This window comes from Pelodiscus sinensis, chromosome 31 (genome assembly GCF_052426305.1).
Source record: "Pelodiscus sinensis isolate ZL-2025 chromosome 31, ASM5242630v1, whole genome shotgun sequence".
NCBI classification, from domain to species: Eukaryota; Metazoa; Chordata; order Testudines; family Trionychidae; genus Pelodiscus; species Pelodiscus sinensis.
This window is the reverse complement of record NC_143082.1, coordinates 7,020,601-7,077,633: the sequence shown is the minus strand read 5'-3', so window position 1 is coordinate 7,077,633 and position 57,033 is coordinate 7,020,601. Positions and strand designations below refer to the sequence as shown.

The 57,033-nt window shown below is 61.7% G+C and overlaps 1 protein-coding gene across 1 annotated transcript; it reads right to left on the bottom strand.

Annotated features, from left to right (window-relative positions):
- Positions 1 to 18,265: 18,265 nt before the first annotated feature.
- Positions 18,266 to 49,119, bottom strand: STXBP2 (syntaxin binding protein 2). The gene is made up of 19 exons (XM_075902177.2): positions 48,966 to 49,119; positions 35,134 to 35,183; positions 34,278 to 34,359; positions 33,190 to 33,266; positions 32,318 to 32,396; positions 31,632 to 31,735; positions 31,073 to 31,221; positions 30,387 to 30,471; positions 28,377 to 28,507; positions 28,134 to 28,241; positions 27,260 to 27,317; positions 26,764 to 26,829; positions 26,003 to 26,083; positions 25,513 to 25,651; positions 23,452 to 23,558; positions 22,922 to 23,011; positions 20,664 to 20,749; positions 19,652 to 19,809; positions 18,266 to 19,237 (listed from the first exon to the last, which is right to left on the bottom strand). Exons 1-19 carry the CDS (start codon positions 49,000 to 49,002, stop codon positions 19,158 to 19,160), a joined length of 1,767 nt encoding a protein of 588 aa, XP_075758292.2. The 5' UTR covers positions 49,003 to 49,119; the 3' UTR covers positions 18,266 to 19,157.
- Positions 49,120 to 57,033: the final 7,914 nt, after the last annotated feature.

The window sequence follows — 57,033 nt, the reverse complement described above, 5'->3', positions numbered from 1 at the left end:
GCCTCTGGTGCCGGCTCCGAGTGAGAGACCACGGTGGGCCCAGGCCTGCCCTGCTCGGAGCCTGCTGCTCTCAGCCCCTGGCCTGGCTCCAGAGGAGCAGGGAGGACTCCCTCCTGCCAGGGCATGCAGGGCACCCACCCCGGCCCCGCGGCTGGGCACAACTGGTCGTGGGGGGCAGCAGCCCTGAGGCAGAGGTGAAAGGAAGCGGGTGATGAGGGGAGCAGAGGATTGGCCCGCAACAGAGCAGGGCAGCAGCGCCGGGGGTAGCCGGGGCAGGAGGGGGTGGTTGAGGGTACAAACAGCTGCACTGAGAAGACCCCCCACGCACCCCATGGCTCAGTGGCAGAGACCTACCCCCCCCTACCCCCCTCCGCCCCCATGGCTCAGTGGCAGAGACCTGTGAAAGGGGAGGGGGGTATAGTGGGAGGTGGGGTGGGAAGCCAGGACTCTGGCTGTTGACGGGGTGGGGTGAGGGGATCACAGGGGCAGCTTTCCCTGCTGTTGAGGGTTGTGGGGGTAGAAATGTGAGAGTATCGTCGCCTTCTTCCCCCTCGAAGGCTTAAGGGAGGGAGCCGGCGGGGGGCGTGGTCGCCTTGGCAGAGAGACGCCCACCCGCTGGGGGGGTCACACACCTGGAGGGGTGCCCGGATGGGGCTGGCTTTGGCGTACCGGGCGCTGGCATCCTGGTCGTCCAGGAAGGCGGTGGGCAGGCTCTGGTACCGCTGGCCTGTCAAGGTGAGGGCGCGGAGCGAGCACAGGAGCTGCCCACGTGGGCGCCGCGGCCCCCCTGGCCGGCTCCTCTTTAGCACCTGAGGAGGGAAACAGAAGAGGGAGGTCGGGGGACCAAGACTGAGAGAGGGTCACCTGGGCACAGGGTTGAGAAGAACAGTCCATTCCCCACTCCCAGCTCCCACCTGGCACCCCACTGCCCCCCCACAATGTCACCCTGCCCCCAGCTCCCACCTAGCACCCCACTGCCCCCCCACAATGTCACCCTGCCCCCAGCTCCCACCTGGCACCCCACTGCCCCCCCCCACAATGTCACCCTGCCCCCAGCTCCCACCTGGCACCCCACTGCCCCCCCACAATGTCACCCTGCCCCCAGCTCCCACCTGGCACCCCACTGCCCCCCCACAATGTCACCCTGCCCCCAGCTCCCACCTGGCACCCCACTGCCCCCCCCCACAATGTCACCCTGCCCCCAGCTCCCACCTGGCACCCCACTGCCCCCCCCCACAATGTCACCCTGCCCCCAGCTCCCACCTGGCACCCCACTGCCCCCCCACAATGTCACCCTGCCCCCAGCTCCCACCTGGCACCCCACTGCCCCCCCACAATGTCACCCTGCCCCCAGCTCCCACCTGGCACCCCCCCCCCCCCACAATGTCACCCTGCCCCCAGCTCCCACCTGGCACCCCACTGCCCCCCCCCACAATGTCACCCTGCCCCCAGCTCCCACCTGGCACCCCACTGCCCCCCCCCACAATGTCACCCTGCCCCCAGCTCCCACCTGGCACCCCACTGCCCCCCCCCACAATGTCACCCTGCCCCCAGCTCCCACCTGGCACCCCACTGCCCCCCCACAATGTCACCCTGCCCCCAGCTCCCACCTGGCACCCCACTGCCCCCCCACAATGTCACCCTGCCCCCAGCTCCCACCTGGCACCCCACTGCCCCCCCCACAATGTCACCCTGCCCCCAGCTCCCACCTGGCACCCCACTGCCCCCCCCCACAATGTCACCCTGCCCCCAGCTCCCACCTGGCACCCCACTGCCCCCCCCACAATGTCACCCTGCCCCCAGCTCCCACCTGGCACCCCACTGCCCCCCCCCACAATGTCACCCTGCCCCCAGCTCCCACCTGGCACCCCACTGCCCCCCCACAATGTCACCCTGCCCCCAGCTCCCACCTGGCACCCCACTGCCCCCCCCCACAATGTCACCCTGCCCCCAGCTCCCACCTGGCACCCCACTGCCCCCCCCCACAATGTCACCCTGCCCCCAGCTCCCACCTGGCACCCCACTGCCCCCCCCCCACAATGTCACCCTGCCCCCAGCTCCCACCTGGCACCCCACTGCCCCCCCCCACAGTGTCACCCTGCCCCCAGCTCCCACCTGGCACCCCACTGCCCCCCCCCACAATGTCACCCTGCCCCCAGCTCCCACCTGGCACCCCACTGCCCCCCCCCCCACAATGTCACCCTGCCCCCAGCTCCCACCTGGTACCCCACTGCCCCCCCCCCCACAATGTCACCCTGCCCCCAGCTCCCACCTGGTACCCCACTGCCCCCCCACAATGTCACCCTGCCCCCAGCTCCCACCTAGCACCCCACTGCCCCCCCCCACTGCCCCCCCACAATGTCACCCTGCCCCCAGCTCCCACCTGGCACCCCACTGCCCCCCCCCACAATGTCACCCTGCCCCCAGCTCCCACCTGGCACCCCACTGCCCCCCCCCACAATGTCACCCTGCCCCCAGCTCCCACCTGGCACCCCACTGCCCCCCCCACAATGTCACCCTGCCCCCAGCTCCCACCTGGCACCCCACTGCCCCCCCACAATGTCACCCTGCCCCCAGCTCCCACCTGGCACCCCACTGCCCCCCCACAATGTCACCCTGCCCCCAGCTCCCACCTGGCAGCGCACTAACCTCCACCCTGTGACCGTGCCCCAACCTGCACCCCCGCTCTGCCCCCTCAGCCCATGACCCTGGCTCCAGCCCACTCTGACACTGCACCTAGTCCCTTCTCTCATGACTCTGCCCCTTGCTGCCTCCACTTACCCCAGTACCCCGTGTCCCATTGCCCCAGCTTCCTCCCCATCTGTGCCCTCTCAGCTCATTGCCTTACCCGGCATTTCTGCCCACCTCAGTTTCCCCCAGCGGCTCAGCCCCACACTGCTCCTACCTGGGCAGACATAGTCTTGCGGTGTCACGAGGGGGATGGTGCCACAAACCTGGAGTGAGAGGAACACAGCTAGGAACTGCCTGGCCCTGCTGACAGACGCCCTCTTCCCATCCCTCCCATCGTCCCTCTGGCTATTTGGGACCAGAGGCTGTCACTCACTGGGGGAGCTGTGCAAGGCCTGGCACAACAGGGCCCTGAATGAGCAGCTGGGGCAGAGAGGAATCTAGAACCCAGTTCTCTGGCACTGGGGTGCTCCCTTGGTAATGCCCCCAGGGGAGGTGCCAAACCTGGAAACCCCCCACATCCCATCATCTCAGGCATGGGCACATGTACAGCAGGATTATCCAGTTATGTGGACTCTCTCCTCAGACCCTAGGCCACCAGCCCTCCTAGCTACTGTCGAGACACACCGACTTCCTAGGACACGACAGAACGTCAGTGATCCTCCTGAAAACACCGTGCTGGCCACCACAGACATAGATGCTCTTTACCCAATATTCCACACGAGGACGGGTTACTGCTATCCACACCTGGTGGCTGAGCTCTGAGACTTTGTCCTCACCCACAACTATTTCCAATTTGAGGACAATTTGTATCTTTAAGTCAGCGGCACAGCCATGGGCACCCGCATGGCCCCACAATACGCCAACAGCTTTCTGGCTGACCTCGAACAGCTCTCAGCTCTCACCTCCTATCCTCCTCACTCTACTTGCGCTACACTGGTGACACCTTCATCATTTGGACCCATGGGAAGGAGACCCTTGAAGAATTCCACAGGGATTTCACCAACCTCCACCCCACCATCAACCTCAGCCTGGACCAGTCCGCATGAGAGATCCACTTCCTTGACCCTACAGTACAATTAAATGATGGCCACATTGCTATCGCCTTATACCAGAAACCCACTGACGGGTATTTTTACCTGCATACCTCAAGTTTCCATCCACATTACACGATCAGTTGTTTACAGCCAGGCCCTAAGAGACAACTGGATTTGCTCTAATCCCACGGACAGAGACAAACACCTACAGGATTTCTATCAGTCATTCTTAAAACTTAAATACCCACCTGGGGAAGTGAAAAAACAGACTGACAGAGCCAGACGAGCACCCAGACATCAGCTTCTTTAAGACAGGCCCACAAAGGAAAATAACAGAACATCAGCTACAGCCCCCAACTTACACCTCTCCAGCCCACCATTAACAATCTACAACCTACCCTGGAAAACGATTGCTCATCTCACAGGCCTTGGGGGACAGGCCAGTCCTCACTTACAGACAGACCTCTAACCTGAAACAAATTCTTTCCAGCAGCCACACAGCACACCTCAAACATACTCACCCAGGAACCCGCCCCTGCAATAAACTCTCTTGCCAACTCTGTCCACACATCTACACAAGCGACACCATCACAAGACCTAACCACATAAGCAACCACATCAGAGGCTCGTCCACCTGCACATCCTCTAATGTGATCTATGCTGTCAAGTGCCAGCAATGCCCCTCTGCCATGTACTTTGGCCAAACCGGACAGTCTCTGCGACAAAGGATAAATGGACACAAGTCAACATCAGAAGCGGCAACACACAGAAAGCTGTGGGGGCACATTTTAACCTGCCTGGGCACTCGTTCATGGGTCTAAAAGTTGCCATTCTTCGACAAAGGAATTCCAAAAACCAACTACAGAGAGAAACTGCGGAACTGGCCTTCAGATACAAATTTGACACTCTCTCTCATGGCCTGAACAGAGACATGAACTGGATGGGCCGTTATATCAACACCCAAATGGCATCAAAAGCTAAGTGTGGGACACTTCCAGCCCACTCAAGTAGCCTCATTAGCACCGGCATGACAATTGACAGGTGTTTTCCCCCTCTCCCTTCTTTTTCAGTTATGTTTGGGAGGTTCCCCCTTTTTTCTCCACTCCTATCAGAGGAAGGGCTTTTTAAGTTTCAGCGGGTATGTCTACACTACCACCCTAGTTCGAACTAGTGTGGTAATGTAGGCAACCGGAGTTGCAAATGAAGCCCAGGATTTGAATTTCCCGGGCTTCATTTGCATGTTGCCGGGCGCCGCCATTTTTAAATGTCCGCTAGTTCGGACTCCGTGCCCGCGGCTGCACGCAGCACGAACTAGGTAGAACGTGGAACGAGGTGTACAGGTAGTTCGGAATAGGAAGCCTAATCCGAACTACCTAGTCTGTGCCACGTGCAGCCGCAGGCACGGAGTCCGAACTAGCGGACATTTAAAAATGGCGGCGCCCGACAACATGTAAATGAAGCCTGGGAAATTCAAATCCCAGGCTTCATTTGCAACTCCGGGTGCCTACATTACCACTCTAGTTCGAACTAGGGTGGTAGTGTAGACATACCCAGCTTGACAAAGCCCTGGCTGGGTTGATTGAGCTGGGGTTGGTCCTGCCTTGGGCAGGGAGCTGGACTTGATGACCTCCTGAGGTTTCTTCCAGCTCTGTGATTCTAGGATTCTAAGTGGGGCATGCCCATGAGAACACATGAGACTATATTTTTTGTTAGTCTCTAAAGTGCTACAGGACCACTTGTTTTTTTAAAGTTACAGACTAACACGGCTACGCCGCTGAGGCCTTTGAGACACGAGGGACCATCCTGCTCATGAACTCTGACCTGCAAGCCACAGTCGTCGTTCTCCCCGTAGCAGGCACAGATCCCCTGGCTGAGGCCCTGAGGCCCTCATGTATGGATTTAAAGTTACAGAGAACCCGTTGACACGAATTGAAAGCTGCCAGCGGAAGGTAACCCACCCCCCCAGGGTCTCTGCCAGTCGGACCTGGGGGAAATTCCTGCCCAGCCCCAAATCCGTGATCAGTGAGACTGTGAGCACGTGGGCACAGCCCAGCAGCCAGGCACCTGGGAAATAATCCTCCGCAGCAACCCAGAGCCCTCCCCATCTAGCGTCCTGTCACCGGCCACTGGGGCATTTGCTGCCAGCAGTCGCAGGTCGGCTCCGTGCATCGTGGGCCACCCCCCACCCCAAAACCTGCCCAGCTCTGACTTGCAGCCAGTTGGGTTTTTGCCCCCATGGCTCCTTGAGAGGCGGCTCCAGAACTTCACCCTCTGATGATTCCAAACCTTTGTCTCCTTTCAAGCCACAAGGTGCTGAGGGGCAGTTCATGGCCATTTGTTCTTGTGCCAGCATTGGCCCTTCATGTACATAGCCCCTCCCCTCCCCCGCTGTTAGCCCTCGGATGCAATCGTCTCCCCCCTCCGCCTTCGCGTGGTTGGGCTGAACCGGCCGAGCTCTTTGGGCTCCTCTCACAAGGTAGGTTTCCATTCCCCGGATCCTCCTCCTCTGCACCTTTCTTACCCCTGGGAGGCCAGACTCACTCGCACAATTCCAGAGGGGCTCTCCCCAATGCCTGGTACAATGGCAGCGACACGTCCCTCTCTGTCTTTGCTGAAAACACCTCGCCGGATGCATCCTAGGACTGAATTTGCCTTTTCCACAGTCACAGCACATTGGCAGTTACTGGTCCTGCTGCGATCAGTCAATATGCCTGGGTCTTTCTCCTCTGTCGCTTCCACCTCATATATCATCAGCTTATTGCAAAAGTTCTTGTCATTAGTCATTAAGGCCTGGTCTATGCTAGAGTGGAAGGTTGAATTAAGATATGCAACTCCAGCTATGTTAATTATGTAGCTGGAGTCAACATATATTAAATTGCATTTTTACAGCGTCCACACAGCAGGAGATTGACTGGAGCAAATGCTCCCTCAGCTTCTTTTACTCCACATGAGGAGCAGGAGTACTGGCACTGACAGGGGCAGCCTCTGACTTTGATTTAGCGGGTCTTTACTAGACCCGCTAAATCAAACCTCGAAAGATCGACTTTCCACATAGTGAAGAGGTGGCCTAAGTGACCTTGCATTTCACACTGTTCAATTTCATTTCACTTCTTTTACTCCAGTTTTTAAGTTCATCCAGATCTTCTTTTATGATAGTCTGGTCCTAAGTTCTCCCTAAGCTGCGCAGCCATGCCATGAGGCCTCTTCCCCAGCATGGACCTGCCACAGTCAGGGGAGAGGAGGTTTTCGAACAAATTGATAAACTAACCAGTAACAAGTCACCAGGACCAGATGGCATTCACCCAAGAGTTCTGAAAGAACTCAGATGAGAACTTGCAGAAATACTAATTATGGTTTGTAGCCTATCCTTTAAATCATTTTCTGTACCAAATGACAGGAGGATAGCTAATGTGATGCAGTTTTTAAAAAGGCCTTTAGAGGAGATCCTGGCAATTACTAACTGATAAATCTAACTTCTATACTGGGCAAATTGGTTGAAACTATAGCAAAAAACAGAATTGTCAGACACATTGATGTACATAATTTGTTGGGGAAAAGTCAACATGGATTCTGTAAAGGGAAATCACGGCTAACTAATTTACTAGAGTTCTTTGAGGGGGTCAACAAGCATGCGGACAAAGAGGATTCATAGGATATATTGTACTTAGATTTCCAGAAAGCATTTGACAAGGTCCCTCACCAAAGGTTCTTTAGCAAAGTAAGCAGTCATGGGTAAGAAGGAAGGTCCTATCATGGACTGATAACTGGTTAAAAGATCGAAAACAAAGGGTATGAATAAATGGTCAGTTTATGGTGTCCTGCAGGGGTCCGTACTGGGGTAAACAGTGAGGTGGCAAAATGTGCAGATGATACAAAACCAAAGCAGACTGTGAAGAGCTTCAAAAGGATCTCCCAAAACTAGGTGACTGGGCAACAAAATGGCAGATGAAATTTACTGCTGATATATGCAAAGTAATGCATATCAGAAAAAATAATCCCACCTATATGTATAGAATGATGGGGACTAAATTAGCTATTATCACTCAAGAGAGAGATCTTGGAGTCATTGTGGATAGTTCTCTGAAAACATCCACTCAGTGTGAAGCAGCAGTCAAAAAAGCAAACAATGTTAAGAACCGTTAAAAAAAAGGATAGAGAATATGACAATATCTTAATGCCTCTGTATAAAAGCACGGTATGCCCACATCTTGAATACTGCATGCAGATGGGGACACCTCATCTCATAAAAGATATATCGGCATTAGAAACAGTTCAGGAAAGGGCAACAAAAATTATTAGGGGTATAGAAGGGCTGCCATATGAGAAGAAATTAATAAGACTGGGACTTTTCAGCTTGGAAATGAGAAGACTAAGGGGGGATATGACAGAGGTCTATAAAATCATGACTGGCATGGAGAAAGTGAATAAGGAAAAGTTATTTACTTGCTCCCAAAGCATAAGAACTAGTGGTCACCAAATGAAATGACTAGGTAGCAGGTTTAAAGCAAAACTATTTTTTCACAGAATGCAAAGTCAATCTGTGGAACTCATTTCCAGAGGATGTTGTGAAGGCCAGGAATTTAATGGATAAAAAAAATCCTAGATAAACTCATGGAGGATAGATCCATCAATGGCTATTAGCTAGGATGGGCAGGAATGGTTTTTCTAGCCTCTGATGGTCAGAATCTGGGAATGGGTGACACAGTGGATCACTTGATGATTCCCTCTGGGGCACCTAGAATTGGCCACTGTTGGAAGTCAGGATACTTGGCTACACAGACCTTTGGTCTGAATCAGTATGGCCATTCTTGAGTTCTTTTAAAACAACAAATAGCCTTGCGGTACCTTAGAGACTAACAAAACATGTTGGTATCACGTGGGAATAATGCTGCCAGCTTGTGAGTCAGCATCATTTATGGTCAGAACTACAATGGTATCTGATCGTCTTCAAACCTCCAACTTTCATTCTTGATTAATGAAAACATTCTTGGTAAATGCTTTCTCTTTGGTCTATCTTGTGCTGGTCCAAGGATTTCAACTCTAGAAGCACAATACGAATGCCCCCGGCCATCCCTCTTAATCATGGCCCGAGTTCTGAAAACTAACACAATAGAACTAGAGTCCTATTCCATTATTCCTAACTGAAGTGATGAGCCTGCTTTGAAAAACTAATTTTTTCAAAGTAAACAGTGCCAACTCGTGATCCGGTGGCGTTATTCCCATATGATCCCATGTATCTGTTTTGTTAGTCTCTAAGGTGCTACTAGACTATTCGTTGTTTTTTAAGTTTTCCCAGTTACAGATTAACTCGGCTCTCCCTCTGAAGCTTAAGTTCTTATGTTATCCCCTACCCAACCCTATAGCCTGTACCCCAGAGTCCTAACACTCCATACCCTCTGTCCCAGCCCTGAGCCCCCTCCTACTCTCCAAACCCCTCAGCCTGCTTCTGCCACACACTGTCCATGTGCACACTGTATTTATTATGTGCACCATTATGGAGATGAGTCACATGTCACCTCCATATCGGTGCACAAAAAATTGTTGCACATATGGACATACATGTGGAATATTGGTATAGAAGGGTACAGCTTAGTCAGGAAGGACAGGCAGGGGAAAAGGAGAGGAAATGTTGTCTTAGATATTAGAACCATAGAACCATAGAGCTGGAAGAGACCTCAGAAGGTCATCAAGTCCAGCCCCCTGCTCTAGGCAGGACCAATCCCAACTAAATCAACCCGGCCAGGGCTTTGTCAAGCCAAGACTTAAACACCTCTAAGGATGGAGACTCCACTACTTCCCTAGGTAACCCATTCCAGTGCTTCACCACCCTCCTAGTGAAATAGTTTTTCCAAATATCCAACCTAGACCTCCCTCACTGCAACTTCAGCCCATTGCTCCTCGTTCTGCCATCTGTCACTACTGTGAACAGCCTCTCTCCATCCTCTCTGGAACCTCCCTTCAGGAAGTTGAAGGCTGCTATCAAATCCCCCCTCGCTCTTCGCTTCTGCAGACTAAACAGACCCAACTCCCTCAGCCTCTCCTCATAAGTTATATGCTCCAGCCCCCTAATCATTTTGGTTGCCCTCCTCTGGACCCTCTCCAATGCGTCCACATCCTTTTTGTAGTGGGGGGGGGGGGGGGAAGGCCAGCACTGGACACAATACTCCAGATGTGGCCTCACCAAAGCCGAATAAAGGGGAATAATGACATCTCAGGATCTGCTGCCAATGCTCCTCTTAATGCAACCTAATATGCCATTCGCCTTCTTGGCTACAAGGGCACACTGTTGACTCATATCCAGCTTCTCATCCACTGTAACCCCCAGGTCCATTTCTGCAGAACTACTACTAGACTGGTTGGTCCCCAGCCTGTAACAATGCTTGGGATTCTTCCGTCCCAAGTGCAGGACTCTGCACTCGTCCTTGTTGAACCTCATCAGATTTCTTGTGGCCCAATCCTCCAATTTGTCTAAGTCATTCTGGACCCTATCTCTGCCCTTAATTATATCTACCTCTGATGGTCAGAATCTGGGAATGGGTGACACAGTGGATCACTTGATGAGTTCCTCTGGGGCACCTAGAATTGGCCACTGTGCTAGTCCGTGCCGTGTGTAGCCGCGCGGCACGGGGTCCGACCTAGCCGGCATTTAAAAATGGCGCCGGCCGGCTTTATGCAAATGAAGCCCGGGAAATTCAAATCCCGGGCTTCATTTGCAACTCCGTATGACTACATTACCCCCCCCCAGTTCAAACTAGGGGGTAGTGTAGACATACCCTTACAGAGTCATCGGAAATCCTTGCTATTGGGCATGCAATTCAGTGTGCCAGTCCCTTTATTCTGCAGGGATAGAACGTACCTGGGCCCTGCCGGGTCATTGGCAGGGGCATATTCAGAGACACTGCAGCTCCATAGGCTGTGGCGGGGGCTCAGTAGGGGGCGCTGTCCCCTGCAGGTGCTGCCCCAGCATACTGGTCAAATTGTGCTAGTTCCAAGGTTTGAAATCTGACCTGCTGAGTGCTTGTCACTAAGGCGCCCCCGTGCCATGCCGCCCTGGTGCCTGGCCCAGCCCCCGTTCCACTCTGTGCAAGGTGGGGCAACTAGATGTGGGGTTCAGCACTTGTGCCATGTAGTGGCTGAAGAGCTGCTGCGCCCCACTCCAGAGGTGGCTGCATCTCAATACTGGGCAAAAGATCACCGTATAAACAGCCCCCACATAGCACCCCAGAGGTGGCTGCATGTCAGCCCTGGGGATGCTCTCAGTGACTCTAGTCCTGGGAGTGACCAGGGCTGCTGGGTCCCCTGGTGGGTCCTCACCAAAGACTGGGGCCTTGGGGTGGTGCTAAGCTGAGGAGGAGGTTCCTCTGGCTGTGGGAGCCCCTTGACTCAGCCAGTGCCCCCCAGCCAGCCCTCCCCATACCCCAAGCCCCTTGTGCCAGCTGGTTCCAGCCTTCTCGCTCTGTCGCACTACGTGCTGCTCAATAGGTCACCTACATTCACGGTTTCTTTTCTGTGCCTTGACGAGGCAGCCAGTAACGAGCTGTGCTGGGGGGGGGGGGGGGGGCCTGGAGGTCCTGTCTCTGCCACTAAGATCCTCACACCCAGCAGTCCTGGCAGGGAGGAGATTGCCCCCCGTGCTGGTGCCCAGCAGGCCTGTGTGTGCCATCAGTTTGGGGGGCTCAGCCCAGTTTGAGGATTGGGTCCATGCTGTGCTGGGCATTAGCTGGCAGCCCAGGACTGGCAAAGAGCCCCCCCTTCTGGTGGGGTGCAGTGGGATCTGCTGTGGGGCCCAGGCCCGCCATGTCTGGGGCTGGCAGCATTCAGCGCCAGTGGGCGAAGGGCTCACATCCAGGCCATGCTGGGTCAGAACCGTCTGTGGGGAAAAGGGACCTGAATGCAGATCCCTCCCCTGGGGTCCCAGCACCCCCCTCCCCAGGCCTGGCCTCGCGATCCTCCAAAGCCTGCAGCACAGGGACCCTCAGCAAGTAATCCCCAAGGGCCTGGCAGTGGGAAACCCACTCCCTGTGCTGCCCCCTTACCTGGCTGCTGCCTCCCACAGCCGTGACGCTGGCCCCAGTTCAGTCCAGCTCCCCCAGTCCGCCGAGCACTGGAGAAGCCGCCGCTACCAGCCTTGCCGCTGGCACTCTGTGGCCGCTGCTGCCAGGCGCTGGGGCCGTGAGGGGCAGGGCTGCCCTCCCAGGGGGCTCGTTAGCCAGGGCCATGCGGGAGCCTGGGGCCCCGCTACCAACTGTGGCTCCCCAGCTGGCAGCAGGTTTCCTTGGCACCTGCCTACCCTGGGAGTTAGAGCTAAGAGCTGGAGGAAGAGCTGCAGAAAGAGGAGAGCTGTGTCCAGCGCCATGGAGCGGGGGAAGGGTGGAGAACCCTCAGGACCCTGGGCTGCCTGTGCCCCTGGCACCAGGGGAGTGGTTTGCCCTGCCTGGAGTATGCCAGGGCCTGGCTGCACCTTAGCGGGAAAGAGGCCATGGAGCCCCACGAGCCTGGGCTCCACAGGGCCAGGATCCAGACCCAGGGTGCTGTGTGCCCTGTGGAGGGGAGTCCAGCACTGTGTGCCAGCCCCACAGCCAGCAAGAGACGTGGGTCCTGTCTCAACAGGAACTGGACTGAGCCCCTCTCCACAGCCAGCCCCCACGGTCAGATGCTGTTCCCCAGGGCCAGATTTGAACTCCGCCCTCCCGTCCCTTGGCCAGGCCAGAATTCCTCTTCCATGGCACGGCCCAGCCCAACACTCCACAATTAGTGCCACTGTACACATGGGGAAACTGAGGCACGGGGTGGGGAAGGGACTTGCCCCAGGCCACCCAAAGCCAGAAACAGCCCCCAGTCTTGTGCACTAGATGCTAGTCCACACTGTTTCCATTCTGGTGTGGTTGGGCCCTGACCCCCATGCTGAGACTGGGCATGTTACTGCCCTGATGCCAAGGCATCCACCCTCCACAGCTGGGCTCTTCATGGTGAGCATTGGCACTGCTGGCCGCTAAAGGACGTGGGCTGACCCTGGCACTAGCAAGGTGGCAGGAGCCTCGCAATTGAGCCGCCTGGGAAATTTGGTGGAAAAACAAACAACCCCGTATGCTTTTACCCCTGGCATGTTTTTTTAAAGCCAAACATGTGGTGGTGGTGGTAGAGGGGGTTCCCATCCACTTTCCAGTGGCAGATTAGAAAAGGGCAAAGAGAAGTGAAAGGGAGGAGGGAAGGTAACTTTCAGGAGGGTTTTTTTAATTTCTCATCGAAAGTCTGAAATGTTTAGAAAGAAGCAAAATGTTTTCTACAAGAGAGGTGCAGAATAGGACAAGCGGGGGAAGAGCTGCTATTTGCCTCCCTTCACTTGCCTAGAGTTGCAAGATCAATGGGAGGCTCCGTGCAAGCAAAAGGCAAGGGAAGTTACAGTTAGCCTGGGGAACTCACTGCTACTGGATGCCCTTGATGTTGAGAGAATTCAGACAAAGATGGGGGGCCAGGGTGTCAGGACAGAATTTAGAAAAAGGGCACAAGGGCCCTGCTGGCAGGGCGAGGGGGAAATGCCGACCCCCACTGGTTACATCAGGGAGAGGGTGGGGTGTTGGGTTAGCTGGGCTCTGTGACACGGCAGACTGACAAGTGCAGAGCTGGCCCCAGCCTGGCTCCTCCGTCAGCCCTGCTCCAACAGCTGATGAGAAACACGTGCTGAGTTTCAACCTGTGGAACTGCTTGCAGGGTGATCTGTGCTGGAAAGGAGAGCGACTGTTTGCTTTGTAAACTGCTGTCACCCGGGCCTGCTCTATGCTGCCGATTTTGCAAGGCAGCTTATGCCATCCACGGTGGCGAATGCCTACGCTACACTTCGGCCCCTGCTGCCGTAACTCGCCTGCTCGCCGACTACCCATCCTACCTGCCTAGCGGCGCAGCAGCACGGGCGACGTGGCTAGGTTGGCACAGCGTCAGCACAGGCCCTGCATGGCGTTCATCGGCCGACGTTGTCCTGTAATGCCCCACGCTGACAGTACGTTCCATCCCGCGCACCACCGGCACCAGCAGCTAGGTGTGCACACGCACAGGCAGAGCAACTCCTTGTTACAGGCGGCTGGATGGAGGGCGATTCCTCTTGAGGTGTGGCCCTGGCCTGTGTAACTCCCCAAGCAGGCAAGAGGTGCGGATTAGTGCAGAGCGCTGGGCCCGTCACGGAAACCAAGCGAGCTGAGTGACAGCCGGGCGCTCCCCTGACTGCTCCTGCCCTCACTTCGGGGAGCCGGGCAATGCTGGCTCCATGTTTGAGCTCTGGGGGAAGGCAAGGAATCTGCCTGGCCAGAAGGCCCTGGCGCACTGAGGGGCTCGGCCCTCACAGAGAGCGAGATTTCTAAGCACAAGGGACCCCCAAGCAGCTCCGCTCGGGTTGGTCCTCAGGCTGGCCCCACGCCAGGAGGGGAGGGGAGGGGAGGGGACGCTAGGCTGGATGGGCCCTTGCATGGCTCAGGAGCCAGGTGGGTGCAGCGTGGTGCGGGGCCTTGGGCCCTGACAGGGATTTCAGGCTCTCTAACGGATGCTGATGGCCCTGGGCTGGCCCTTCCCAGAGCCCCGCCCCGCGCAGCCGCTGGAGCCCATCCAGTAATTAGGAAATGAGGTTTAATTGCGGGCAAAGAAATGCCACTAAAGTCGCGGGTGAGCCGGCTTTGGGCTGCGCCCTAAGATGATAAGCAGCGTCACATGGGCTGGTTGCATAATTGTGAGCTTGGCTCAGGCCGGTTGCCTTCCCGACCCCCTGCCAGGCCTGGAGGGAAGGGGGCGACTCTGGGGAGGAGAGGCCGGGTCCCTGCCTGGGTGTGCACTAGGCATCATTCTGGGGTAGCTCAGCCCCCAGCGTGGCCAGGCCTAGGGCAGGGGCCCTGGGTTGCAGTCCATGCCCATGTGGGATGGGCAGGCTGGAGGCGGGGGGTTGGTTTAGCCTGGGCTTGGTTAACTCCGATCTTTAGACAATATTTGCTTTAGGGCCTGTTGGAAGCAGCACCCCCACCCCCACCGCACCTTCCCCAGGCGTGATCACCCCCGAAAGACTCCATACTCCGTATTGTACCCCCTTGGCTACCCCCCTGCCTCCCCCAGAGCTGCTGTAACTCCCCCCAAATCATGCCGCTCTGCCCCAAACACTCCCCTCCAGTGGGCTTGCTTCCCCCTGCAAAGCAGATCTGCAGCCTCTTCTGGACTGTTGCACCCATGGCTGGCCTGAGCTCAGGCTCTGCCCCAGGGCTGGGACCCAGCACCTGGATCCACTCTCCCAGGCAACCCTCTCCTGCCACCTGCACCAGGGCCTGGGGCAGAGTGCGGCGGCGCCAGGGCAACATCCTGACTGTGCCCAAGGAAGGACTGGAGACTGGGCCCATTGGCTGGACACACCTGGCTGTCTCAGGCCTGCACCCCCCTCATGCTGGCTGGGGGCAGGGCTGGGCATACAGGATGTGGGGCTGGGGGCAGGGCTGTGGGGGTACAGGGCATGGGGCTGGGTCCCCCTTGCTCACGGTGCAGCCCAGCTGCAGGGGCAGCTGTGGGGGAAGCTGGCAAGCCCACAGCCGGGCAGGCGTGTCTGCAGCAGCGTTTTAATTCTGCGCCCCCAATCCGCCGCCCACGGCCTGGCAGCCAGGCCGCAATTATCCAAATGGCTGTTAATTGCGGATGCTAATTCCCGGGATCAGGGACAGAAAGCCCCACAGCCGAGCAGATTGGGGCAGGTCCCTCAGCCCGGCCACAGCCTCTGGCAGCCCTTGTCTGTCCAGCAGGGCGATGAGCTGGCCAAGGGCGGGGAAACGAGGCCTGCTGGGCTCTGAGGCCCCGAGCAAACCAGCCCGCCGGGCTCTGGGGCGCTGACCTGCCCCAGGGCCCATTCCCCAGCTGGAAGCAAGTGCGAGTCCTAGCAGGGGAGATGGGCAGACGCAGCAGAGGGGAGGCAAACGGCACTGGGCTCCCTGCTGAGCTCTGGGAGGAAGGAGGGTCTAGGGCAGTGGGCACCAACCAGTCCATCTTGGAGCCTCTGACGGGGTCCTGGCTGGGAAACTATCAAATGCTGGCACTTCACTTGCCCCTCCCCCTCCTGCTGCGCATCTCCTGCCCTTTGCCTTGGAGCTGCCCCTTGGGAGCCGCCTGCTCGCCATGAGAAGGGGGGCACTGATGTCAGGGTGTCCCTGATCCCCCCGCTCCTGTCCAGAGGGAAGGGGGTGGGGGGAGCTTGGCAATGCACGTCTCTGACACCCCCCCCCATCTCCTGACCCAACACGTGCCGGGGCAGGGTGGGGGGAGTTGTCACAACTTTCACTGCTCGCAAAGTGGGTTATTGGGGGTTTGGCTGCTCGGTGCCTTTCAGAACTTTCCTTTCTCTCTCAGGCCCACGTGGAATTCTTTGAGCAGCCAGCTCGAACCTGCTGAAACGGCCATGGCTGGACTGACTGGCCCTGTGGACTGGTACTTGTGCTCTTGGATGTGCTGGCATGTCCCTGCAGCCCCTGAGAGAGTCGGAGCAGGGGTCTCCACATGCCGTCCTGGCCTGCGGACACCACCCCTGCAGCTCCCATGATGAAGAATGGAGAACTGGCTGGTGGAGGCTGTGGGGTGGAGCCTGTAGATGAGGGGCAGCCCTATCCCCATGGGCACGCCAGAACCCACCCCAGCCCACCCCGGCATTTCCCTGTGGAGCAAAGTGTGGGGGGTTGGAGTCCTGCCCTCCACCTCCCTATCGTCAGCAGGTTCCCTCAGCCTGCTTTCCCTAACGCAGGAGCCAGCTCCGTCCCTGGGGCAGCCGGTTGGCAGTCCTGCCGCTCCCAGGATGGGCGGAGGAGGAAGGAATCGAGCCCCCAGCCCTGTGCTTCCCAGGCAAATGCCCTATGCCCTGCCTAGGCCCCTCCAGAACCCACCTCCCTTCCTTTACTGTCCCCTCGGCCCAAGAGCAGAGCCTGCACCCCAACCCCTACCCCAGCCTGGGGAAAGTGAATGCGATTCGGGGAGGGAGGGGGATGGAGTGAGCAGGGCGAGGCCTCGGGGAAGGGGTGGAGCAGGGGCGGGGCCCCAGAGAAGGGGGAAGGAAGCCGGGCCAGGGGGGATCTTACCCTGCACTTGCATTGAAAAAGTGATCGTGTGGTTAAAAAGGTTGGAGACCCCCGGCTTAGGGTTAGTTCGGGGCTGGGAGGCAGGACTCCATGCCAGTCAGCCCGGCGCTGGGTGCCCCTCTGAGGGCTCATGTGTCACAGGCGCTGCTGGGCATTTTCCAGCCCCTTCTCCCCCCCCCCCCCCCCCAGTCTTTTGCCCATCCTGGGGAGGCCCCGGGGCCAGGAAGGTGTAATGCAGAGTCTGGGCCACAGGGGGCGCCTGAGCTAAGAGTGACTGACCCAGCTCCCCCCCAGTGCGGCTGCTGGGAACTGCAGCGCCTCCTTGTGGCCATTTCACACCCAGGGCAGCCATCAGCTGGGCAGGGACACAGCTGCCCTCCTCCCCTGGGCATGGGCCAGGCCCTGCTGGGCACACAAGCAGGGTGGGGTCAGTCAAGCTGTCCCTGCATCGAACCTGGCTCAGCCCAGGCCCACCCACCGCATGGCCAAGGCAACGCCCCCTGCAGGAGCAGCCCTGCCCTCCCCCACACACTGGCCAGGCTGGGACACTGGCAACTGGGAGACAGGCCTACCCAGTGCCTCTGAGCATCACCAAGAGCTCCAGGGACCTGGGTTTGGCCCTTGGCACAGCCCTGGAGCCTCCCTCCCACCCTGCAGGGCCTGTGGCCAAGCGTGGCTGCCTAGGCATCACCGGTGCCTAGAGATGGGAGAAGGTGTGAACCAGGCAGCTGCAGCGTGAGCACCCAACCCTGCCCCAGTGCTGGATCTGAGCCCCGCCACAGGCAGGCCCGGGCTGGCCCTGAGAGCCAGCACTCCTCCTGGTCCTGGCTGCTGCAGTGTGTCTCTAGCACCAGCTGGCAGCAGAAAGGGCTGCTACTGGCGCTGCCCACTGGCTGCCCAGGCACAGCAAGGCTCCGAGCTGCACCGGGGGAGCAGGAAGGGCTGGAGATCCACACTGGCCCTCCCTTGCTACTGCTCCGCTTACAATCCCCCACTGCTGCCAGAGGGTGTGCAAGGGAGACCTGGCCCAGCTGGCCAGCCAACAGGCTGAGCCTACAGCAGCTGCTTGTACAATACAGGGGGCAGTGGAGGAGCAGGACCCTGCAACCCAGCTGCAGTCAGGGGCCAAGATCCAGGGGCAGCTGCAGGCACAGGAGGCAGGGGCCAGGTGATCTGTTCCAGATCTGAGAGGGGAGGGGGGCTGATGGTTAGAGCAGATGCTAGGAGTGGGGTAGGTTCTGGGGCACAGCTGGGGAGCCTGTACTGCACATCTGGACCCACAGGGCTGGAGCATCCAGCGCCCACCTGCCTCCCACAGAAGCCCTGGCTGGGTCACTCAGCCCCAGGACCTGGGGTGGGGCCTCAGTGGAGAGGCCACGCCCTGGCCCCTCAGCCGGACGCCCTGCTTCCCTGTTTCCCCCTACCCGTCCCCGCGAAAGCAGCGGAGCCCAGGGCCAGTCTTTGGCATCAAACTTTATTGGCCCGGTCATTGGGGCAGGGCTGGTACCGACAGTGACCCGGGGGAGGGAAAACACAAACAGGCCTCGTGCCATTCGGCACCCTGCCCCCAGTCCTGGGGCCGCTCCTGCCAGCGCTGGCTCCCTGCTGGTGGCCAGGAGGGGCCCTCTGGGGCCTGAAAGGTGCAGGCGGGATGGGGAGGGAGGCTGATCAAGCCCGGAGCATGGGGCAGCCCTGCTACCCAGGGAAAGGCACAGAGGTGGAGGCCACCCCAGGGCAGAGGCATTTGGTCCAGGCCCATTGTGGCAGGGAGCCCAGGCTGCAGCCTACGGGCCTCTAGGCGCAGCCTGGCTCCGATGTGACACTGACCAGTGCCCGAGACCACCTCCTGCGCAGCCCTGGCCCCACATCCCCCTACCAGCCCAGAGGGGCCCATGGGTGCCCCTGCCCAGGTGGCAGGCCCAGCAGGCAGCAGCTCCCACCGTGGCCCCCCGTTCTGGAACCCAGGTCCCCACTGTGGGGGTGGGAGACGTGTGGGCCCCAGGCTGTCATGCGGGGCTCTGTTTGCAGACTGGACAAATATGCTCTGAGGGCCGCGGCTGGATCACCCCCCCCCCAGGTGGCAGCTTCCACACCTGCCTTAACCGGGCTAGAAGGGCGGCAGGCGGGGGCCTGTGTGTGGCTGTAGGGGGGGGTAGGAATGGCAAAGGCTGGCAGATGATGCCTCTCGGTGGCCAGGAGCAGCAGGCCTAGGACGCCGGGCCCCACAGCCAGGCAGCGGGGGGCTCTGCGCCCCTCAGAACCGACCCTGTTGCCAGGCGACGGGGAAAGGTGCTTTGGTGAGAAGAGCAGGCGGAGCCGGGGGACAGTCTCTGGGGCGGTGGCTGCTTCAGGCCTCCGCAGGGGCCGCCTTGTCCAGGGCTTGGATGTCGTCCAGGAAGCGCGTGGGGGTCAGGATGTGAGTGGACCCTGGGGAGAGAGGGGGGTCAGGGTGGGCACAATGGGGCAGGTGTCACCATCCCCCATCTTTGCAGGAAGACAGGGGCTGACTCCTGCCCCCTTGTTCCCCAGGGCCCGGCCCAGCACCCCTCAGGCTGCTGTACCCTCCACACCCAGGCGGGAATCCCCCCACCCCACCTGCTCAGCAGCCCTTGACCAGACGGTCTTCCTGGCCCCCAGGTCTCTGGGCTGCGGTGCCATGGCCAGGCCATGAGGGGCTGCGACAGGTGGAGGAAGCTCAGCTGGTGTTCCCAGGGGGGCAGTGAGGACAGAGGGTGGCATGGCTGCCCCGGAGGGGAGGGGGCGCTAGATGGGCAGTTCCAGAGCCTCCCCGTCCCTGGGGAGCCCCTGCTGTCCCCCTCCCCCCAGGCTCCCCCCACTCACCGATCAGCACCTCCCACTTGCCCTCGGTGGCCCGGCTCACTTCGTAGGCGCAGCGCATCTCGGACATGGACACCCCGCCCAGCACGTAGATGATGAGGCGCGGGCCTGTCCGGTACTCGGCCGCCGGCTTGTTCTTGTGCCAATGCCCAAAGCGGGCGCTGGGGGGAGAGAGGGGCCGGTGTGGCCAGAGGCTTATGGGGGGATGGACACTGCCCGAAGCGGGCACTGGGGGAGGGGGGCTGCGTGGCCAGAAGCTCGTGGGGGGAGTGCCGGGTGGGGGTGGACACTGCCCGGAGCGGGCGTGGGGGGGGGGGGGGGCCCCTGTGTGGCCAGAGGCTCGTGGGGGGAGTGCCGGGTGGGGGTGGACACTGCCCGGAGCGGGCGCGGGGGGGGGGGGGGCCCTGTGTGGCCAGAGGCTCGTGGGGGGAGTGCCGGGTGGGGGTGGACACTGCCCGGAGTGGGCGCGGGGGGGGGGGCCCTGTGTGGCCAGAGGCTCGTGGGGGGAGTGCCGGGTGGGGGTGGACACTGCCCGGAGCGGGCGCGGGGGGCCCCTGTGTGGCCAGAGGCTCGTGGGGGGAGTGCCGGGTGGGGGTGGACACTGCCCGGAGCGGGCGCGGATGGGGGGAGCTATGTGGATACAAGGGGCTTGCTGGGGAAATGCCAGACTGCTGGTCTGGGGGTACGAGCAGGGCCTAGCAGAGGTTGAGGGGCAGGCCCTGCCCCAGCGGGTGGGACAGAGCCCCAAAGCACACGAGGGTCCCTGCCTTGGGCTGCGGGGTGGCACCTGGAGGCCAGCCCATCCCCTTCCTCCATCCCGAGCCCTGGCGTGTCGAGGGGCTGCAGAACAACCCTGCTCCTCGAGGCTCCTGGCCGTGCACTCCAAGACCCCTGTGTCCGGGGGGGGGGGGGGGGGGGGGGGGGGGGGGGGGGGGGGGGGGGGAAGGAGAGGGAGGGGTGTGTGTGTCTGTGTGCGCGCGCAGGCGCCGTTCCCCCACCCCCTGCTCGGCCTTACCTGACAGCAGCCTGGGAGCTGGTCATGGGGACCGGGTCCAACATGAAGGGCCACAGCTTCTTGTCCAGTTTGTCCTCAATGGCATCCTGGGGGGAGGTCAGCAGGGGCTGAGGGGCAGGCTGGGCCCCACAGGGGCGGGGGCCACACAATGGTTGACAGCCCTGGGGTCCCCTTTCCAGGGTGGGGCACAAAGGGGCGCAGACTCACTTCGCCCATCGCCAGGGCCACATTCCCCTCAGCTGTTCAGTGCCCGCTGTGACCCCCCACTCTTATCCGGCAGCCAAGTCCAGGGCCCCTCCTGGGGGTGGGGGGAATGCTGCCCTCCAGTGCCCCTCCCAGCCCTGTCTCCTGCCCCATGGGGTGTCCCAGCCCCGCAGGGGGCCTGGGCTATGATACAGTCTAATACCACATAATAGGGGCTTTTCCATTAATCCGCTGCTTCGAGTTGTATGGGGAGGCTTAGTGCTGGCCCAGCTGCAGCTGGTGCAGCGGGCGGGGGCTGGCGCCTCTGATTGGATTAGGCCCTAGATTGTGGCTATCGCAACCGCCAGCCCCAAATATCCCACTGCAGGAGCCAGCCCAGCACGGGAGCCGGGCCTGGGAGGGGACAGGAGCTGTTGGAGGGAAGGGGGAAATGAATCCTCGGGCCTGGAGCCCTAAGACCCAAACTGGGAGACTGAAGGCAGCCAAATTCCCCCCCCCCCCCGAGGGCCCCACAAGTCAGGCAATGGGGGGCTCAGCTTCCAGCAAGGGTGGGGGAAGGAGCAGCCACGTCACCTCTAACGAGCTAAGCAGGGTTGGGCCCAGGCATGGGGGACCTCTGAGAAAAGCCACTTGGGGCAGGCCCTGTGATCCAGTGCGATGCTAGGGGGCGCTGTGCTGGGGGGCTCAGCTGGGGTATTCTCCCCTGGCAGTCAGGGCTGGCCCCTGTGTGGCACTAGGGGGTGCTGTGCCCTGGGGAAGAGGGGGTGGCTCAGCAGGGGGCGCTGTGCCCTGGGGAAAGGGGGGGGCGCTGTGCCCAGAAGGAGGTGGCGGCTCAGCAGGGGGTGCTGTGCCCTGGGGAAAGGGGGGTGGCTCAGCAGGGGGCGCTGTGCCCAGAAGGGGGGGTGGCTCAGCAGGGGGCGCTGTGCCCTGGGGAAAGGGGGGTGGCTCAGCAGGGGGCGCTGTGCCCAGAAAGGGGGGTGGCTCAGCAGGGGGCGCTGTGCCCTGGGGAAAGGGGGGTGGCTCAGCAGGGGGCGCTGTGCCCTGGGGAAAGGGGGGTGGCTCAGCAGGGGGCGCTGTGCCCAGAAGGGGGGGGTGGCTCAGCAGGGGGCGCTGTGCCCTGGGGAAAGGGGGGTGGCTCAGCAGGGGGTGCTGTGCCCAGAAGGGGGGGGTGGCTCAGCAGGGGGCGCTGTGCCCTGGGGAAAGGGGGGTGGCTCAGCAGGGGGCGCTGTGCCCTGGGGAAAGGGGGGTGGCTCAGCAGGGGGTGCTGTGCCCAGAAGGGGGGGGTGGCTCAGCAGGGGGCGCTGTGCCCTGGGGAAAGGGGGGTGGCTCAGCAGGGGGCGCTGTGCCCAGAAGGGGGGGTGGCTCAGCAGGGGGCGCTGTGCCCTGGGGAAAGGGGGGTGGCTCAGCAGGGGGCGCTGTGCCCAGAAGGGGGGGGGTGGCTCAGCAGGGGGCGCTGTGCCCTGGGGAAAGGGGGGTGGCTCAGCAGGGGGCGCTGTGCCCTGGGGAAAGGGGGGTGGCTCAGCAGGGGGCGCTGTGCCCAGAAGGGGGGGTGGCTCAGCAGGGGGCGCTGTGCCCGGCAGTCAGGCCCCAGTACGTCCTGCGCTGCAGGAGCTCGTCCTTCAGCAGAAAACCAAACAGCTGCTCCTCCTGGAGGCCAGGCCAAGGCCCTGCTGCCCAGGGGTGGGGCCTGGTGCTGCTGCCACATCCCAGTGCCCACTGGGATCCCCTGTGCTTCCAGGCCCACACAGCGGGCACCTCCTGCGCGTGGCTCTCAGGCAGCGCCGCTCTGTGGCTGCTGACAGCTGCCTCCCCCCTTCCCCCAAGAATCCGTCAGCCCTGATGAGGGTCCCTGTAGAAACTGCCCCTGCCCAGAGGTGGCTGCATCTCGGCACCAGGAAGCCAACGCCTCTGCCTCGTGTCTGGATTTCAGACCCCCAAGGGCGTCTCCCTCTGATGAACTCTCAGGCAGCAGACCCCAAACCAGCCCCTCCCCCTTGGTGCCAGCCTGCCAGGCGCGACCCCCGCCCCAGAGCAGGAAGCAGACACCCCGGTACCTCCATGACGTCCTTGAGCACGGGGGTCCAGCGGGAGAGCTGGTAGGTGGACTCGAGCCGCGTCTTCCTCTCGGGTTGCAGCTGCCCGCTCTGAGGGAGGAGGGGGGGGAGTGAGGGGCAGCAGAGGGAGGGCGCGGGGTGGCATGGGGGCAGGGGGAGAGCGCAGCCTACCTGAGTCACTCCGGCCGGGCTGGCAGGGGAGAGGCAGAGAAAAGAGCAGAGCAGAGCTGAGCAGAGAGAGGAGGGGACAGAGGCTGATGGGAGAACAGAGCCGCGCCCCCCAACCGCCTCACGAGCCCGAGCTGGCCTGGGTCGCCCCATGCAGTGGGCCCTGCTCCCACCCCCGCAATCTCAGGGAGCCCCAGATGGAGAACGGGGGTCACAGAGGCATTGGCTTGCCCAGTGTGGGGGGTGCCACCCCGCCTATGCAGGGGCAGAGGCCAGCTCTGTGCTGGGAGTAGGCCCCTACTGTAGGAAGGTGCCCCCAGCTCTGCCCCTGGTGTGGCACAGCCGCTGGCCCCCGGCCTTACCCCGGGCGTGAGGGAGGTGCCCAGGAACCGCACGTTGTGGATGATGTTGCTCTGTTGCTGGATGTTGGCATGCTGGATCAGCTTGGTGAGGTTTTCCTCACCCACGCCTGCACGGGGAGAGACAGGTCAGCGCCAGCCCCCCCGCCCACGCCCGCACGGGGAGAGACAGGTCAGCGCCAGCCCCCCCGCCCACGCCCGCACGGGGAGAGACAGGTCAGCGCCAGCCCCCCCGCCCACGCCCGCACGGGGAGAGACAGGTCAGCGCCAGCCCCCCCGCCCACGCCCGCACGGGGAGAGACAGGTCAGCGCCAGCCCCCCGCCCACGCCCGCACGGGGAGAGACAGGTCAGCGCCAGCCCCCCCGCCCACGCGGGGAGAGACAGGTCAGCGCCAGCCCCCCGCCCACGCCCGCACGGGGAGAGTCAGGTCAGCACCAGCCCCCCCGCCCACGCCCGCACGGGGAGAGACAGGTCAGCGCCAGCCCCCCGCCCACGCCCGCACGGGGAGAGAGAGGCCAGCGCCAGCCCCCCCGCCCACGCCCGCACGGGGAGAGACAGGTCAGCGCCAGCCCCCCCGCCCACGCCCGCACGGGGAGAGAGAGGTCAGCGCCAGCCCCCCGCCCACGCCCGCACGGGGAGAGACAGGTCAGCGCCAGCCCCCCGCCCACGCCCGCACGGGGAGAGACAGGTCAGCGCGAGCCCCCCGCCCACGCCCCCACGGGGAGAGTCAGGTCAGCGCCAGCCCCCCGCCCACGCCCGCACGGGGAGAGTCAGGTCAGCGCCAGCCCCCTGCCCACGCCCGCACGGGGAGAGTCAGGTCAGTGCCAATACCCCCCGCCCACGTGCTGGCCTCGGGGTGGGGGCAGGAGAGATGCCCAAGACACACATTCAGTCCTGCACCCCATGGCATTGCAGCCCCCAAGGACACCGACTGGCCGGCTGAAGGCGCGCACACGGCCTGAGCAGAGCCTGGCAGGAGGCTGGGAAGGGGTGTGGGGCTCCTGCTTTGGGACTGACGGACACTTCGCCCGCACAGCATCCCCCAGCACCCGGGAAGCACGAACCCCTGGCCGGCCGAGGGGCACCACCACCCAGGCAGCCCTGTGGCACCGGGAGGGAAAGGGCATTCAGCCGGCGGGGTGTTGTGCCCTGATCCAACCAGTGATGGGGCAGAACCCAGGCAGCCTGGCTCCCAGCACCCCCAGCTGCTCCTCCCTTCACAGGGCAGGACCGGGCCTCGGTACCTCCCCTGACCTGGGCTCCCCCCCACAGCCAGTCAGGTGCAGGTCAGGGCCCAGGCCTGGCTCATCAAGGCAACTGCACCCCTCACCCAGAAACCACTTCCCGGTGCTCAGTCAGAAGGGGGAAGACGGGTAGCCAGGCACTGAGCCCCCTGGGCAAAGGGGCAGCGACCCCCTTGGCACAGGCAGTGCCTGGCTAGGGAAGGAAGGGCCCTGCTCTAATGAGCCAGGAGGGGGCAGAGGGACTGTGCCAAGGGCCAGGTAGGGGGAGTTTTCTGGGCCCTGGAGGGCTGGATGCAGTGAGACGCAGGGAGCCGGTGTGGGGAGGGGGGGCTCAGGCGGATCACAGTCGCTCAGCAAGCTGTTGTGGGCGGAGAGACGCTCCCTTTCCTGCGAGAACAGGCCAGTGGGCTGCTTGGCGTGTCTGCAGAAAGCGGGGGCAGAGACACCTCCCCGAGCAGCCCCCCAGCCTGCTCGTTGCAGGAAAAGGGACGGAGAAGGGGCGGGGGGCTGCTCGGGGTTCCCACCCCCTCCCTTCCTGCAGAGAAGAGCTGGGCGGGGGAGCGAAGGCAGGTGAGCGTGGGGGCAGCCGGACCAGGGCTGGCCTCAGGGAAGAGCAGAGCCCCGGCTGGCTCACTGGGGAAGCCGGGAGATGGCCGGAGAGCCATGGGAGTGGCTGACCGGAGGTGCCCTGCACGGCTGGCTGGGTGTGCCTGTCTGAGCAGGGTTATGCCCCCACCACCCCCAGCAGGCCCAGGCCCCCGTTCCACCACCAGCCCCCGCAGCAGGCCCTGGTGCTGCCCTGCAGGCCTGTGGCGGTACCGTTCTTCAGGAAAATGTAGAGCAGGATGATGCGGATCTTGTCGTAGGCCTGCACGGTGGAGTCCAGCAGCACGGGCACAATGATCTTCATGGGGTCCTTGATCTTCTCCCCATCCACGTCCGTCCCCATGGCCAGGTCCTGGGGGGCCGGCGCGCACAGGGCCCAAGTTAGGCCCCCACAGCTGGCCTTCCCTTCCCCCTGTGCCGGGGAGCCCCATGCCCCCTTCCGCATCCCGGCGCTGCAAGCGGGTCTGGCCTGGCTGCAGGATCCCGTGAGCCAGGCTCTGCCCCCCTCCCCCGACCTTGCCAGGCTCTGCCCCCACCGCTCTGTCCTCCCCAGGCTCTGCCCCCTCCGCCCCGCAAAGCTCTGCCCCCTGCCACAATCTGCCTCCCCCCCCACACCAGGCTCTGCCCCCTCCATGTTCTGCCCTCCCCCCACCAGCCTCTGCCCTGCCCCGCTCCACCCCGCAAAGCCTGCCCACAGACCCACCTGCTCCACGCTGCACAGCTTCTCCACCATCCCTTTGAAGTGCCGCATGCAGCTCTCGGCCAGGTTGAGGTGCGTGGAGTACTGCGGGGAGAGCCCAGGCACCGCGTCACCCCGCGCCCTCTGGCCCCCACACGGCAGCCCCGATCAACTGCACAAGCTGAGCACATGGTGGGCAGCCACCTCTGGGGTGCAGCGGGGCAGCTGGAGGGGAAAGCGGCCTGGGGCTTCCTCTGTTCGTCACCAGGGGGCGGGGGCCTGGAGACCAGCAGGTGCCAGGGGATCTGTGCCAGTGGCCAGGAGCGGTCCTTTGGCACGTGGCTCAGTGGCACCCCCCGGCTCAGCACTAAGCGCCACGGCGGAGAGCCGCTCGCAGGGTGCTCTGCCTGGCACCCATGTGCTGAGGCCCTGTCCCCGGGTCAGGGCGGAGCTCCCCTCCCAGCGCCCAAGCCTCTTCCAAGAGCTGCAGCAGCCAGGTACGGGCACCATCTAAGGGCTGCCATTGCTGGACAAAGGTGGCAGCTTGGGCACTGGGCCTCATGGCAGCTCTGCCCGATGCAACAAGCCAGCAGCTCTCAGCAAGCGGGTAACAGGTCCCACCACTGGGCAGGGACCCCCTGTGCCCTAGAGGAGACAGAGCACCCTAGAGTGTGTCCTGCCCCCCAGAGAGCCCCTGCTGCCCCTCCCCAGCCCCACAGACTGCCCTGCCCCACCCCTGGGATCCCCAGAATGCTCCTGCCCACTAACTGCCCCACCCCCATTACCTTGTTCAGCTCCTTCTGGTACTGCGGCATCTTCTTCAGGATCTGGGACAGGTCCTTGATGTTCGCCTGGATGGAGGAGGGAGGCGGCAGTGAGAGCCCAGTCCAAGGAACCTGCAGGGCAGAGGCCTGGCCCGGGAGAGCTGCAGCAGCCCGGCCACGTGCAGGACCAGGTGGCACAGGCCCATGTGGCCAGGCCAGCTGGAACAAGCCAGGGTCCCCACGAACCAAGTGCCCACATGGCCTGAGATGCTGAGGGCGAGTGATCCCCTCCCCCAGGGAGACAGGCACCTCGCCTCGCGCAGGATCCTGCTGTCTGCCCCTGCCCCAGGGGACGCCGCCCTCCCCCGTTGCAGCGCGCTCCAGAGCTCCAGCTCTGAGTCCTGGGAGCAATGGGACCCCAGGCCCCCCATCCAGGGGCAGCAGAGTGGCCTCCTCTCCCCCTCAGTGGCAGTGGGATAGACCCATCCCCACCCAACTTCCCCCAGCCCGGTCGCACCTTGTCCGTGGTCAGCCTCTTGCTCTCGCAGAAGGTGCGCAGCAGCTCCGTCACCTTCCTGCAGCGGGGAGAGGGGTCAGGGCCAAGCCCCCACAGGGCACTGCCTCGGGGGGGGGGGGGCAGCTACCCATGGCAGAGAGCTTGGGACACCTCTGGGGGCTCCTTCTGGGGGTTCGGGGCAGCGGCAGGCTCAGCAGGAGCCCAGGGAGGGACCCATTCAATGGGAGAGGAGGAGTGCGGGGATCCCCGAGAGGAGATGCAGGTAGTAGTGCTGGGAGGGAGCACGCGGGGTCCTTTGGGGAGAGGGGCTGGGTCCAGGGGGGCCTCCGAGCTCAGAAAGGAGGGCATCATGGCATGGAGGGGTGTGTTGCGGGGGCGGTCCATGGAGGGGCATGCCTGGGGAGGGCAGAGAGGGCCGAGTACAGGCTGTGGCAAAGGGCGGGAGGCAAGGGGTGTGCCAGAAAAGATGGGGGGTGAGCACCATGTGGGACACAGAAGGGTATGTCAGAGGGGGCGGGGCTAGGGCACAGAAGGGTGTGTTTGAGGGGTGTGGGAGCATGTCTGAGGGAGTGTGGGGCGTGTCCAATGGGGCAGGGCCAGGGCACTGAAGGGTGTGTCCAATGGGGCAGGGGCTAGGGCACAGGAAGCATGTCCAATGGGGCGGGGCTAGGGCACAGGAGGCATGTCCAAGGGGGCAGGAGCAAAGGCACTGGAGGCGTGTCCAAGGGGGCGGGAGCTAGGGCACTGGAGGCGTGTCCAAGGGGGCGGGAGCTAGGGCACTGGAGGCGTGTCCAAGGGGGCGGGAGCTAGGGCACTGGAGGCGTGTCCAAGGGGGCGGGAGCTAGGGCACAGGAGGCGTGTCCAAGGGGCTCACTTAGAGACGTCTGCGATGTGCATGTGGCGCAGCTGCACCCAGAGGTCATCGTCCTCGTCCAGCAGCGCCACCTTCTCCCGCGAGTCGCTGATGCCCGTTGTCTCGTACCTGCGGGGGAGGGGAGACGTGGTCAGGGTGCGGCGCCCCTCCCCCAGGTGCGGGGAGCAGAGCGGGTGCCCAGGTCACATCCTCCCAGCCTGGCTGAGCAGTGCTGGGCGCCCCCTGCTGGCCGCCGGGCCCTACTTGTAGGTGTCGTTCTCGATGCTGAGCAGGTCGTAGGCCATGGCCTGGAAGGTGAGCTCGTGCAGCAGCGGGGACACCATGTCGTAGCTCCGGTCCACAATCAGCAGCTGCGAGCGCGCTCTGTCGGGGCCCTGGGCAAGGAGAGAGACCCGGCGGTCACCCCTGCTCCAGGCTGTGCTAGAACCCCTCCCCCCCACCCAGCCCCCACAGCGAGAGATCCCCCCAGCTGGCCGGGGCATGCCCAGGGTCCTGCCCTCACCCAGCTGCTCGGCAACGGCCCCTGCAGGGCCGGGCCGCCTGCCCCTTGTGTACACAGCCATGCCCCTCCCCAGCACGTGCTCTGCTCTCCACCCATGGGCAGGGGGCGATGGGGCTGCTCCCCGGGTCCTGCGGGGGCCACACCAGAAAGCCCTGGCTAGTCTCAATAGCCAGGCCCAGAGACCCTTGGACACAAGGCCCCAGAAGGGGCAATGGGTCATTACCGCTATGCCCCACCTTGCACCTGAGCTGGGACCCCAAATGAGGCCCTAGTGCTACACCCCCAGGGGGTGACCCCCGCCCCCCAGAGACTGCCTGGGACCCACATCAGGGGGGCTGACCCTGTCCTTCCTGAGTGGCAGGTGGCGCTAGGAGACGGGCCATAGCAGATGCTTCTGAAAGCCACCCCACAGCCCCAACGGAGGCTCAGCTCAGCCAGGTGCACCCTGCGAGGGGCCGCGTCCGCCCTTCGCCGGGGACACGTGGCCCTGACGCTGCCCCCGCCACCCACCTCGGAACGTGGGAGCAGCCACCCTCGGGAGGAGCCCACCCGGCCTCTGGGTAAATGGGTGGGGGCCTCTCTTCAGGGAGTATCTGGCCCCCTCCCCACAGCATCAGGGCAGGGCTGCCACTCACTGCGGAGGGGAACAGAGGCCCAGAGAGGCTGCAGGATTCACCCAAGAGCCCAGGCAGTTGGTGGCAGGGCAGGGACAAGGACCCCGGATGCCCAAGCCCCAGCCATGGGACTCTGCGTACGCGCTGGCCAGTGGGCTCTGCTGGGGGATCCCCGAGTGCCGACGGGCTGGGCAGCCACCAGGTCAGGGCAAAGGGGAGCCAGAGTGCTGCCTGAGCAGCGACCCCTCAGGCCGGGCAGCTGGGAAGCGCCAAGGCAAGGGGACTAGCGCAGATGAGGCTGCAGCGATGGCAGGCCCGGCAGCCATCGAGCGCTACTGCTCGAGCCACGCCACAGGAGAGCCTGGGGCTTGGCATCAGCAGCCGGTTTGTGCTGTATGAAGCAGGGGCTTGAGACAGCGCACCTGGCCCTGCTGCCTGGATTCGACTGAAGGGGGCTGGGCAGTACGGACCACTGGCTCCTCTTCCTATCATGTCACTCCGTGCCTCAGTTCCCCCAGTGTAAGCTGGGGATAGTGCTTATGTCTGCGACAGGGAGGCTTGGCATACCCTTGGGGGGACTCGGGAGTAATAACTCACAGGAGGCTCGGGAGAGCTGGGTTCTCTTCCTGCTTGAACACAGGCTCCCTGCATGCCTCAATGTACCCATGTGGAACAGGCCACCCTGCCTCCCCTGGGGGTGTGTGAATTCATCAGAGAAGCTCTGATACCAGGGGGATGGGCGTAGGACCACAGACAAGAGTGTCCTCAGGTGGAAGAGGCTCTGCGCGCGGAGCTTGGCTGAGCGCTGTGCCCAAACAGACAGCATGCCACGCGTGTACTTCCCCAGTTGGAGCCTCAGTTTTCCCATCAGTGCAGAAGGGATATGACACTTGCCTTTGTGGAGCTCTCTGAGGTCTGCCCATGGCCGGCGCCAGAATGGGGTTGGGGGCATTACTCCAACCACACCAGGAATACTGCTTTTCAAACACACTTGTGTTCTGCCAACCTGTCAGGATCTCCAGCTGCCCCTGCCAGGCCCCCCGAGGGGCTCGAACCCACTCCCCCCCCCCATTCCTCATGTGCTGCCCCCTGCTCCGATTCCCCAGCTCAGCCCTGCGCCCAGCCCAGTTCGCTCACCTCCCCCATGCTGGGGTTGTCGGCCTTGAATGCGTTGAGCTTGGCCAGCACAGCTTGCGCCAGGTTTAAGTTATCCTCATGGCCCCTGCGGCAGAGACACCTGGCCAGTGAGAACCAGCCCTCCCCGACATGGGGCTACCCCCTCCGGGCTCACACGCCCTGGTACCCCACCGCACCTCCCCAGCACACTCACTTCCTGTAGCGGCCAGCCGGGTATCCCCCTTCCCCCCGGGCACACTCACTTCCTGTAGTGGATGGCTGGGTACGCCCCTCCCCCCGGGGCACACTCACTTCCTGTAGCGGCCAGCCGGGTATCCCTCTTCCCCCCGGGCACACTCACTTCCTGTAGTGGATGGCTGGGTACGCCCCTCCCCCCGGGCACACTCACTTCCTGTAGCGGCCAGCCGGGTATCCCTCTTCCCCCCGGGCACACTCACTTCCTGTAGCGGCCGGCCGGGTACGCCCCTCCCCCCGGGCACACTCACTTCCTGTAGCGGATGGCCGGGTACGCCCCTCCCCCCGGGCACACACACTTCCTGTAGCGGCCGGCCGGGTACGGCCCTCCCCCCGGGGCACACTCACTTCCTGTAGCGGATGGCCGGGTACGCCCCGCCCCCCCCGGGGTACACTCACTTCCTGTAGCGGATGGCCGGGTACGCCCCGCCCCCCCCCCGGGGCACACTCACTTCCTGTAGCGGATGGCTGGGTACTCCTTCAGGGTATCACACAAAGTAGCTATCTGCTCGGCCAGCATGTCCGTCTGCTTGTTCTTTTCCAAGGAGCGGTAGGGGCTGAACCAGCTGTGGAAGGTCTCTGGCGCATCCAGGGAGTACACCTGGGGGTGGAAGGGTGAGGTCAGACCTTGGACTCTCACATTCCCCCCATAACAAGCAGCTCGGGGGGTGCCACGGAGGGACCATACCGTCCTCCCCTCACAGCTGCCTCCCCCATCAGACCCCGTCCCACAGGGCATGAGCAGCCACAGTGGGTCCCTTCCGCCTCGGCCTGGCTTCACACCCAGTGCCCTAGAGGGGAAAGCATCCACGTGGCTCTGGGGTGTCACATTTCACGTCTGCCCCGCGGCCCTGCTTCCCCCAAGCCCCGCTCCCCCTCACCTGGCTCTCGTAGGGCCGGCTGGGGTGTGACACGTCACTTCCTGCCCCCCGCCGGGCGCCCCTACCTGGCTCTCGTAGGGCCGGCTGGGGTGTGTCACGTCACTTCCTGCCCCCCGCCGGGCGCCCCTACCTGGCTCTCGTAGGGCAGGAAGGCCACGTTGATCTCTTTGAGGGTTTTGATGGCCTTGGTGATGCGTGACTTGCTCAGCTCCTCGAACAGGTGGTCAGGACAGGCTGCAAGACAAAGGTAGCAGACGGGAACAACAGACACAGTGCAGGGCCAGGGCAGGCGCTGCCCACCTGTGGGGAACCCGGGCAAGCCAACAGGGCCACGCAGGAGTCCGACAAATCAAGCCCTTTCCCTCCCCCCCCAAACCAGGGTCATGCTGGGGTCTTGCCTTCTACAACATGAGCTGCGAGGGGGACCCCCCCCCCCGTCAGCCTCCCACGCAGGGAGAAGTGACTAGAGTGCTCTGGGACGATATCCGAGGAGGAAAGGGGGGCGGGCCCATGCTTGTGGGGCAGGGCCCATGCTTGTGGGGCGGGGCTCGCCATACTGGGGAGGAGCAGACGCGATCCTGATGTGCTGGGAGACTCAGGCGGAGTCTGGCCCTCCACCCAGCTGGGACTGATGCAGGCTGGGACCGGGAGCCACGCGGCGGGTGGCTGTGCACTGGGATAGTCTGGCCGCGGGGGTGGGGGAGACAGCTCCTCCTCCGGGGAGCTGGGCAGAATGCAGGAGCTGCGCCCTGGCCTGCTGACGGAGAGAGCCCCCCACTGCCTCTGCCCAGGCCAGGCCCCCCCGACTCCACTCACCGTCGATGAAGAAGATGTGAGCTGCCTTGTAGTTGAAGGTGGGGGTGCCCCGGAAGTCACTGATCAGAGCCTGCACCGACTGCAAAGAGGAGCGAGGTGGGAGGGGCCGTCAGCGTGACCCCCAAAGGGCCCAGCCCACCGCCTGATGTCACTGGGAGGTGGGCTGGATTTCCTCCTTTGCCTGCCTCTGGGCTCCCTGCCTGCCTGGAGCCCGGCTCGTGCCCATGGGTCAGGGACACCCCCAGGGCTCAGCCACGTCTCTAGCTGGTGCACAAGCTCCTGTGCCCGGCCATGGATGGGGCCTGGCACAGGCCTGGCTGCTGCCCCTGCTGGGCTCTCGACAGCCAAGGGAGCGGCCAGCAGAGCAGCCCATGTGGCCTGGCAACGCTAGGAGCAGCTGGCCTGGCAGGGTGGAGGGCAGGCACTGGAGGGGTCGGCTGTGGGCTCAGAAGCCGTTCAGATCCTGCAATCAGCCATCGTGGTAGCTCGGCAGCCGTGTCCCAATCCCCAGCTCACTGCCTGCTCCTCCAGTGCCCCTCCTCTGGTAGCCACCGCAGGCCCCCAGCTCCACCCTGCCAGCCCCCCGGCCAGGGGCCCCCTCCCCACCCCCTCCGCTCTGCTACTGGAGCCTCAGCCAGTCTCCTTCACCTCATGTCTCAGCTGAGGCTGCCTCCCCATCTCCCCCCCCCACAGCCTGCACTGCAAGAGGCGCCTGGGGACAGCTCGTGCCTCAGGTAGCACCAAGCCCAGATGCTCAGAGCCCCATTCCCACCCCGCCCCCTCCTGCCCTTGCCAGGCAGCACTAGGGGAGCTGCCCCAAGGTTCCCCCTCCTCCCCAGGCAGCAGCGCCCACCCAGCACCCCAGTTCCTACCTTCTCCACTGGGCTGAGCAGGTAGATGGCCTCCAGGCTGGGGATTGGCTCCCGACGCTTGTTAATATCCTCCACGACTAGGAGAGCAGACACAGCTGGGTCAGGCCAGCGGCAGGCTGGGGTGCCCCAGCCGCCTGGCCAGATACTCTCCAGCAGGCGGCACTGGGGGTGGGAAGCCAAGGGGTGCAGGGATGCTCGCTGGCAGCAGACTGGGGCAATGCAGGAGGCTCTATGAGCTGCCATGCTGGGAGAGAACGTCCCTCTGCACCGTGCTGGGAGTGCCCCATTAGAGCATGGGCTCAGCTCGGAGCCCCTCAATCCCCCACCCGGCAGCAGGGAGCCAGCACCACCCTCCATCCAGCTCAGCTCAGCTCAGCAGGGAGCCAGCATGGAGGTGGAGAATAGCAGAAAGAGGCTCCAGGGGCCAGGGGACTAGATGTGGCTGGCTGGGTACCAAAGCAAGCAGGGTGCCCAGGAGGGACTAGAAGCAAACGTGAATTTGGACACTTCAGCTCCCCGACAGCGCTGGGCCGCCGGCTGCAGGATTTCCCCGGGTATGTCTACACTACCCTCCTAGTTCGAACTAGGAGGGTAATGTATGCATACCGCACTTGCTAATGAAGCCCGGGATTTGAATTTCCCGGGCTTCATTAGCATAAGCGGGGAGCCGCCATTTTTAAATCCCCGCTGCTTCGAACCCCGTGTAGCGCGGCTACACGGGGCTCGAACTAGGTAGTTCGGACTAGGGTGCCTATTCCGAACTACCGGTACACCTCGTTTCACCTCGTGAAACGAGGTGTACCGGTAGTTCGGAATAGGCACCCTAGTCCGAACTACCTAGTTCGAGCCCCGTGTAGCCGCGCTACACGGGGTTCGAAGCAGCGGGGATTTAAAAATGGCGGCTCCCCGCTTATGCTAATGAAGCCCGGGAAATTCAAATCCCGGGCTTCATTAGCAAGTGCGGTATGCATACATTACCCCGCTAGTTCGAACTAGCGGGGTAGTGTAGACATACCCCCCCTGCTCCCGCCTGGGGAGGCAGGGTCCTGGGAGCAGACCGGACGGGGGCGCGGCCCAAGGCTACTCACTTGTGATGCCTTCGGCCAGGATGTCGGACATCTTGCAGCACGAGGAGAGGATGCGCATGCTGGGGTGGTCCATGATCAGCACCTGGGCGGCGAGAGGGGAGCATGCGCTACGGACAAGCTACTCGCAGCCCTGAGCCCAGCCACAGAGCCAAAGCCCCGCCAGCGAGGCCAGCGCCTCAGGCCAGCCACAGAGGAGCTGCGGGCAGAGCAGCTCCGAGCAGAGCGGCTGGCACAAGATGCGGGAGACACCTGGGACCCGGCCAGTCAGCACAAGCTCCTCCAGCCTAGGAGGGTGGCACCAGCTCTTCTACCCGCAGGTGGCATGGGGGAGGGGTCAGAGCTCCTGGCTCCCTGGGCGGCTGCTCGCCAGGTTGCCCCCTCGGGACAGAAGCGGGGCCAGGGCACGGAGAAACGGAACGAGGGGTGTCTCCAGGCTCCCCTAGGAAGCCCAGGAGGCAGCATCCCCACTGCCTTCCTGCATGAGGCCATTGCTCCGGGCAGCCCAGCATCCTGCTGCACCAGACCCAGCCACTAGGCAAGCTAGCCCTGTGTTCTCTCTGCTGCGTGGCCTAGCCCAGCACTCCACACGCCCCAGCCAGGCCCATGCGGGGAGCTCAATAACCTCTCTGCCCCCTGCTGGGCACTCCAAGTCCCCACCTCCTCCTCCACCCCCCCAGGCTGGCTCTGGGTCAAACCATGCAAGAGCAGATGCTCCACCTCGCAGGCCCAGCAAACTCCCTCCTCCGCTTTCCCAGCTGCCCCCCCCATCCCCAGCATTTCTCAGCTGCAGCCCACGCGGAGTCTCCCTGCCTGGGGACGCCAGAGCAGCAGTGCAAGACGCCCCCGGCCTGCTTACCTTCCATTCCCCTTCCTTCTTCAAGCTGCGAATGACGCCGCTGAGGATCTCTGTGAGGGGACGACACACGGTTAGTGGCAGGGCCTAGGGGGACAGCTGCTCCCTGAGCCAGGCCTTTGGGGACAAGGCTGCTCCTTCAATCTCGGGCCAGCTTGTGATGCGGTGCCGGCCGAGACCCCCTCAGAGATCACGGTTGGGGACTGACCCGCGGGGGCATGATCCCAGGATAGATGGGCTCTTGGATGTGCTCCCCCCCACCTGGCAGGCTGGACAGGAGCACAGCTGAACAAAGGATCTGGCAGTGAGCAGACCCTGCCCAGCACCTCTCCCCTGGCGGGATCCCGAGACCCTCGTCTGCGTGGGTGGGGTGGCAACACTACAGACATCAGACCCTGAGTCCTGCACATGGAACCCCTCCCAGACACGGCCCCGTCAGGGCAGCTAAGTAACGAGAGAGTCAGCGGAGCCAAGGGCTGCGTACCTGTTGTGCCCAGACAACGGGACCCTGGATCTGGACCCGGGCTCCCAGGTGCTGCTGTACTTCACTTAAGGTGCAAGGCCCAGCACAATGGGGCCCTGGCCCCAGACTGGGGCTCCTGTAATACCTCTAGTGAATAACGTACAGCACCTAGCACGGTGGGGGGCCTGACCCCTCACTGGGGCTCCTAGGCACGGAGTCAGTGTTCCCTGAAAGCTGAGCGCTTGGCGCCACCGTGAGACACCTGTTTGTTCTGCCCCCAAATGCACCTGATTCTGGCTGGGCCGTAGGACTTGGTTCCAGATGGCTGGTGGAAATTCACTCACCAGCTGATAGTGGTGTCGCCTGCAGCCCCCTCCCCAACTCTAACCGCTGTCAAAGCCAAGCCACGCTCCTGTCCAAAGCGGCTGGGGCCATCGCGCTGGCCAGCCCCCAGCAGCCTGACCTGCATTCCCCAAACCAGTCCCCAGCGCCTGAACAGGTGCAACAAGAAACTCAGGCTTGGCTGCAAGAGGAGGAGCTTTAACTCCTCCAGGGCCTGCCGGGGGGACGAGGCACGTTAGACAGACGGACGGACGGGGCTGCTGACACAAACCTGCTCCCCTCCCCCTCTGCCAGGGTATGGGACAGGGCCTTCTCATCACCTGATCAGCAAGGGGCAGTGCTGAACTGCCCTGCCCCTCACCACATCCCCAAGACAGGAGACTCCACACAGCCCCCCCCCGGCAGGCCTCCCCCGCCCACTCAGGAGCCTGCAGCAGCTGCACAGCAATAAGGAGCAATAACAGCTCATCTTTGGCAGGGTGGCTTTTCAGAGCAGACAGTGGCCCATTGCCTCCCTTAGCTCCGCGCTGCGGCTGCCCCCCTGGGGTGACAGCTGGAGCCCTGCTGCCTCCCCGTGAGGCACAGAGGGGGAAGGAGAGCCAGGGCCGGCATGGTGGGGCTCCAGCTGCCCCCTTTATCCCACCTCCCAGCAGCGCAGAGCTCTTCTGCATGAGACCCAGCAACTCTTCAAGAACACACAGCTCGTGCCTCCCCAGGGGGTCTGCCCCAAGGCTGCCCTCCCAGAGACTGGGGTAGAACCCAGCCACCCAACTCTAACCACTAGACCCTACTCCTCTGTGTCGACGTGTCGGGGGTCCCATGATGCTGCACCCCTGTAGCAGCAAGAACACACCAGCCAGTAGCATAGAGGGGGGTTAGTGCTTCTCCAGGATACAGCCCAGCCCAGACGTGATGTGTCTACAGGATTCTGGGCCAGGATGCCTCAACCCCCCTGAGATGGGGTCCCTGGGCCCCTAGATTCCAGCCCCTTAGTCTGTCCCCTTCATGGTTCCAGCCCCAGACTCCCTCCCCTCCACGCTCACTTCCTTGTCCATCCCTTCCCGTAACCCATTGGACCTGTTCAGTCGGGGGGGGGGGGGGGGGGGAGCCTCAAGGAGCCCCCCGCTGAGCCGTGCTTACAGACAGAGGCCAGCAGGGGTCATCCACAGCCCAAGCACAGCAACCAGCACGGTACTGACACATCCCATCCTCCCTCAGGAAGCTGGAGGCCCAGTCCCCCAGACCCAGACCCCTCCCAGAACCCCAGAGTCCAGATTTCTTCAGCAGCAGCCCCAAACTCTGACAAGCCGCTCCACCTTCCCCGCTGCCAAACCAGGCGCTCGCCACGTGGAACAAGCCTCGTTAGCCATCGCCACCGAACGATTCCTCCCAAATCCAGGCCTCAAACGGAACGAACTCAGTTGCTGGGAAGGAACCCAGAAATCCCGCCTCCTTCCTCCCCGCCCGCCACTGATCTGGATTTGGGACATTAAGAATGCAACGACGGGGGCGCTCAGACCCTCCAGTCCAGCCTCCCCTGCGTCAGGCCAGAGACCCCTCCCCCCAGGTCTCCGGGCCCTGACTTTAATCACCTGAAGCCTCTTCCAGACCGGCTGGCTCTGAAACCACCAGAGATGGGGACTCCAGCTCTTGTCGGGGGGGGGGGGGGGGGGGGGGGGTGATCACCCCTCCCCAACCTCACTGCAAAACCGGCGCCTCACGTCTGCTCTGGACCAGTCTGGCTCTAACTCCCACCCACCGGTTCCTGCTCTGCCTCCCGCACTGGACTGAAGTCTGTCGTCACCCAGTGTCTCTCCCCCAGGCAGGGCTCGGGCACAGAGATCAAGCCCCTGCCCCTTCCCAAAGGGCTACGGCGGTTTTGTGACTCCTCCCCCCAGCTCCACACATGCCCCAGGTCTGGCGGTGCCCGGCTGGGTCTCGCTGATGACTCATGCTGGGGGAGAGCAGCTCCGGGCTGTACAGATCCCAGCCTCGCCCACGTGCCGGACACGCTCGTCGAGCCTGGCTTACAGCAGACGGCAGCAGAGCCAAGTGTGAAGATCCCAAGAGGCCATTGCACCACCCTGGCCCAGGGCAGGCAGCTCTGGGGCGCTGGAGCGCTGTTCGGGGTGGCTCTGCCGTCAGTGTCTCCAGCGCAGTGCTAGCCGGGGCGGGACCGGAGACGAGCCCTTCAACGCCGAGCACCCAAATCAGCGCAAACACCTCGTGGGGCTGTGCTGCCGTGGGAGCCCTGGCTGAGGCCAGAGTGCTGGGCGTGGGGGAGGCCGGGCCGGGCCGAGGACCCAGGAGCAGCATAGCGCAAATTCTGCCCTGGAAGAACACAGCTGGCTAGCGACACGGGAGCACAGGGCAGCTCTGAAAGCAGAGGGACATAAACCTGCTGGGCTCTTGGCAGGACACAGGGAACCTGAAGGAATTAATGGGCCAAAGGAGGGAAGGGCAGATGAGCAGTGTTGCCTAGCGGGTAGAGACTTGGGAGACCTGGGTTCTAGCCCTGGATGACCTTGGACAAGTCACTTCCCCCTCCCCATGCCTCAGTTTCCCTATGAAGATAATGACCCAGATCTCCTCTAGAAAGCGTGCTGAGAGGAAGAGCCTGGCACTGGGGTTACCAGCCCGTTGTACTGTGCAGGGCCTAGCTCCACACACAGTTCTGTGCTGCTGCCTAGCTCCGGATCCCATCAGCCCTTGTAACGGAGCCTGGTGCCTCCCATCCCCAGCCCAATGCTCTGGATCCTCTTCTCTCACCCAGACAAGTTTGGTGGGGCTGGGCCAGGTGCTGCCAGCAGAGACAACGGACGTGATGCCTGGAGGGGGGGCAAAGGGGGCCTGGCGATGTACAAGGGACCAGAGCTCCTCAGGCCGGCGTGCTTCGTGCAGCACGGAGGGGCTGGCTGGGGGAGGCCAGCTACAGCCCTGCCCCTTTGGGGGCGCAGAGCCATCCCCTCCCATCTTGCCCAGGGGCCAGCAAGGCTGTTGGCAGGAAGAGCTCTGTGCAAACGGGGGTCGCAGGGAGCGCCAGTCCACATCTCTGCTTCCTGGGCAAGGCGCTAGCTGGAGCTCTAGCCACAGGGACCAGTGAGCAGGGAGCAGCGCTCAGGGCTCTGGTGCCAAAGCTCCAGTAACAGGCCGGCTCTAGTCCCGGGCGTTCGGACTGCCCAGGAGGATGCTGCAGGGCACTAAGGCGCATGGAGCCTTTGCTCAGGGTGCTGCTGGTTTCTGTGTTGGTGAGCGCTGCCCGAGGATCTCCAAGGCCAGCTGCACTGGCTGCCCTGGGCGCCCCAGCGAGGCGGCTGGAATGCGCTTGCCTAAGAGGCCTTGGGAATCACTGCTCCAGCCCTGGGGGAGGGCAGCACGGAGCCCTGGTCTTGGCTCACTGCAGCTAAGCCACCTAGCAAGCTCCCCAAGGGGGGGGTCCTGCTGCTTGAGCTGCCACATGGGTGAGCAACCCACCCCAGCAGCAGGCGCCCAGAAGGTGAAGGGAGGGGGCAGGTCAGCTGCAGTCTCAGCGTCAAGAAACGTTAACACAGTGAGCCTCAGCCACCCCCCGACAGGGGCATAATCCCCATTTTAGTGTGGGGAAACTGAGGCACGGGAAGCGGACGCCTTTTCAGCCCCCATTCTCCTGCTCTCCAGCCCTGTACTGCTCCCACCGCAGCTCAGCCAGTGCCCCTCACTCTGACCCGCAGCCCCTGAACTGCTCCCACCCGCAGCTCGGCCCATGCTCCTCGCTCCTGGATCTGCAGCTCTTCCAGTCCTTGGATTCCCACTCGCCTCACAGCTCTGCGGACAACTCTCCTTCCCAACACACAGCCCCTGCTAGCCCTGCTCAGAGACCCCTCTTGAACTGGTGCCGTCTGGCCCAGCCCACACATGCCCAAGTCGTGTGTCATCCTCCCCCCCCCACAGCGGTGGGATCCTGCGAGGAGAGCTAGGGTCCTCGGCACCACCGTCTGCCCTGGGCTCTGGCCACTTTCACTCTGTCCCAGTTCTGGGGGCCACCAGGGAACATCGCCCCCAGATCTGTGGTCTGGATTTGGCCCCAGGCCCAATTTGCTCTCGGCCCAGGCTGGAGACTCAGCCACGAGCTAGGCCCCTGACGTGACGCAAGCGGCACAGACAACCTGACTGGGGCCGGGGGTGGCCCGCAGATTGACTAGCTCACACCAGGCAACACTGCTGAGTCCCGCATGCCCAAGCCGCTGCCCAGGCCTGGGTTCTCGCCTTCGCATCCAGGCAGCCTCGGCGGGAGCCAGCAGTGCTCACAGGCTGGCCTGGGGCTGCGGCTGCAGAGTTGCCCCCGCCGGAACAAGTTATCTTTGCACACAGCCCGTGTCTGTCAGCCAGGCGTTTCCTGTGCAGGGCGACTCCCGCCCAGCGGAGCGCGCACAGGCAGCTGCCTCCGCCCATGGCTCCTGAGATGGGCACAGAGCAGACCCAGACTGACAGCAAAGGGCAGCACCTCTGGGCAGAGCTACACAAACATCCCAGAGCTGCGACCTCCCTGCCCCGCCGGGATGGCAGGGGCTGTGCTCAGTGCCCCCATGGGATCCAGACGGACTTCCTGGTACCCTGATGCCGGAGCTAGAGGCCCTGAATCCCTGGACACAAGGCAGAAGAGCGAGGCGGGGGGGGGAGGGGGGTGTCACTCAGGGTGTCTCACCAAGCCCCTGGAAGGAATAGGACCCATTTTTCCAGATAGGGAAACTGAGGCTGGGGTGGAGACTCCCTGAGGCCACAGAGAGGCAGTATAACCATTCTGCTTCCATTAAGACCATTTGCTGTCCCCTCCAAAATCTCCAGGGAGCTCCCAAGAGGCGGCGCAGTGACAAGAGGGCAGAACTCACCAAGAACTATGGCCTAGGCTGAATGTCTGCTGACCAGTCCTGCCCTGCTGAGCCGGCCAGGCCTCTAGGGGAAGCACAGGCGCTCGCAGGCACTCCCCAAGACGGGTGCGGGACTCGCACAGTCCTCGCCACAGCCCAGTGGGGGATACAAAAGCAGGGACTCAACCACCAACTCCAGGGTAACAACCGCACTTCCGAATGCCATGGCCACGAAGCATAAAGAGCAGCATCTGATTCCCCTTGACCCCCGCGCCCGTGAGAGGCGCCCTGGAAGACACAGACAGTCACTTGCTAAACCCCAATGTCCCTTTCCACAGCCACCAGACCCCAGAATCACCCTCGGCTTGGTCTGAATGCAGCCAGCTCTGGGGAGGAGAGCTGCCGCCAGCTAGCTCTGCAGTAGGACAGTCCAGGACAGAGGTTTCAGAGCATGCTGCTGCTGGTTGCTGTTGTTGCCCTGCAGCCACTGGCCGAACGGGTTCATTCTCGGCGAGTGCCTGGGGCAGCTGGCACTTGGGGCATGCCAAGCCCTGGCACCAAGGCCGGCACACGTGTCAGGCCATGCAGACGCTGTGCACGGAAGAGCGAAGCTGCTAATGCACTAATGGCCTTGGCACAGTGCTGGGCCAGGGAATTAGAAACCAGCCCTGCTGCCCTGCCATCAGCCTGGCTCACCGAACCCTGCACGTGCCTAGCAGGTGCCCCGCACTGGTCCCGGGAGGCAGAATGACACCCCATCTAGCCTGGCCTCCCAGATTGCCCCAGAACCCGCAAACCCAACTGAAGGGTTATGGCCCTGATGCCCTGCCCTGGGGCTGAGCCACCCGGGCAAAGCCAAGGGCCAGACGAGATTTCCCTGGCCAGACTCCCAGCCGCCCTGCACGGAGCTGGATCGGGAATCCATTCTGCAGCGGAAGGCCATGGAGTACCAGCCTGGTGCCCGCTATCCACTGAGCATGGGCAATGCCTGGCAACCTGCCTGCACCCCACCCTGGGCGGTGCCGAGGGGCCTTCAGGCCAAGGGAGTCCAGCTTGGCTGCCCTGCTGCTCAACAGAGGCTGTTGCCTGTCAGAGCCACCAAACTGCCCCCAGCAAAGCCTCCGCCAGGCCAGATCCACGTGCAGGGCAGGCTCCCAGGCCTGCTCTCCACGGAGGCAGCCCCCAGCTCCTGGGCCAGCCGGGCCCCCAGCTCAGAGACCAGCATGGCCAGAAGAGGCACAAGGCTTAAAAGCACTTAGTGAGTAAAGAGCCTAAGTCATTTAGGAGCCTCAACCTATGGGATTTAGGCTCCTGCCTCACTTGGGGGATTTTGTGACGACTCAGACCCCCCCACCCAATTCACAATCGGGCACGGCGCAGTTACGGACATGGAGCCCCTCGCCCACGGCATCTCCCGTGCAAACTGCGCGGACACCCAACGCCTCAGGGTCCCAGACACCGCCTCTCTCTTCTGGGGGGTGCTCCGAGCAGCACAGACCCACCAGGCAGCGCACGTGTACACCCATCCCCAGGCTGGACTGGCCGGGAGCCCGTTCTGTCACACTCCCTGCTGAGGTGGCCTGCACAGCAGCCGGCTTGGGAAGGGGGTAACTGCGTCAAGGGCCAGGGCACCCCATGGCCTGGGCCCAGGGTCCCTAGTAAAACCGGCAGCCCCGGGTTGGGGTCCATGGGCGACAGGCCCCAGGGCGCTTTCCACCATGAGGGAGGGGCCGGTCCCAGCCCAAGGACCTGCTGCCCCATGAATCAGAGACCATCCCAACCCCCCTCCCGTTTCCTGCTGTAGGAGCCAGGCGCACTCCTGCGACCGGCCGTCTCCCATGGAGACACAGCCTAGAGCGGGCAGCCAACAAGCCCCCGCTCAGCTCCCCCCAGGGAGACAGCGAGAGGATGAGCCTCCGGAGCCAGATGAGGGAAGACCAGACGTGCCACAGGAGCCCCCCTCTGCTGGGGACCGGCCTGAGCCCTGGCAAGCTCCTCTCCTAGCAGCCGGCCTGAGCGGCCCGCACAGCCCAGCCCCCAGAGCGCACAGAGGAAGGGGGGGCGGGAGGGGCAGAGAATGGGACATGGTGAGACAAGGCAGTGGCAGCAGGAAAGAGCCGACCCGACAGGGCAACAGACTCCGGAAGGGCCCGCTCGGACCGAGCAGGCCACACTGCTGGCCCAGGGCTGTTGCAGGGGAGGAGGAACCCCAGCAGGGACGCAGCGGGGCCGCTCGTGGGGCAGGAGACCGGCTCCTCAAATGCACCAACAGCTGATCTGCCAGGTTTCTGCATCAATTCCAGCTCCCTCTCTCTTCCGGGGCAGCAGGCTTCCCTCTATGGCGCTGTCCCTGAGCCCCACCCAGATGCTATCTGGGGTTCTCATCAAAGCCAAGGGAAGGGGAGCCGCAGCCCAACCGTGGGCATACACACCACTGCAGCTTGGCAGAGGGGCCCAGAACTGTCCCCTGGGCCCCCGGCTCACTAGCGGGTCAGGGTGACACACACGGAGCCGGTGGGCACGCTGCTCCCCTCCCCCACCCACCTGCGCTGCAGCTGGTGTAATTGGACAATTTCCACCCCCAGACACCAGCCCAGCCCAGCCGCTCTGCTCTCATTCCGACTGTTCGCACGTTACACTCGCCCCAACACCCTCTCCATGGCTCGGCCAGCAGGGAACAGCCCGAAGAGATCTCCCCAGCCAGCCCCGCGCTGGAACCTCCCGTCTCCTCACGGGCTTTAGTGGCAATGAACACCTGTCAGGCGCGGTTTGGTCTCCCGCAGGGAGAACGGTGGCAGGGGGTACCAAGGAGGGGTTTGCTTTGGTGGGGTTGTGGTTTTTTAAAAGCACTTGCTTCTGTGTTTACTTTGGACTAGGCCAGTGGGGCAGAGGAGGGCACTTGGAGCAGGAGCTAGGGATGTTTGGGATGGTCCTTGGTCATGTGGCAGGCAGTTCCCCAGACTAAGACCAGCCCCTGAGGATGCTTCCATATCCTGTACAGACCAGCTTCACTCCTATGGCAAGCAGTGCTCTCTGGCTAGCTCTCCTCTGTCAGTCTGCCAAGAGCCTCCTTGCCCACGGCTCCCAGAGAATGCCTGTGGCGTTCTCAGAGTGGCCATGCCAAGGCTGGCTGCGGACAGACAGCTTGCCCCTTGTCCTGCCGTGTGTTGCTCTGCACACTCAACACCAGCTGCCTGCCACCACAGCACACTGACAGCTGATAGCACATATCCTGTTAACGCTCTCCCATCTTATCTCCCTGACTCTGCTCAGGCCATCCCAGTCACGCACCAGGGCTGGGGCCAGGACGCCCCTTTCAGGTCTCTCTAGACATTGCATGTTCCCTCAGCCCTTTCCAGCTACAGATTAATGGCAGAGGCACTAACCAGCAACTCGGAGGCCTAATCTCCGCTTCAGCACATGCAGCCCACCCTGAGAAGTGCACTGCCCTTGTGACAATGGGGAAACTGAGGCACAGAGTTAGGACTTGCCCCCGGGCACCGGCAGAGCTGGGAGAGAGCCTCAAGAGCTTTAGCATGAGGATCTGCCTTGCAGAACAGGTGTAGAAGAGGCAGCCGGTCACTGGGTGCTGGGATGTGAAATGTTAACATGCCCCTGGGTGATGCTAACCCATTCCGGATAACCACCAAGCGGTGGGGGTTGGGGCAGTCCCTGCAGCTGAGCTCCCATCAGGCTGCCGCCTGCTCCACCCAGCGTGGAGGGCAGCCCACGTCTCCTGCTCCCTGGAGGAAACAGCCACCCCTCACGGCACACTGCCGCCTTTCTGCAGGGCAGCAGCCAGAGAGCCTCAGCTCCCCTCAGCCCAGGCTGGATTCGCTGCCTGCCAGGCCTGGCGGCCTCCCCTGGGGCTGCAGACAGCCTGCTCGGCGGCTTCCGAGCTGAGCTCAACCCCAGTGTCACGACAACGCAGCCAAGCCGGACCCGGCTCCCAGCCCCGAGCTCGGGTAGAAAGCGCGCTCCGGACTCACTCCATTCCCTTCCCCCTTCGCCACACCCACTCGGAGCGAATGCAGCGGAGCCCCGGGCTCCTTTGCGAATTACACAGGGACACTGGCCTGCCACAGCCTCCTGACTCCACAGCCCCAGTTCCTGGCTATGCAGGCTGCCCCGTCCTACAATCCTCTTCAAAAACTGATCAGGTTCCGCTGCAGAGCCCTAGTGCGCCTGTCGGGGGCTGGGCCAGGCCCTCCCTGCCTGGTCACTAGAAACCTGCTCCCCAGTGCCAGTCTCACATTACCCCCACTGCTTCCTGGGCCGCCATGGTCCAGCAGCCTCCCTCTGCCTGCCTTGGTGTCCACCTGCAGTGCATTCCCCCATCCCCGATGTTTAGCATTCCCTGTGCTAAATGTAACATCCAGGGTCCCTCAGACGCCTCCGCTGCTCCCAGCCTCCCGTCTCCGCCCCGGCTCCAGGGAACACGCTCCGGGGAGGTCTCTCCAGTACCAAGGCCCTGCCCTGTCCTCAGGCTGTGCTGCATGAACCCAGGATGGCTTTCCTCGGTCTGGCTCCTCCCACCCTGGGCTTCCCCAACCCCAGCGCAAGCGCCTGGCCAGCTGTGCAGCGAGGGGAACTCCAGCCCTGGCCTGCTGACAGCCTGCTCCGAGGAGTCACGTCGCCCTCGGCCAGCGTCTGGCTACCGATGTTCTGCCCTGGGCAGACACCCAGCCCTGGCTCTGGATGCAGGGTCCAGCGCTGCTGGCAGCTCGCCGCCGGGCAGGGGGGAGAGGGTGCGGGAATTGCCCCAGGGCCCAGTGATCCCTGCGACAGTGGCTGGAACCTCAAGCCTTTACATTGGTGCTGGAGCACTGCACTGGGTGCTTTGCGTGGCTCTGTGGGCTGGGGGGAGGGGTCTTAGGGCTGGCTGGCCCCCAGGCCTGCTCCTTCCTGGGTGCAGAGCCACCCCCACCCCCACGCACATTGCCTGGGCACCCACAGCAGCTGTTGGCCCTGCTGATTGATGGGAATCCCAGACTCCCGTCCGAGCCTACTGGGAACAGCAGTAGGGATGGGACAACACTGGTGCCTGTGATGTACTGGAATCCCAGTGGCCCAGAATGGAAACAGGCCGTACAGCTGACCCTGCCCTGACTGCGGATTTCTCTCCTTGCCAGGCTGAGCAGCCTCTAGCCACATGTAATTCACCCCAAAGCGTCTCTCATCCCGGTTGCTCCTCTCTGGAGCAGAAAAGGTGGAGCCAGAGTGTGACAGCGCAGAAATCCGAGGCCTGGAAGCTCAGATCAATAGAATACTTGCACAGCGCAAGCCCAGCCACACCGTTCCATGCAGAGCCGGGGTTTGGTTTGTTCCCTCCAAACTCCCTCAGCATCCCTCCTCCCCTTTGCGACCTGGTTCTGATCCCAGCTGCTGCAAGCAAACCCTGCTGCATCTGCAAGTGATGGAATTTTCCAAAGGCGGGAACAAACAACTGGAAAAGCAAAGCTATTTTCCCAGCTCCCCAAGAATCGCAGCGCCGTCCCCAACTGAGAACGTAAAGTTACAGCCCAGGCTTGTTAGTCGAGACCTACGTATGCTGCACGGGCAACTTTACAAACTGCACATTCAGTTTTCTCCTACTGAAGTCTGCCTCTTAGCCATGGACCTCACTGATTTACTGAACATCAACGCGTCTGGTACTAAGCCCTCACTGATCTACCGAATGTCAATGCTTCTGGTACTAAGCCCTCCTTTCTCTCCAGAAGCATTGAAGTTAGAGTGCACCCAAGGAGGACGTGGGGAACGATTTGCAGTTAGCTATTGTTAGACAAGCCTTTAAAACCTCAATGCCCAGGCTACCAGAAGTAATAAGCACTTTAGTCATCAGTGGCAGGGGTCAGCTGGCTAAGTGCACTCATGAACGGTGTCACTCACGCAGCAGACTCTGTAACAGATTCATTAAAATATCTTATTTATAACCCTTTAGAAATGGAGTCCTATGACGAAGGGTGACCCATTTCCCCGTAACCAGTTACAAAGCAGCAGCAAATTATCCCATGCGTAATTGTGATGCTGCGCAGGATCAGCCTTACAGGGACCAGTAACGCTGAACCTGACTGCATCCCATCACTTACAAGAGCGGTCACCAACCAGCAGATCGGGATCTCCCGGTAGATCTTTGAGCCTCTGCCAGGGGATCCTGACTGGTTTGGCCAAGAGGCTGTCAAGTGCCAACCCTTCAGCTGCCCCTTCTACCACTGCTGCACATCACCTGTCCCCCTCAGGAGCTTCCTGCTTGCTGTGCAGGGCAGGGGAGGGAGAGGAGGGTGCTGATGTCAAGATGCCCCCTCTCCCACTCTGTATCCTATCTCCACAGAGCAGAGAGGGGGCAAAACAGGTCTTGGGAGGGAGTTTGCTGGCTGCTTTGGGGAGTGGTGCAGGGCCAGGGCAGGGGTGAGCCTGCCTTAGCATCATTGCACCACCACCTAGAAGCCACCTGAGGTAAGCAGTGTCCAGCTGGAGCCCACATCCCAAAACCCTACCCCGTCATGATCCTTATGCCTGCGTTTTGTGAGCAGAGCTCAAAGCACAACCACCTCCACCCAGCACAGGACAAAATCTCACAGAGCACTGCAGAGCAGATAGGACTGAGGCAGCTGGAAGAGGGTAAGCGTGCCCTGTTGTGAGGACTGGCTGGTGTGACCCTCAGATCTCAGAGACCATGGGTTCAACTCCCTTGGGCAAGTTGCTGAATCTCTCCATGCCTCAATGGGCCCTTTGCACAAAGGGGCTAATAGCTGGGGGTGGCGAGGCTAAAAACACTGAAGCGTGTGAGATGCTCAAATTAGGGATGTTACATTTAGATTCATTGGTTAATTGAATAGTTGATTAATCAGGAAGGGCACCTTCACCTCTGAAGTGTAGCAACAACCCCAGGGCTGTCGCTACATTCCAAAGGGGAAAGCACTGTGGGGAGCACAGGACCAGTGGGGGATTCAAACAGTCCCCCGCCAGCCCTGTGCTCCCCACAGCATTTCAAAGCGACAGCACGGCATGGAGCCCAGGGTCAGCTACAGACTCTGAGTCCCCCACTGACCCTGGGCTCCATGCAGTGCTGCTGCTTTGAAACGCTGCGGGGAACCCAGCATCAGGCTCCCCAGGGGCTTTAAAGCGGCAGCAGCATGGAGCCTGGACTCTGCTGGGAATTGACCCCTGGGCTCCACACTGTGCTGCCTCTTTGAAGTGGCCCCTCCCCTTGCTGCCTCTGTCTGATGGGGGGAGAGCGACTCCCCGACTAGCCTGTCCACTATCTGATAAGCACTAAGCAAATGTGGGGAGCCGACTAGTCGCTCCGTCCCTGGCCCAGACCCCGCAGGGATGGGCCCAGACCCCAGGCTCAGAGGCCTGCACCAAGGGCCCAGGAGCGGTTCAGTGCGGGGCCCTGCCCAGCCGCTGCCGAGAGCCCTGCGCTCCGCGGCCAGACCGTGAGACTGTCAGAGGCGGAGGAGAAGGGAGGCCTGAGGCAGGAAGTGCCCCGGGTGGGGGGCAAAGCCCGGGCCCTGCGCGGGGCTCGGGGGAGGTGCCGCCCGGTACTCGGCCAGACGGGGGGGGGGCGGGGGGAGGTGCCGCCCGGTACTCGGCCAGACGGGGGGGAGGTGCCGCCCGGTACTCGGCCAGACGGGGGGGAGGTGCCGCCCGGTACTCGGCCAGACGGCGGGGGGCGGGGGGCGGGGGGAAAGCCGGGGGGGGGGGGCGGGGGGAGGTGCCGCCCGGTACTCGGCCAGACCGGGGGGGGGGGGGGCGGGGGGAGGTGCCGCCCGGTACTCGGCCAGACCGGGGGGGGGGGGCGGGGGGAGGTGCCGCCCGGTACTCGGCCAGACGGGGGGGGGGCGGGGGGAGGTGCCGCCCGGTACTCGGCCAGACCGGGGGGGGGGGCGGGGGGAGGTGCCGCCCGGTACTCGGCCAGACGGGGGGGGTCTCAGGCAGGTTTGGCCACGACGGGCTCCCCCCCCCGCCCCGCGATGCTGGGGTGACGCAGGGACGGCGCCACCCCGATGGCCAGAGACCCCCCAGCGCTGGGGGCGGGGCAGACCGCTCCTCCCCCACCCGCGGTAGGGCGGGCAGGGCGGGGGGGTTCCCTGCTCCGACTGACTCCGCCGCCCCCCGAGGTCACAGGCCCCTCCCCCACCGGGCCCCGCTCGGCTCAGAGCCCCTCCCCCCGCACTCACTCTCGCCCACCACCGCCTTCAGCCCGGACGGGGCCATCTCCGGCTGCTGCTGCGCGGGGCCGCCGCCGCTTCCGGGTCTGGCTCGCGCCCCGCCCGCCGAGCCTGGGGCCACACGGGGCCCCGCCCACTCACGGACCCTGGGGCCACGCCCCCTTCGCGCCCCGCCCGCCCTCGGACCCTGGGGACACGCCCCGTCCGCGCCCCGCCCACTCATAGAACCTGGGGACACGCCCCCTCCGCGCCCCGCCCGCCCTCGGAACCTGGGGGCACGCCCCGTCCGCGCCCCGCCCACTCACGGACCCTGGGGACACGCCCCCTCCGCGCCCCGCCCACTCACAGAACCTGGGGACACGCCCCCTCCGCGCTCTGCCGTCCAGCCTACAGACATGCCCCCTCCGCGGGAGGGTTCTGCCCTGCCCCATCCGGACCTGCCCTCTCCCCGCCCTGTGGCGCTGGCCGTGGCCCCTGGCCCCCAGTGGCTGTTTTCACTGTAGCCCAGCTGGGCTGATGGCCCTTCGGGCTCTGTGGGGCAGCGACGGCTGAACGCCGCAGCCCCCCGCATGCCACTGCGGGGCTGGACACTCACGGCAGCTCCCCACTGCACGCCCGCCCTGGTCACGTAGGTTGCAGGGGGTGGCAGGGTTAAAGCATGGATTCCTGTCAGGGCCCCCCACCGAGCCCCAAGTCCCCCTCCAACCAGCCTCCCCCACCTTTACCTAAGCTCTCTCCAACCTCCACTCAGCCCCCCTTATGGACCTCTCGCCCCCCACTTCCACCCAGGAACCCCTCAGCTAGGCCTTGCTTCCCCCAACCGGTCTTACCCCTTCAGCAGCCCCCCCCCTGCCTCCCACCTCAGTTAGGCCCCCCACCTACAACCAGCCTCCCTCACACCCTTGCTGAGTCCCTTGCCCCCTCAACTGGGCCCCTCGCCCCCACAATTCTAACCAGGGGACTCTAGCCAGGTCCCCTGCCTCCCTCTTTCAAGCCAACCACTCAGCCCCTCATCTTCAACTCCAACTAGCTCTCATCCCCCAGGCTGTTCCCCCTCCTACTCCAGCCCTGTGCCAGGTTCCTTGCTCCCTTCACACTGGTCAGAGCTCTATGGATTCGGGTCGTCTCCACTCCCATCAGCCTTTCCTGGCAGCACTCCAGTTTCTGGAGCTCAGGGCTCAGCTGGGTGCATGGCCTGGCCTATGCAAAGACACGCTGGGTGCGACCCTTCCATAGCGAGGCTCCAAGCGCCTTGGCCGTTGTTTCTAGCCCAAGAAAATCCCAGGAGCATTGAAACCATCAACCATACATAACCCTGCCAGCCAGGCCCCTGCAGGCCAGCCAGCCCTTCCCCTAGTGTGGGGCCCGGCCTCACCCTTCACTACCTCCCCAATCGCCTAATGAAGACCTGCAGTGGCCACTGGCAATGCACTGCCCAGTGTCTTGCTGGGCAAGACGGCTGCTGGGAGCTGCATGGTGGCAGCTGATGCAGGTACCTCTCTGAGGGCTGATGCACATCCTACACCTACTTGGATCTCTACCTTGGGCTGGCCCCGGCAGACTTGAAAACCATGGGTTCTGGTTTGGTGCATGTGTCCCCCGGGACCAACTTAAGGGTAACAACCTGCTACGCATTTGCAGCCAAGCGATCTGCTCTGCTGGCTGGAAAGGGAGAGGCCTGGGTCTCTGGTGCTGAAGGGCCTACATTGGATCCACACATGGCTCAGGCATTACCTTGCCTCTTGCTCCTTCTTTGCAGCAGGGGAGGCGCTAAGGCCACCCCGAGCTCCATGCACTCCTGGTTACATTTCCTTGCAGGCATTCAACCCCGGTGGCCAGAGTCTGCAGGTCACCTTCCTCGGGCACAGGGGTATCACCATCCCTGGGTATCACAGCCTGGCGTGTACGTCTGCATCCAGCCACCAGAGGGCACCCAGTGGCAACAGAACTTCTCCATTGAGGGCCCCATGAGCCAAGCCAAGTGGCAGGCTGCAAAGCAGCTTCAAGCAGGTCACTGGAGCCCTGTGCAGGTGCAGATTCAGATTCTGCATCCGCATCTGTATCCGCAAACATAAGCCGCGGATCTCCACCTCCACCTGCGGAGATAAAGCGGACCGCCGCGGATGTGCTAGGGTCCAGATACAAGATTTGTATCCGCAAAAACGCGCCGCAGATCTCCACCTCCACCTCCTCAGACGTGGATACCCACGGAGATAAAGTGCAGATCTGCAGACGTGCAGGGCGCTACAGGGCTTTATGCTGGAGTTCACACAATGTACAGGGCTGTGAGCCTGGTCTCCTGGGGTCTATCACAATGGGAAAGGAGTGGAGTCTAATGGTTAGAGCGGGGGGGGGGGGGGCAGGGAGGAGCTTGGCATCAGAAGTGGTTCTATCCCCAGGTGCAGGAGTGGAGTGAGCTAAGCTGGGTTAGCGTTGTGGGTGAGCATAGGTAACTTGTGGTAGCATTTGGGTAGTGCACTATGCCCCTGCCTGAATGGGGTATCCCCACATGCACCCAGCCATCTGAGGGCCCTCCATGCACACCCTCCCCTGCAAGTACCAGTCACCCCTGTGCGTGAGGGGGGTTGGGAATCAGGACTCCTGGGTTCTATTCTGACTTCAAGAGGAGTAGGGTCTAGTGGGCATCAGGACTCCCCAGTTCTAGCCCAGGCTGTACAATCGATTCCTGTTGTGGCTTGGTTCGTTCTGCCCTGTCCACTTGTGACGTGGAGCGTGGAGACCTGCCCAGCCCTTCTCTTCCTGTGAGTGCTGCAGTAATGAATGGCTCTAAAGCCCAGGTCCTAGAGCCAAGTGTCCAGCTGCGGGGAGAAGGAATTTATCCCTCAGGCTGTGACTGGCTCCCTGCCCCATCCCTCCTGCAGTCACTGGGAACTAATCTGCAGCGATTTAAAGGGCCCAGGACTCTGGTGGCTGCTGCAGTGGCAGTGGCCGGGATCGCTGGGCCCCAGGGCAGTTACCCCCTTTACTCACCTAGCAGGGGCCTGTGTGCTGGTGTAATTGTGCCCCCTAGGACTGTTCACATTCCCAGCAAAACACCCCATGTTCCCTAAGCCCCACCTCTAATCCCCCGCTTTTGCAGCTGGCCACTGAGTCTGCTCCCGTAGGGCCATAGGGAAGGTCACATCCAAACACGTTTTGTGGCATTCAATTGCTCAACGTGATTATTGTCTAGTTTACCCCATTCCACTCGCCCCATGGACCCCCCAGTGGCTCCTTTCTTGTTACTCCCATGGGACGCATGGGCGCCAGGAGCTGCCTTCCCGTTCCATGATGCCCCGGGGAGCTGTTCCACGGCCGCAGCCCTCCCGGGAGGAATGTGATTTTCCATGCAGACAGTGAGGAGAGACTCCGGCTAGCTCCAGGATTTCAAGTTCCCGCATTACCACTGCTAGTGGAGCATTTTGTATCCCCTCTTCCCTCCCCCCGCGTAGCCTTCTGACTCAGACGCTAACCCTCATGCCATCACAAGATTTCCTGTCCACTGAGTTAACCACAGGCTCACCCCTCCACCCTAGCTACACCCGGCCACAACTGCAGGCAATTGCCGAGCCAGCGGTTCATTAACTTGCTGTGTTTCACGTTGTGGCTTATCAGTTGCTTAGTTACCCAGCTGTCCCCCATGTTCCATACACCCAACCCTGCTGCCCACCCAGCCCTTTGCTGGCGACAATTCCACCTGTGTCCTCTCACCCACCCAGTCAATTGTCGCTTCAACCCTGCTGTAGGGGCGGCAGGAGGGATGCATATGGCCGCATGTACTACCCCGGGGACGGACTGAAAGGCGCCCCATAAAAGTGCTGGTTGCATCCGCTCCCACTGTGGCCCCCACATGTTCGTCTGCCAGGGAATACTTCCGACTCCAGGCTGTGCCCATCTCACATCTGGATTTTCCTGGCTTGGCGTCCATACGACCTGGAAGGTTACATTCTGCAAAACGCTTAAATTGCTATGTACCCAGCATCCCCAGGGAGATTTCCTGCCCAGTGTGACACGGACATAACTGCACACACAAGGAATTTCCCTGTGGTAACGTCACACTCTATAACCCCATAGAACCGTATTTCTCAAACTGTGGGTCCTGATCCCCCGAGGGGTCGTGAGCAACTTAGAGGGGGGTTATAAGCAACTTAGAGGAGGGTCGCGGTACCACAAAGTTTGAGAACCCCTTCCATAGAAGGTTCATACACCCCGGAACAAGGGTGGTGGATGAAGGTACGACTAGCGGAGGCAAGCCCTCAACCCCACCCTCAGCTCTGCTCCTTCTTCCCAGGCCACGCCCCTGCCTCACAGGAAGGTGGGGCAGTGCACTGCCCCAGCCTCCCCGGCTCCAGAGCACAGGGAGGGGGAGGCGCTCGGGAGCAGCAACACTCTGGCCCCAATATTCTTTTTCTGCTGTTCCCAGCTGCTATTTAGTACAAGGAAATATCCACCATTTCTCCTCGTTCTTCTGGTTCAGACTGCCCCAGCCATAGCCACGTCCTCTGGTCCTTGTTTAAAAAGATAGTAAACTTTCTAAAAACATGGACGTATCCAACTGATTAAAAGCTAAACACCAAAGTCAGATCCCCCTAGATGCCTATGTCTGGCTAAAGGGTCTCTCTGCACCCTTACCTTACCTTACCTTAATGTGGATAAGTGTAAAGTAATGCACATCGGGGAAAAATAACCTCAACTATACATACAGTATGATGGGGGCTAATTTGGCTACGACAAATCAGGAAAGAGATCTTGGGAGTTATCGTGGATAGTTCTCTGAAAACTTCCACACAGTGTGCAGCAGCGGTCAAAAAAGCAAATAGAATGCTAGGAATTATTAAGACAGGGATAGAAAATAAGACACAGAATATCTTACTGCTCCTGTATAAAACTATGGCACGCCCACATCTTGAATACTGTGTACAGATGTGGTCTCCTCACCTCAAAAAAGATATTTTGGCCTTGGAAAGGGTTCAGAAAAGGGCAACTAAAATGATTAGGGGTTTGGAGTTCCATATGAAGAGAGGTTAAAGCGACTGGGACTTTTCAGTTTAGAAAAGAGGAGACTGAGGGGGGATATGATAGAGGTCTATAAAATCATGAGTGGTGTGGAGAGAGCGGATAAAGAAAAGTTATTTATTAGTTCCCATAATAGAAGAACTAGAGGACACCAAATGAAATTAATGGGTAGCAGGTTTAAAACTAATAAAAGAAAGTTCTTCTTCACACAGGGTGTAGTCAACCTGTGGAACTCCTTGCCAGAGGAGGCTGTGAAGGCTAGGACTATAACAGAGTTTAAAGAGAAGCTAGATAATTTCCTGGAGGTTAGGTCCATAAAAGGCTATTAGCCAGGGGATAGAAATGGTGTCCTTGGCCTCTGTTTGTCAGAGGCTGGAGAGGGATGGCAGGAGACAAATCACTTGATCATTGTCTTCGGTCCACCCTCTCTGGGGCACCTGGTGCTGGCCACTGTCGGTAGACAGGACACTGGGCTAGATGGACCTTTGGTCTGACCCAGTATGGCCGTTCTTATGTACTTTGAAATGTATGCAATTTGTGCTGTGCCAACCGCGTAGCTTATTTCAAGGAAATTTTGAAATAGCTGATTTCAAAATTTGGCGCTATTTGTACACGCCATGATCAACGAACATTTTATTAATGAAAACCCACTTCCCCATGAACAACAAATGTTTTATTTATGGAAAGCACTGGTGTGGACAGCACTTCTCTGACCCTTCAGTGGGAGTGGCTTTATTTTTGTTGCTGGGAGAGCACTCAGGCAGCGTGAATGAGTCCGGCTGCAGTGGCATAGTCACATTGTTGCAAGGTGCATTGTGTAGCTATATATATATTTATTTATTTATTCAGTTATTTAAAATATTTCCCCCACCTCTCTATTTAAAATAGTCAAGGCGGCTTACACCATTTTAAAAGCACAAATATAGAGAGATACAAGCAGCCCCCGACTTGCAACGTGATTGGTTCCTGGGGAAGCATCGCAAGTCGGAGGCATTGTAACTCGAACCCCCATTACAATAGGTGCCATGTGCCATCGCAAATGCGGGCTGAGGATGTAAGTTGGGGGTTTTCGGCCCCTTCCGCACTTACAAAAATGGTTGTAAGTGCGAGGGGTTGGAACTCGGGTGGTCGCATGTCGGCAGATTCCTGTAAAAGAATAAAATACAAGACCCAAAGAGGGGATGTAACCCCCCCCATAAAAGCACAGGTACCTGGTGCTGCAACAGTGCCAGCATTGGTACCAGGCAAATGTCCCAGGAAACAGAATTCCACAGTTGGGGGCCAAGGCTGACAAGGCCCTGCGCCGCATAGATGTTAATCTTATCTAAGGTTGCCAGATGGTTTCAATAAAAATACCGGACACACTTGACATGGCATCACAATGTACATGACATCTTAGTTAGAAAATACCGGACATTTTTATTTTCTTATTTCTATTTTCTCATTTTATTTATTAATTATATCTGGATTCAGCTTCAGCCTTTTCCACTTCATTCAGTTCATCACCACCTCCAGATACAGGTTCAGACTGGTCACCGCCACACCTGGATCCCATGTCACAGAGAAATAGAATCAGAGAATCATAGAACACTAGAACTGGAAGGGACCTCGAGAGGTCATCAAGTCCAGTCCCTTCCCTGATGGCAGGGCCAAGCACTCTCTGATCACCCCTGATAGGTGTCTGTCTAAGCTGTTCTTAAATATTTCCAGTGATGGAGATTCCACAACCCCCCTAGGCAATTTATTCCAGTGTTTAACCATCCTGACAGGCAGGAAGTTTTTCCTAGTGTGCAACCTGGACGTGACTAATCTTGACTGCAAAGTGCTTTGCAACACGTCACAGTGGGCTGCCGAGGGCTCCTCTATTTCATCCTGAGGGCCAGGCTGTAAGAGGCCCTGCGCCACTGGAAACAATTCGTCGGACGGCCCTGGGCAGACGTGACACGGACGGAGAAGTAACTTTTCTTCACCGTCAGCACCGCCACAGAATAGACTCGCAATCTGGCTCTAACCTGCAATTGATGGGACTCGGCTCCATTTCTCCTCCAGCGGCGCGCTAGCCGCCACAAAGCCCATTTTGCTGCCTGCAACTCCCCAGAAAACCAGGGAGTAAACTTGACTCAACTAGCCAAAAAAGGGCACTAAGGCGCAATCATGTCAATGGCCTGAACGACCTCGATACTCCATATATCGACCAGGGCATCGACAGGACCACTAGCCCAAATGGCCCAACAAGCCCTTAGGGGTCTCAGGAAATCTTCCGGATCCATCAGCCTCCGAGGGCGACCATCTTAATTGGTCCCCTGCGTCTGTGGAGGGGAAGATTAGCAAATAGTCTATGCTTGACCAGATAGTGATTGGTCCATGAGAAAGGGTGTGTAACTATATCCCTTATCCCCAAATCTCTACCACCGGAGATAAGGAGACAAAGGGGAGGCTGTGCTGCAGCTGGAGGTGCAATTAATTTGCTAGGATGAGCTCAGTAAAAACAGCAGCGCAGCAAAGGAGGGGCAGCGGGTGAGAGGGCCCCGTGCAGGTACGCTGGGTCCTGGACAGGCTCATATCTCCTTTCCCAGGCTCTTGGCCAGGGAGCTCAGTCGGTCCCTGCACTGGCTGTGTGTGGAGGGAGCTGGCAGAGATGGGACGTGGCATCGGCAGGAATCGGCACCGTGTGGCACTGGGTAGGGAGGACAGACAAAATCAGCGCCCAGCATTCTGCGCTCCCTCCCAGTGCTGGCCTGAGCTCCAGCCAGAGGGACCCACAGAACAGCCTGTTTGTGCAGCACAGGCCACCGGACGTCACCCACTGTCCCTCATGGTCACATCCAGGTGCCACCGGGGCTCCCGCAAGGCAGGGAAGAGGCCTGAGAGTCCCAGCAGCGACCTATGCTCCAGGCTGCAGGAGAAACGAAGCCCCAAGGTCCCTGCCAAGCCCTTGGGGGAGCTTCCTTCACAACCCCAAACCGGGGTCAAGTGACCCTGAAGGTGGGAGCAAGAGCCACCGGCCATGGACTGTGGTGCTGCCCTCCCAACCCTGGGGGTTTCGGGCTCGAGGACTCAC

Coding starts and splice junctions, on each gene's coding strand:
- STXBP2 (XM_075902177.2), bottom strand. CDS start 49,002: ATGGCCCCGTCCGGGCTGAAGGCGGTGGTGGGCGAGA. Junction 28,508..30,386: donor ACAACCCCAGCATGGGGGAG/GTGAGCGAACTG, acceptor CTCCTTGCCCAG/GGCCCCGACAGAGCGCGCTC. Junction 26,830..27,259: donor AGAGGCTGACCACGGACAAG/GTGCGACCGGGC, acceptor TCCTCCATCCAG/GCGAACATCAAGGACCTGTC.